The sequence below is a fragment of the Macrotis lagotis genome, chromosome 2, assembly GCF_037893015.1.
Source record: "Macrotis lagotis isolate mMagLag1 chromosome 2, bilby.v1.9.chrom.fasta, whole genome shotgun sequence".
NCBI classification, from domain to species: domain Eukaryota; kingdom Metazoa; phylum Chordata; class Mammalia; order Peramelemorphia; family Peramelidae; genus Macrotis; species Macrotis lagotis.
This window is the reverse complement of record NC_133659.1, coordinates 60,911,159-60,966,995: the sequence shown is the minus strand read 5'-3', so window position 1 is coordinate 60,966,995 and position 55,837 is coordinate 60,911,159. Positions and strand designations below refer to the sequence as shown.

The following is a 55,837-nucleotide window of genomic DNA, read 5'->3' as shown; positions in this document are numbered from 1 at the left end:
TTACATGTATTATCCCCCAGTAGAATATAAAATCTAAAACAATACCTTTCACAGAGTGGGGCCCTTAATATTTCTTTAATTTAATTAAAAATGAAAGGTATTTTCTCAGGGAAACATTGGGGGATAACCTTGATAAGGTTATTGATAAATATTGACATGGAATTATCAAACCTATTCTTGATATTTTACTAATATTAAGAATTATTAATTTATTAATATAAGAATTATGGATTCTATATTCTCAATGCTAGAAGAAGGAAAGGGAAGAAGATATCTAATAAATTAAATGATTCCAAAGTAATATGAGTAGAATACCCATCACCCCTGACATGGCAAATGCAATTTTTTGATTGCTGAATGAGCTGAATCAATAGGACCCTAGTGGTCAAGTTCCAAATTCAACTTGAAAATATTCTGATAGGAAAGAAATCATTCTCCATGAAGGATTGAGGCCTAGGAGAGAGCAGAGGAACAGAGGCCCCAATCTAGAGTGAATTAGAATGGGTCAGATTCAGGCAACTTAAGTGAAAGATGAGGTTAAAACATCAGTTAGTCAAAGATTAGGTAATTTCTTTAAACAAATTCCTTGTCTATTTTTCCTGAATTTGTATATTCTTGTATATAAATTCTAGGAAAATGAGAGACATTATCACATAGTAGAAGGAACCTGAATCTGACTTCAGATTTTATATCAGACACTCAAAAGCTATAGGACCTTGAATAAATCACTTAACTTCTCTGGGCCTCAGTTTTTTCATCGTAAAATGGAGTAAGAAAGGTATTGGATACAAAGATTACTAAGGTCCCATGAAGCTCTAAATCTTTGATTCTGTGCTCTTATCAGAAACACTCTGTTAGTGGCTAGGTGGTGAAGTGGATAGAGCACCAGTCCTGGAGTCAGGAGTATTTGAGTTCAAATCCGGCCTCAGACACTTAATAATCAACACTGGAGTAGAGTGCTAGCCTCCTTTAATAGGAGAATAGGAAAAACAGGTTCTTATGTCTTAACTCAGATACTTCATTGATCTTACTCCTTGCTGACTCTCCTCAGCATTTAACTTAACAGCACATTTTGTTCTTGAGCATGATGACTTCTCAAATGAAGGGACAAAAACTGAGGCTACTGCCTGAGAAAACAATTTTTGGTTAGACTTAAGATCTTGTCTGAACTCTTTTTTATTTTAAGGTTTTTTTTTTTTTGTAAGGCAAACGGGGTTAAATGGCTTTCCCAAGGCCACACAGCTAGGTAATTATTAAGTGTCTGAGACCGGATTTGAACCCAGGTACTCCTGACTCCAGGGCCGGTGCTTTATCCACTACGCCACCTAGCCACCCCTTGTCTGAACTCTTGAGTAAAAGGACTCACAATTTGTGAACCATCAAGCTAAGATCATAATAGCTTCTGAGTAAACTTCTAGGACTTTATTCATGATCCAAATAATCCCTATTCAAGTTCCAATCAAACACAAGTCTTCCCAGATCACTAGAGCTCAACCCTAGGCTATTCATGCACATGACTTGTTTGACCATTCTCCAGGCAATGAACATCTACTTCATTTACAACTCTGCTACTTCAAAGATTGCTACTGTAAATATTTTGGCATATATGAACCTTTCTTTTTATCACTGGCTTTCTTAGAATAAAAGGCTAGCAGTAAAAACTCAGGTTCAAAGGGCATAATAGACAACTGACATTTACCAGGCAATCTGATTAATGTATGAATGCTTAATAATAATGATTAGCTTTGTTTAATTTTATTGGAATAAAATGAGATCTTCATAGATCATTTAACATTTAATGAAAGGAGACTTACTTGACCATAGCATCAGAAAGAATCTCCAACTAAGATATAGTTAATTGAGTGTTAATTGAGTTAAGCCAAGGTCCCTTAATAATCTGCTTGTCCCTACAAGTCCCTTGACTAGTCTACTGGTCAAGCATCAGAATAGGCCTAGAGTTCTTCCTGGCTCTTTGTACTTTTGCCATCAGCAAATGATGTCAGTAAACCTGAACCTTCAGTTCCTTGATCCAAACAAATCTCAAAGATGGCTTCAGTATCTTTTAAAAAAAAGCTAACCTAACTCATAGAAAGTGGGGGCTAAAATATTGTTCTCTTCACACCCTCTCAGAAAACCATCCCTTATAACAAAGTAAAAGGAAGAAAAAAATAGTTCAACAAAATTAACAAACACATCAACCAAGTCCCTCATAATATGTAACATTCTATATTCAGTCCCTTGTCCTGCAGAGAGAAAAGGTTTTGAGTAATGTTTTGAGAGAGAGAAATGTGAAACTCAAAACCTTACTCTTCTTTGGGATCAATCTTGACTTTATAATTTCATCATATCAGTTTTGTTTATTTTACTGTTATCATTTTTTTCCATTAACACCATTATAATCATCATGAATATTGTTTTCCTAGTTCTTCCAACTTCATTTTGCAATGGTTCCTATAAGTCTCTCCATGTTTCTCTATCCATTCTATTCATCTTTTCTTATAATAGTGATATTATTGGACTTTGATGATCTTAACTTGTTTGGTCATTTATTTTGTTTCCAGGTCTTTAATATTATAAAGGGGACTGTTGTAAAACTTGGGCTAAGTGAAATTAGCTTACACTAGATACCTATCTAATTGAATAGTAGAGGCAGAATTTACACTCAGGACTTCCTTGCTCCAAGTCCAACTCTCTCTTTTCACAATGCCTAGTAAGACTACAGCATCAGATAATAGAAAGTACAAGTTAGCCTCTAGGGACTAACAGGGAATTACTTCCCCTGATTGACTTTTAAAGATCAGGTCCATCATGCAGTTTCTCCATCATTGTTCCCTCTGCTTACTTTTGACTAATCCTTTCAAAAAAGAGGACAATGAGGACTGAGTTCTTTTCAACACCCATAACAAAGGAATATGGGTGCAAGTACATCATGGATGCATTCTAAAAAGTGGCACACAAATTAAATTCTGATAAATGGAATTACTTAAAATGTATTACAGGAATGTGCTATCATTACCCAGGAAATCTCCTAGATTTCATGATCTCCAGAAACTCATCATTCTAAAAGGTGAATTCAACTCTATAACTCATACTTCTACAGGTCATATTTGCAGCCTGGCTAGAGGTTCCCATGCCCACACTCCCCACTCCCACATATAAAGCTTCTTTATATATGTTGACATCCCTCGTTGGATTTTTGAGCTCTTTGAGGACAGGATCTGTCATATCTTTCTTTGTATCACATAACATAACACAGTGACTGGAACATAGTTGGCACTTGATTGACTTTTGACTATGAATTTGCTATTCAAAGATATTCTAGTATAAATCCTTTTATAAAACAGAAAAAAATTCATACTTTTCAAAAAGCAGAATGTATCTGCGCCAATCTGGAGATTCATCTATAAAGTTGCTTAAAATCGGGTATAATCAGTGTGTTATTAGAAAGTAAAGATGAGTATCTAAGCGCAAGAGTCTAAGCAGTGAGTTATCCCTTACTCAAATTCTTTTTAAACCAAGAGAAAATAAAAATTCTAGCATAAATAAACTATCCAAGAGGAAAACCTGTAGGAATTAGCCTCACTCAATGAGCCTATATTCCAAGTAATTATTTTCAAAATCCACCTTCCTGGAGAAATGGCAGGGGCATATTCCCCTTCTAATTAGGTAGAAAGACCTAATTGGTATCTTTTAATTCCTAAGAATTGGATAAGAGTTTGTACCACTTCACACCTATCAGATTGATTAATGTGACAGAGAAGTAAAATGATAAATGATGGAAAACATGTGGAAAAATTGGGACACTAATGCATTGTTGGTAGAGTTGTGAACTGATGCAACCATTCTGGAGAGTATTTTGGAACTATCCCAAAGGACAATAAAACAATGTCTACCCTTTGATTTGGCAATATCACTATTAATTCTATATTCCAAAAAAGGACAATGGACACACATGTACAAAAATATCCATAGAAGCTCTTTTTATGGTGACAAAGAATTGGAAATTGAGGGATGCCCATCATTTGGGGAATAACTGAACAAATTGTAGTATATGAATTTAATGAAATACTATTGTACTATAAGAAATAATGAGCAGGGGCGGCTAGGTGGTGCAGTGCATAGAGCATTGGCCCTGGAGTCAGGAGTCCCTGAGTTCAAATCTGGCCTAAGACACTTAATAATTACCTAGCTGTGTGGCCTTGGGCAAGCCACTTAACCCCATTTGTCTTACAAAAACCTAAAAAAATAAATAAAATAATGAGCAGATGGATTTCAGAAAAAGCTGGAAAGCCATATATGAACTGATGCTGAGTGAAGTAAACAGAACCAGAAGAACATCTTACACAGTAACAAGAAGATTGTGCAATGGTCAACTATAATAGACTTAACTCTTCTCAGTGATACAGTGATCAAAGACAATTTCCAAAAGAGCCATGAAGAATGCCATCCAACTATCCACATCTAGAGAAGGAACAATGGAGTTTGAAAACCTATCAAAGTTTACTATTTTCAATTTTTAAATCTTATATATTAAGTTTTTTCTCCTGCTAATGTTTTTCTCCTTTTTGATTTGCTTTTTCTTTCACATGATTAATATGGATATGTGTTTATACACACACACACATACACACACATACACGTATAGCCTATATTAGATTTCTTTCTGTCAGGGTGAGGGGAGGTAAGAGAAGGAGAGAGAGACATGTGAAACTCAAAACCTTACAAAAATGATTGCTGAAAACTATCTTCATATGTAGTTGGAAAATAAATAAAAAATATTACTGATGAAAAATTCCAGTCACATCCAGAGAAAGAACTATGGAATCTCAATGCAGACAAAAGCATACTATTTTCACTTTTTTGCTTTTTTTCTTTGTGGGTTTTTCCTTTTACAACATGACCAAAGTGGTACTATGTTTAATATGTATAGTCTACATCTGGCTGCTTACCATCTTAGAGAAGGGAGGGAGAGAGAAAAATTTGGAACTCAAAATCTTATAAAAAAAATGAATGTTGAAAACTATGTTTCCATGTAATTGGAAAAATAAAATTCTATTTAAATAAAAAAAAAATTGGAACAGAGATTTGGCCAGGAATTAGAATGTCTCCTAAACAGAGTTGAAAGTAATCTTTAAAACTGAAGGTTTGTAGTAACCCTATTAAGCAAATATATTGGCAACAATTTCCCAATAGCATGTGCTCACATCATATTTCTGTGTCACCTTTTGGTAATTCTCACAAAAGCCTTTTCATTACTATTGTTATGATGATCTATGAGCAGTGATCTTTGATGTTATTGTTGTAATTGTTTTGGGGTGCCACCAACCATGTCCCTATAAGATAAATATCTTAACTGATCATTTGTGTATCATGGCTGATCTACCTACCGACCTTTTCCCTATCTCTGTCCCTCTTCTCAGGTCTTCCTATTCCCTGAGACACAACAATATTGAAATTAAGTCAATTTTAACTCTGCAGTGACCTCTAATCATTCATTCAGTATTGAGTTTATTGTCATCTTATTTTAAGAAGTTGCCTCAGTCACTTCAATCTTCAGCAACCACCACTCTCATCAGTCAGCAGCTTTCAATATCAAGGCAACACCCTCCCTCCGTAAAAGATTATGATTCTCTAAAGATTCAGATGATGATTAGCATTTTTAGCAATGAAGTATCCTTATTAAAATATGTGCTTTTTAAAAGACACAATACTATTATTGCACACTTAATAAACACAACTCTCATATGCCCTGGGAAATCAAACAATTCATGGGATTCACTTTATTGTGATGATCTGGAACTGAATCTGCAGTATCTTCAAGGTATGACTGTAATTATTCCTTGCTAAATAGGTTCCAAGTTCAGTTGCTATTGTCCTGCAACAGAATATGAGTTGACAACCTACCAAAACTTCAGCTCCATTCATCCCACTCCTAATTACAATTCTGTTTTTAGTAATTCCTAATGAAGAGTGGTCCACTGGTGCTACAGCCTTTCAGGGCTGTATTTCATTAATGTCATTTTGGAAGATGAATGTGAACGTCCTTGGCTCTCTGCTACCATAACTTGATCTACACTCTGCCATCATCATTCAACATGTTCTCCCTAGGAGGTCACATTTTGGTACTTATAACAATATTTCAAACTTTTTCATTATTATTGATATGGTATGTATGGCCAATGATCTTTGATGTTACAAATGCAATATTGATGTCTGAAGAGCTGACGTTGTGGGTTATCCAAAGGCCCATAGAGTGATAAAGGGTGCAAGTGATGTGGCAGCAACTTATTATCAAAAGAGTTGTACAGAAGGGAGAAGTGGGGTGAAGGATCAAAGATATGTGTAGGGGATGAGATAGGAGGGAGAGTGATGCAAAGTGAAAGTGGTAACTGAGATATCCTCTAGAAGGCCAGTGAAAAATATGCAAATGGTCAGATAAGGTAGGTATGTCCACATGGATTGTTTAAATGTATAGAAATGGGGGCAGCTAGGTGGGGAAGTGGATAGAGCACCAACCCTGGAGTCAGGAGTACCTGAGTTCAAATCCAGCCTCAGCCACTTAATAATTAGCTGTGTGGCCTTGGGCAAGTCACTTAACCCCATTGCCTTGCAAAAAAAAAACTAAAAAAAAAAATAAATGTATAGAAATGGTTCATGTGGTTAATCTAGAAAGTACCCAGTCATTAAATATCTGAGGAAGGATTCAAACTCAAATCTTCCTGACTTTATTCACCTACAACTCTCTCTTTAACCTGCCACTTAACTTTTCAAATTTCCATGATAAATGGCCATGGTCCAAAAATCCATCACCTGGTGATCAATCATCTGCTGTGGAGCCTCCTCAAACTTGCCATTTGTGGTCCTTAGATGGAAGCTATGGGAGGTCCTCTTATGCTTGGCACAAGTCAGTAGTAACCCTCTCAACTTGCTAGAACTCGCCAGAAAGTATGCTGTGTTATCATGGTTCTAGTGACTTTGGACAAGTCCTAATGTCTCAGCCTGTTTCATCTATAAAATAAAGATGATAATAATAGCACCTACTTCATAGCATTATTGTGAGGATCAAATGAGATAAAATTCATAAGGTACTTTGTAAACATTAAAGTGTTATATAAAGTTTAGCTATTGACATCATTATTATTATTATAGTACCACCATCAACATTGATAAAGGGATCACCCATAATGATGAAATTAAAGAAACTTTGAAGTATTATGGAGATACGATGAGTAACAGAAATATAATGAATAACAGAAAAATAACTGGAAGTCACCTTTATATTTGGAATGATTTGGAAGAGACTGTCCTATTGACATTAGATTGTCTTCCATCAACTCAAAGAAACACCATTGCCATGATGGACAAGAGATATGAAGAAGAAACAGAAATTGGGGAGAAGGGGATTGATATGGAATAATGAAAAAATTTAAAAATATCTAGACATTGGCTACAATGATGTAAAAATTTATCTATGACTTTGAAAATAAGATTGTCATATGAGGATTGGAAGAAGTCATAACATTAGGAAGAAACTAGTTGTCATATATATGTATATATATATATATGCTTATATGTATAAATGTGCCATATATTGTAAAGTTGATTAAAAAAACATAATTTTTTAAAGTTAAAAAATGGTCTCCCTGACATCTGATAGTCGTGTTTTGTCCTCTGACACACAGTGACCTATGCCTCAGAATTAAAGGGCAGAAATTGAAATAGGTTCATCTCCCTGAGCAGAGCTTGCATCAGCAGGAGGTTTCAACACAAACCTGCTGTGCCCAACCAGTCCTTGCAGTTCCAGGAAACCAGATACCTTTCTCCACCATCCCTAAACACCCCACCAGGTAATCAACCTGAGCCCAAGGACTTGCTCATAATCAGACTGAACAAAAAAACAGCTGCTCCCACCCTCTTTCTTTTAATCACCAACACGCCGCCCAGGGAGATTATTGGATTTGGGGTGATTTAGGGGAGATTAATCTTTCATTACTGTCAGAGGTCAGTTCCATCCTAATGTCATAAAAACCTTTAATACAGCACTCCCCCGTGTGCGTCTCCCATTTGTGACAGACTAGATTTTATGAAACCAGTGGGCTATGCACTGGAGCATTTCTGGTAACCAAATTTCTGGAACCCATGAGATAAGAAACTGTATTCTGCATGCTAATTCAGTACAACAACTACAGTAGCAACAACAAGAAGAACTAGTATGTACACAGTACCTTTTGGGTTGCAAAGGACTTTCCCAGATCTCTTATTTACTCCTTCCAACAGCACTGAGAGATTAGAGCTACTATTATCTTTATTTTACATTTGTAGAAAATAAGGTAGAGGTTATGTGACTTATCTGGACGCACACAACTAGTTAAGTGTTTGACATCAAATTTGACCTAAGGTTTACCTGACTCCAAAAACTGAATAACGCAGTGGATAGAGTTCCAGATCTAGAGTCAAGAAAACTCATCTTCCTGAATTCAAATCTAACCTTAGACACATACTACTTGTGTGACTTTAGGCAAAGTCATTTAGCTCTCTTTGCTTTAGTTTCCTCATCTGTAAGATGAGCTGGAAGGAAATGACAAACCACTCCGATACCTTTACCAAGAATCAGAAATAACTGAAAAGCAATTGAACAATAACAACAAAAACTTCGTGGTTCTTGGTCCAATGTTCTAGCACCATGATACCTAGTTCCATCATCAAATTTATTTTAAGCCTCTTTTTCTAACGTATTCATGTTTTAGGCATCTACAGCCAAATTCCCAAAGTCAGAAGTCCTTTACATTGTAGTTGCCATTTTGTGTGGCTGTAATTTCATCTTAAAACTCCTTCAAAGTTCAGAAAGTATCTCTAGTTCCACTGTTTTTTGATTTGGTGAAGAAACCTGCATTACCCCATCAATATGTCAGCATTCTCCAAATATCCCCGTCAGTCAACAATTAAGAGTTCACTATGTAGCAGGACTGTACTAGGCACTGGAAATCCAAAGCAAGGCAAAAAACATGGCACCTGCCTTCACATTGTAATGAGTGAGATAATATGCAAAACAGTACATACAAAATATAGATAGTATAAATGCAAAGTAATCTGAAAGGACATTTATCAATGAGAGAGGTGAAGGGACACAAGGAAAGACCTCCTGCAGAATGGGGTTTTGAACTTAGTCTGGATGGAAGTCAGGAAAACGAGGAGGAGGAGGTAAGGAAAAAGGGCATTCCAGTCATGAGAGATAGCTAGGAAATGAACTGAGCAGTAACTAGGAACACTATGTATAAGAAACAGCAGGGCCAGTGTTGCTGGATCTAAGTGCTTGGAGAAGATTTATAAAGGTAGGAAATGAAGGTAAGGGTCAAGTCACGAAGTTTTAAAAGTCAAGCAGATTTAATATTTGATTCTAGAGGTAAGATGAGGTAGTGAATGGAGGACCAGATCTGGAGTAAAGAAAATCTGAGTTCAAATTTACCAGCTATATGTGCCTGGGCAAGTCATTTAACTCTCTTTGCTTTACTTTCTTCATATGTAAAATGATTTGGAGAAGGAAATGATGCATCAGTCCAGTATCTTTGCCAAGAAATGGCTGAAAAATGACAAAACAACGAAACAATTTATTGAATGGGGAAGAGGAGAATGGCATGGTCAGATATGAGTTTTAGAAAAATGACTAGCAATTGGGTGGAAGGAGAAGTTAGAATGAAGAGAGAGTTGAGTTAGGGAGGTCAACCAACAAGTTATTTCAATAATCTAGGCATGAGAACCTGAACCAGAGGGGCAGCTATGTGAACGGAGAGAAAGAGACATTAAGTAGAGATGCTGTGAATGTTTAAGAAGTTAAGGTTTAGGAGCAGCTAGGTGGCGCAGTGGATAGAGCACCGGCCCTGGAATCAGGAGTATCTGAGTTCAAATCCAGCCTTAGACGCTTAGTAATTACCTAGCTGTGTGACCTTGGGCAAGCCACTTAAAGCCACTGCCTTGCAAAAATCCTAAAAGTAAATAAAAGTTAAAACAAAAAACAATGCAACCTTTCTTTAAAAAAAAGTTAAGGTTTAGCAAAAGATTGGATATAAGGAATGAGTTGAAGTGAAGAGTACAGAATGACACCAAGATTAAACCTTCATAACTAGGAGACTGGGTAATGCCTCAACAAAAAAAGGGAAGTTCAGAAGAGCAAATGACTTTAGAAAGAAGATGATGAATTCTTTTGGGGACAATATGAATTTGAGATGTCTACAAGACTTTCAATTCTGGATATCCAAGAGACTGTTGGTGATGCAAGACTGGGGATTAAGAGAGAGTTTAGGGCTGGATAAATAGATCTGAAATTCTCTAGCATAGAGATAATAATTGTCTTCATGGTAGCTGAAGAATAGAAGGATATGAGTTCTAGAATTTCAGTATCATATAGATGGGAAGAATGAGAGGAGATGTAAGTATGCAGACTATTGGAGGATGAGTCCAAGTGGAATAAGAGAGGCTCGTCTTATAAAAGCAGGTAATATAGGACTTAGAGACTATTGGGGTCCTTATCCCCATGTCACTGATGATTTGGGTCCCCAAACTTTGGTTTGTTACATCTCCCTCCCCCTCAGAATTCTAGGTGGTGCCCCTCAAGGTTTAGAATATCTTTATTTTTTTATTATAAAATAGTATTTTATTTTCCTCCAATTACCTGTTAAAATAATTTTTAACATTTTTAAAAAGTTTTGAGTTCCAAATTCTATCCCTCCCTCTCTATGCTCTCCCTCCCAGAGATGGTAAGCAATCTGATATGGGTTACACAAGTACAATCATATAAAATATTTCCATATTAGTCATTTTGTACAAGACATGAGAAGGAAAGAAGGAAGAAGGGAGGGAGGAAGGAAGGGAGGGAGGGAGGAAGGAAGGGAGGGAGGGAGGGAGGGAGGGAGGGAGGAAGGAAGGAAGGAAGGAAGGAAGGAAGGAAGGAAGGGAGGGAGGGAGGGAGGGAGGGAGGGAGGAAGGGAGGGAGGGAGGGAGGAAGGGAGGGAGGGAGGGAGGAAGGAAGGAAAGGAGGGAGGAGGGAAAGAAGGAAAGAAAGAATCATGAGTCTTTGGGAATTGTCTTAGATCATTGTAGTGTTGAAATAGTGAAGTCTTTCACAGTTCTTCATTGCACAATTTTGCTGTTACTGTGTACAATGTTCTCCTTACTCCTCTCATTTCGCTTTGCATCAGTTCATGTAAATCTTTCCAGGTTTCCTGCTTGCTGTTTCTTATAAAACAATAATATTCCATCACAATCATATATTAGGAGATCTTTCCAATAGTATCAGCTTGAGCCTGCATTCAAGTATGCTGTCCTTAACATCAATCATATTATAGTTAATATCTGCTCTATGTCATTGATTGAATCCAATACCAATTAGCAACAATTAGCTTTTACAAAAAGGTATTTAGTGAAGAGATACATAAGGAACAGAATTATACACATATCCCCCGGCACAGTGGGCACACTCTCTCGTATACCTTCATAGTCCCTGGGAGAATGGGCTCAAACTTTAAGCAGTTGCTACGAAGCATTTTCTTCAGCCGATTCATTTTTCAAATGCAACATAACTTAGAAAGCAGTATCTCAGCTTCAGGGTTCAATGAATACCTTAATTGGATCTTACTCATTGCTTTTTTCCCCTAAATGTGTGCACTTTAATTTGAACTGGTTAAAGTCAGTGTGTAGGTAAAGCTCTTCCCCCTCCCCGAGGTACTGGCACCAATCTCAAACTTTCAGGGAGACTGCAAAGTCTTCAATCATATCTATGTTAAGGACAGGGAAGGGGGCCATCCATTAAGAGTGACAATTTTAAAAACTGTAACAAGTATTAAGGCAGAAGATGCAAAGTTTTCTTTAAAGGATTACATTAATTATCATTTTAATTAATTGAAAAGCAATACTAAATTCACAATGGGTCTTAACATCCCTAACTTCCCCACCCCCTCCCTTTCTCCTATTCGTTGCTCTTCACTGGACTCAGTTCCCAGAAAACTCTACTTTGGACTCCCTTTTCTGTATCTCTGATGGCTTTTATAACCTTTTAAAATTTACAAGGCTATAGCTTTCTCCAACAGTCCTCTTAAGAACAGAAGCTAGAGTCCTGGCCCCTGCCCTTCCCACAGCAATTCATCTTCCTCACTGAACAGATTGAGGAAGGAAAGGGTCATCATCAAGTTGTCCCCATAAAAATGTTACTATGCATTCTAAGTGCTGGTTCCCCAGTCAATCAAAAAGCATTTCCTCTTTGCCACAGAATAAGCAAGAAGCTATCACAGAAGACCTTTCCATGAGGGCAGTTATATAAGGTAGGGCACACTGAATATATTCATAAGGACTGGGCTCTTAACGGCCCCTTTACCAAAGTCTCAAGGTAGCTGAACTGTGTCAGTATAGCCCTGAATTGGGGGAAGCCTAGTTGTGATATGGCCCTAACCTCATTGATCATTTGGGAAGCCTATGGAAGGGAAGAGGGAGGAGGTCGTTTGTTCAACTTCCCAAGCAGAATCTGGCCAAGTTGTGCCTAGGAAATTAAAGGTGATTTGTGCCACAGTCAGGAAGCTGTTCAAAAGGTAATAAATAAAAATTAATTATTTCTGATTTAAATCAAAGTTTTCAATATAACTTAATTATACTTCCTGGATGAGTATAAATTTATATCATAACTTCTCAATATATTAGCACCTGGATGAGTGTTATGAGCTATTATTATTTCCTCATTCCTGTTATTATTTCTTCATTTTATTCATGTGCAATTTAAGGTTTTCTTGATCAAGATACTGAAGTGGTTTGCCATCTTCTTCTTCATTTGACATATGAGGAAACTGAGGCTAACAAGGTTAAGGGACTTATTCAGGGTCACACAGCTAGTGAGTGCCTGAGGTTGGATTTGAACTCAGGAAGATGAGTCTTTCTGATTCTAGGTCCAGCATTCTATCCACTGGAAATGCCACTTAGCTACTTGGATCATACTTTACTATTTATATATTATAGTTGTATTTTTGGATTTGTGTGAGATACAGCAAGAAGTCAGAGATCTAGGTGCAGATAGGCAGTGCAGTGAATAGAGCACTGGACCTGGAGTCAGGAGTACCTGAGTTCAAATCCAGCCTCAGACACTTAATAATTACCTAACTGTGTGGCCTTGGGCAAGCCACTTAACCAAGCCATTTGCCTTGCAAAAACCTAAAAATAAATAAAAAAAAAATTGGAGATCCCGTAATAAAGGAAGTAGAGTTTGTATAATATGACTAGAAAGATGTTAGGGCCTATTGTGAAGGGCTTCAAATACCAAAGGAAATATTTGATATTTGATCTTAAAAATAATAGTAAGATGTTAGTTTATTGAGTAAGGAGACATGACAGGTTGTGCTTGAGGAAAATCACATAGACTGAAATGTTGAGAGACTTAAGATATGGAGATTAAACAGAAGATCACTGCAATAATCTGAGCCAGGAGTGACAAGGACCTGAGCAAAGATGATGCCTGTGATAGTGGAAAGAAGGGAACGGATGCCAAAGATGAGCAGGAGATCGAAACAACAAACTCTACCCCTAGTGGACTCATAGAGTGAGAGGGAGGAGCAGAGGATGACACCGAGCTTGTCAGACTGGGTGACCAAGTATGGCAGTGCTTTTGGCAGGCAGAAGAAACCAGGGAAGTTTGGAAGAAAGGTGGATTGGGGGAAAGACATAATGAGCAGCGATGGAAAGGCAGATGGAAATTCTTTCTATTCTTCTTATCATGTGGGACTCCCTCTGATCCATCTTAAATGAAAAGTTCCAACTCACCCTCCAAGAGATGCCAGCTGCCTCAACCAAAATGACATCTGGGAAAGACCTTAACTTAAAAAAAAGCAAGGTCTCCCAATTGCATCCAGAGCCATCTCTAGTCATCTGGAGGAGAAAGTGAGGCTGGCACGGCCCTCCCTCGCTTAAATCCAATTCACTTGCAAGTCATGCATCACCTCCCTGATGTCAAAGTCCTCTTCAAGAAGGACAAACAACAGCCCCAGCCCCAAGAGGATCAGGGAAACAGAAGGGGAGAATTTCCAATAATTTTCAAGCAGTTGACATAATGGGAGCTCAGTCCAGGGTGACCCCTACTGACCTGAGGGACAGATGCACAAAGCAGAAGGGAGATTGGGGGTCTTCACAGTAAGCAAGAAGGGACAAAGAGGAGGTGAGTTTGGCTATGAAGGGTGAAGGAAACCTATCATCCCCCCTCTGAAGGGAGATCACATATCCCTTAGGATCATGATTCTCACTTTGGAGAACACTGTCCTTAGATGACTTTATCCATATTTATCCATATTCAATTCTCCATTCAACAAATGTTTACTGAGTACAGGAAAAACAGTAAGATTAGTTACTGCTGGAAAGTGAAACAAATGTCACCATTTCCAGGTGTGGCCCTTTCCAGTCTTGCTCCACTGATGATCTACATGGCAACCAAAGCATTGGCAAGGAGCTAAAAAGAAATCTCTCTACCCCTGCTCCTTTGCAGTTTTGCTCAGTAGAATCCCCAGGATCTGTTTTGAAGGGATGCCAAACCCTGGATTGAAATGAGAAAATTTGAATTTTGTCAGTCATAAAACAACCAGTGTGAATAGTAGCTAGTCTGTTCACTTGCTCATTTTCCTCATCTATAATATGGGAGTGGAACTGGTTAGATTCCCCACTGCGATAAATTGTTCAAACAAAATAATATACATTATATGTGTCTTATACAGTCTGCAAACCATAAGGCACCAGATGAATGCCCAATAGTACAATATCCTTACTCAAGGTTATAGGGTGACTTCAGGAAATAGTTAAAAGAGGCTCAGAGGTTCCTTAACTAATTTTTAGCTGGAGGTTCAAACACATCTTAGAAGCAAGTTCAGGTTATATTTTTCTAACCTTAAACTTAATCATTTGTACCTTTGTACCTTTGCTGAGATTCACACTTTGCTGAGATTTACTTGCAGTTTGTTTCCATCAACTCAGCAAATGACTACCCAAAAGAGCTTAGCATCACCTATGAACTTGAAAACTTCCTTGTGGCACCCCTTTGAAAAGAGAATAGAGACAGTGGATAGAGTGTTGGTCTTAAGAAGCAGGAATACCTGGGTCCTCTTTTCTTTAAGATTTCTTTGTCTTCTCCATCATGCCCCAGAAGATTCATTATTGGGAAAATCTCATCATCATGCAAGACCCCATAAGCCTTGGTATTCCGCCTTATCACTGCCCTCTGCCCTTTTGATTGGAGCATGGGGCCATGAACCCCAAAGACCCATTTAAGGAGAGAGAGCTCCAATCAGACATTGCCTCATTTCTCAACTGAATGTAATATTCTGCCTCTTCCCTGACTTCTCCATCATGTTTATTATTAGGAAAACTCTCTTTATTCTCTACCTTAGTCTATCAACATTTCCTAAGGCAATAAATAACTGTATGATGCTGAGAATAACAAAACCCTTCAGGGGCAGCAGTCTAGAGTCAAATGATATTTTCAATTTGGGATATGCTGAGCTTGAGTGAAATAGGCATCTAGGTGAAGATGTCTAGTATTAGACAAGACTAGAGATCCAGCTTGAAGAGTTAGTTTGGGGTTGATAATTCATATTCCTGTGATGTATAGAATTACAAATGTCAAGAAATTATAATCTGATAAAAATTCTGTAATTTTTAATGCTGTTAAGTCTGGGAATTTTGTTAAGGATGTGAAAGGATCTTTGCTCATGAAATGTAAATTGACTCCTATTGTTTTAAGCTTAATGTAAATTGTTTAATGTAAAATTTGTATCCTGTCTCATTTTCAACCCCTAGCCTTCAACCCTCTACCTAGTTTCAGTTACGTAATGGGGTCAGGGATTTCCCCTTTTGCCCTTGGTGCCAAGATAAGGGGCAAGGCTATAAAACTTGAACTGGACCTCGGCTTGGGGCCAGTCCTCTCTGGCCCAGTCAGCTCTCTCTGACTGTCTTTATCTCTACCTCTCTTTATCTCCCTCTGTCTCAGTCTCTATCTACCAAGCAACCACACCTAGCCTTTTGTTTTTCACCCTTTCTTAAAGTGCTTGTTGACCTTTTGGGAGGAAAAGTTTTTTTTAACCTGTTCTCTTTGCTATATTTCATAATGAAATCCTGAGCAGTTTTAAATTCCCTCTGAATTCACTCATCTTTCAGTGACCCTCATTTCTTGGTTTTCCCAAATTTCTAACCTTAACTGGTGACCTCAGAATTCCTGGCAGCAACACCTGGAGCCTTTTTGTGAATATGAGCATAGAGTATACCATATAGTAGGCACTTAATTGGGGGGGCAGTTGGGTGTTCATTCACTAAGGGACTTATTTTTTAACATTCCCAGTTCTGGATGTGAAGGTCTCATATTTTTTAAATGATATTTTATTTTTTTATTTGTTTTTTCAACTATATGCAATGGTAGTTTTCAACAATCTTTTTTTTTGCAAGGTTTTGAATCTCACATATTTCTCCCTTCCTCCCTCTTCCCCTTAATAGAAAGAAACCCAATATAGGCTCTACATGTATAACCATGCTAAACATAGATCCATATTAATCATGTTGTAAAAGAAGAAAAAACATTAGAGAGGAAAAAACATAATACATAAAACAACTTTTACAAATTGAAGATAGTAAGCTTTGGTCTGCATTTAAACTCCATAGTTCTTTCTGTGGACATAGATGGTTTTTTCCCATCACAAGTCTTTTAGAATTGTCTTTGATTATTGAACTACTGAAATGAACAAGTCCATCATGGCTGATCATCATCCCATGTTGCTGTCAGAGTATTCAATGTTCTTCTGTTTCTGCTCACTTTACTCGTATCAGTTCATGCAAGTCAGTCTGGTTCTTTTTTTTTTTTTTTGGCAAGGCAATGGGGTTAAGTGACTTGCCCAAGGCCACACAGCTAGGTAATTATTAAGTGTCTGAGGCCAGATTTGAACTCAGGTACTCCTGACTCCAGGGTCGGTACTCTATGCACTGTGCCACCTTGCTGCCCCTAGGGCCTGGTTCTTCAGAGGAGTTGTGAAATCTGATGTACGTTCATCTTTCTTTTCTCATTTTCCTCTCCCTTCACTCTTAGAGATTAACAAGAATGGCCCTAGGAAATACATTTGGAAGAGAGAAGAAAAGAACCAAAGGAACCATGATGATTTGGGCATGTGAGTAGGGTAGAAAGAAACTATTTAATATTAAGACCATTAGAACCTAGAACTCAGAACTTTTTTTAATATCAGTTGGCTAAAATAATAAGAATCTAAGGATCTTCTCCAGATTGGCAAAGTAAAGAAGATGAAACATAGTCAACAACTCAATTCAGTAAGCACTTATTAAATACCTACTGTTTGCAGAACAGTGAGTTAGTGACTGGGAGAAATAGGAAGTTTAGATCAGCCCTCAGTCTAAGTTTCTTATTCTTACTTAGTTTTGTAATAGGGAAGGTAACAAATAGGCATTGCTGAGTCTCCAATGCATTTTTAATGATCACTTACTTCTCCCTCCCTCCCAAAACTTATGTCCACACTAAAAAAAACAACCCATCACCTGCTGCTCATGGATGGAACAAGGTAAAGGACTATTGCATTCCTTCGGTTCTCAGTTGATCATTCCTGTGAAGCCATCCCAGATCCAAGCTAGCCTATCTCTGAAGACAAATTCAGTTTTGATTAGATCCATCAAGCAGTTAGGGCAGCTACAACTTAGGCCAGTGATCACTAGGTCATTGTATATGGATCTAATGACAATTTTTTAAATTGAATTTTATATTCAGTTCTGCATTCTTGGTCTCCCCCCCAACCCAAGCCACATCCATTGAGAAAGCAAGAAAAACAAAATCCATTATGAAAATACATAGTCAAGCAAAATAAATCCCAGTATTGGAATGCCATTCATTCTCTGTCCAAAAAAAAAAATTCAGTGGGTTGATTGTTTAATATGTGATGCTCTGCTATTAGTCATCTGAGTAGTACTTTAAAGTATACAGTTGGACAGTCAAGCTAAAGGAAGGGGATTAAATGGAATTCTCCCCATGGGGGCAGCTAGGTGGCACAGTGGATAGAGCGCTGACCCTGTTGTCAGGAGGACCAGAGTTCAATCCATCATCAGAGACTTAATAATTACCTAGCTGTGTGACCTTGGGCAAGCCACTTTAACCCCATTGCCTTGCAAAAAGCTAAAAATAAATTGAATTCCCCCACTGGACAAAATAAGCGTTACAAACACCTTAGCTGCAGAGTATATGAAATGACTGTGGAGTGTATGCATAGATAGATAGATAGATAGATAGATAGATAGATAGATAGATAGATAGATAGATAGATAGATATAGATATATATACGCACACACAATGTAGAATATATATATATATATATGTATGTATGTATTTGATATATAACAAACCCAGTTAATTGACTTTTCATTCATTCATTCATCTACTCAAAGGCCAGCTATTCAAGGAGCTCACACATATTCTGGGGGGGGAAGACACAAATTGGAACCTAGTTTAGGTAAAATAGCAAATGTATAGAAGAGATTAATATAAGGGGGGGGGGAAGCTGATACAATACAGTGGCACCAGCTTGTGTTGGGCCATGAATGCTTGAATTTGACTTAATGATCTATAGGAGGACCCTAAAGATGTCTTCATAAAGGAGTGATGAGACTAGACTGGGCTTCCTACTAACCTTTGTTCAAAAAGAGGACATTCTCTATTTGAAGAAAACCTGATTTATGAGATTCCAGCTAAGCACTCTGTAAACCTTTAAGTGTTCTAGAAATGTGAATTATTATTGTTCTTTCAAAAAATATAAAGTAAGGGGATTAATTTGATTTCACAAAGGAATTCCACACAATTCTATAATTGAGTGAATTTCACTCATTTTTTAGCAAGTGCCTATTGAGGAAAGGCACTGAGTTAGGTTATCCAGAAAATGTCCTAAAATAGAATGCTCCACCCCTAGGTAATCTGAAATGACACAATTAGCAAAGTTACAAATATTGTATTTTTCTATAACTTTTTAGAATAACTTTTAAGGCCAAGTATACACCTAGATTAACAAGATGGGTAGATAAGCTATCAAAGAATCAATGAAAAGACCTCAGAAGGCAACCAATCCAATCTATTTTGCAGGTGAGAAAACTGAGATCCAGAGGTTCTGAGACTTGCTCCAAGTCACAAGGGTTGGTAAGCATGTGAAGTGGTATTTGAACCCAGATCTTCTTAACTTCAGTCCGTGTTATTAAAAGTCAGTCTATTCAATATTCATAATATCATTTTAGAATAATACAATTCCAAGATTTGCAAAAGAAGAAATAAAACACGAGACAACACCAGATTGTATTTAGAATATAATGCTAATCTTTATTGGAAAACAAACAAAAAGTTGAAATGTACACATATCTTGAGAGAGATCAGCTCAGTGATGCCAAAAGGTTTTTTGCAGATAAGTCAGAAAAGAGAAGCAATACTTGTTTTCCAAACAGGTAGGATAAGCAGTCCACAAAAAATATATATTTTTTTGGTTATAAAAAGTTCCATTGAGCAAAGAGCAGCATAAAACCTTCCACATAATTAGAAAAGTTCATTTTTAAAAACAAATTGTTTACAAAGTCAATCACATTCTGAGACAGTGTCCTAAAGGCAGGTACATTCCTTCGTTTCTTGTCAGCCCCCTCTTCTCTATGACTGCCATGTGCACCATAACTTCACCATCACAAGTCACTAGGACCAGAATTTATTTGCCAATAGGCAGTGAAAAAGCAGGCAGGGCTATGCGTCTATTTTTGGCTCAAGGTTACTGAGCAAACACAGTGCTCAAGAAAGACAACAGAAAATATTAAGAGATGGCACTCATAAAAGCAGAAAAGCCACAACGTCCAGAGCAAACTATCAGTTTTAAGAAGCTAGGCAGATACAAGGTCTGTTTGTAAAAGTGTCTGAATATACAAAATATATAATAGATCAACTTCTACTTTGCCAGAAGTTAGTAAACATTAGGCTCACCTTGGGTTTCATATATAACTTGTATAGAAACTAAAGTGTACACCTCAACATCTTATTAATTGAATTCCCATGACTTGTTTTTTTGTTTTTTTAAATAAAAATTCATTTGTAAATTTAATTTGTAAAAAACTCTCCTCTTCCTCTTTAAAATCAATTGGTTTCTAATCTAACTTGTTTCCAGAAACCACAAGGTTTTAAGGCTCTAATATTCTTAAGGAATCACCTCCCAACAACTTTTTAGTTTTAAATTAGGGAGATTTTCCAGCCCCTTTGACTATTTTTTCAACACAATGATCATCAATGATTTTAATCCAAAGAAAGGATATTTTTGCCCGTGCCCCTGAAATGCATGACGCATAAGATTTTTCAGAACAGTTGATTTCAGTTTTTTTAAAAAGTGTTTTTAAGACGAGTCATTCCCCAACTGAAAAATGCTCAAGGGATATGCAAAGGCAATTTACAGATGAAGAAATTAAAGTGATCCATAGTCATATAAAAATTGCTCTAAATCACTACTTATTAGAGAAATGCAAATTAAAGCATCTCTGAGGTACCACCTCATACCTCTCAGACTGGCCAATATGACCAGAAAGGATAATGATCATTGTTGGAAGGGATGTGGAAAATCTGGGATACTAATACATTGTTGGCGGAGCTGTTGAACTCATCCAACCTTTCTGGAGAGCAATTTGGAATTATGCCCAAAGGTCAACAAAAATGTGCATACCCACTACTGGGTCTATACCCTGATGAGATTATGAAAAAAGGGTAAAAATATCACTTTTACAAAAATATTCTTAGTAGCCTTGTTTGTGGTAGCAAATAATTTTTCAATAAAAAAATCTTATTATGTAATTTTGCTCTTATACTTTCTGTTTCTTCCTTAAGGATATGATTTTTCTCTCTCATCACATTCAACTTAAATCAATACATACCATGGAAACAATGTAAAGACTAACAAACTGCCTTCTGTGGGGGTGGGGGGAGGGGAGCAAGATTAGGAAGAAAATTATAAAAATTCAAAATAAATAAAATCTTTCTTAGAAAGTGTTTTTAAATGAGGTCTTGCAAAAGGATTATCAGCTGTAAGATCATCTGTCCTGGTTTTCAGACACATGCGCATACTGACATATAACCATTTGGTGGAAGCTATCTATACATGAAGTCATCTAGATAGAACTAAATTTCTTATAAGAAATTGGTCTGGGAGGATTAGGGGGAGGGGATGGGGGGGGGGGATGTTGGTGGAGGAAGGAAAGATAAAGGAGCAAGGACATGTGATTTCATCACTATAGGGAACTTCCAATGTGAACATTTCTTCCATCAAAGCAAACCTGTTTCTTCTCCAAATTTAAAATCTGTTTCCTGGAGCATTGAGAAAGATTCAGTGATTTTTGTCCACGATTGTCCTAGGTGTGGGAGCTAAGAGTCCAAGACCAGCTCTGTATCCACTATGTATCACCATAGCTCTCAGCATCACAAATGTATCTCTCTCAGAACAAATACATAGGTCTGGAATTAGCAATTTTCATTTTATTCAACTACAAACTACTCTCTCAAGACCTTGATATTTCCTTGAAACAGAGCTTAAAAAGACCCCAGGGTTCACCTATTTCAACCTTCTACCCTCCCCATATAAATATTCCTTCAGTTTTTAAATGCTCCCAGTGATAGGGAGCTCAACATTTCTTGGGGATCTATTGTATTTTTGGACAGCAATGGCAGTAAATGAAAAATTGTAATAAACCAGAAAGAAATTATGAGGCTATCATACACTTTCAATTCTGTATTTTTTTCCCACCCTAAATTTATTCATGAACAGGTTCTTAAGTTCCATCATATTCACCATTTCTCTTTAATTACTTAGAAATTTTTTTTTAGGTTTTTTGTAAGGCAAATTGGGTTAAGTGGCTTGCCCAAGGCCACACAGCTAGGTAATTATTAAGTGTCTGAGATTGGATTTGAACCCAGGTACTCCTGACTCCAAGGCTGGTGCTTTATCCACTTCTCCACCTAGCTGCCCCCAATTCCTTAGAAATTAAAAAAAAAAATTTCCAAAGATTTTGCAATGTTTGAAACCCTTGTAATCCACTAGAAGGTGCAAAGAATAAGCCTGCATTAAACTTTATTTGGACTTTTAAATAATTGCTAATTTTTAAAAAGCTGTGAGAAAACTACTGCATGTTTTTTAAAATGTGCATAAACCTTTAACTGTAAAACTAAGTACTGAAACTAGTCTGTCAAACTGTGTGAAAAAAACTATGGTTTTTTTTTTCAATATAGGAAATGGAATTTAGAAAAAAAAATTGTATACAACCTAAGGAACACCATTCAAAGCTGACCCATGATAACATAAGATAACTGAGACCTGGTGCGCAATCATTTATAAAATGTCCTATTTCATAGCTGGAGGGTTGTTAGTGTTCATCATTTATACTGTCAAGACATTATTTAAGTAAGAAGATGTTTCCTTTGATTCACTTTAACTAACATTAATTTTGTATCTATCCTATACAAGGGATGATTCAAAGATGAAAGAACAGTTTCTGCCATCAAGGAGCTTGTTGAGCATTGGAAAAGAATCCCAAGGGTATATGGGGACTATAACAATCAGAGAAATAAAATTTAAAAAGTGTAAACTTTGATGATGGCAAAGAAAAGTCTAAGAGATTAGGTTTTCCAGGTAAATTTGAGAAGGGAAAGAACAAATTCAGCTGTGGGAGAGGGAATGAACTTGAGAACGTTTCTGAAAGGAAATATAATCCAGGCCAGTACAATGAGAGATGACCTTTGCAAAAAGCAGAGGGGGAGACAGAGATATAAAGAATAGTACCCTCACTTATGGGCAAGAAGACCTGGGTTCAAGCCCTGCTTCCAATCTCTTCAGGTCTCAGTTTTCTCATTTGAAAATAAGGAGATTGAACTTAATGACCTCCAGGATCCCTTTCAGTTTTTTAATCAATGATCCTATGTCAAGTATAGAATCAGACTGAAGGCCAGGTTGCTTGGAACTGATTAAACAAGGAGGGGAATAAGGTAAAATAAGGCTGGAAATGTAGGTTGAAGTCATACTGGTATGATCCTCCCAGACTAAGAAGTCTGCATTTTATTAGTAGCCCTGATGCCTTGTAGGAAGGTGGCTTCTATTTTTTAATTCACAGTGATACCTGGCTAACAGCTACAAGGGTCAGAAGAACTGGTTTTTCTTGAAGTATGTATGGTCTACTCTCAGTGACCTCATTGCTTAGCACAGTGTCTGCTATATATTTATTTATTGTGGATAAGACAGTGATTTGGATGATCCAAAATGTGTGTGTAAGATATATATTATTACATGACTCTTTGCAACAGCAGATTCCCTTTCCTAAATCTCTTTGAGCCGAGGTAAACAGTCAAATGAGTTTGTTCATTCATGAACACACACCAACTGATAACAGAAGGGAAGTAGCTCCCTGACATGTTGGGTAGCAAGATGGTGCTGTAGTAATTAAAAATCTGCTGTAAATAATCTGTAAAGTTCAGTCTCTATATGGATAATTAGCATGTGGCTCATCATAGTTCAAACCAAAGACCTACACAAGTCCTAACTAAGTCTGCTGCAGCCAGAGGCAAGGCAATGTTGCTCCCCACACCATTCCATAGTGGTCGGGGAATGGGGGGTAAAGGGAAATTCCCACAGTGATTCTGTATTGGCAGGTCCAAGGTCAAGGATGCTTTACAAAGGCCACCATTGGGTCAAGGAGAGCAGCAATAAATAGGTACTAGAGAACCCAACCTAAGTTTTTCCTATAATAGACAATTTTCAAGTGCTGTACATGGGTTCAGAAAAAAAAAATCAGCATCACAAGTACAGGATGAGATAAGATAAGGCTAGATGGCAGTTCACAAGAGAAAGGATCTAGGAGTTTTTTGAAGTATAAATTCCAAGCTCGAAATGTCACTGTAGAAGCTTAAAGTCAGTAAGATTAGCCTGCTTTCACAGAAGTCATTTCCACAGCAAGGAAGGTGATAACTTTGCCTTTTTTTTTGCCTTGATCAGATTACATCTGGGGTACTGTGTTCCATTCTGGATGTGACATTTTTGTATGACTATTCTCAACCGGTCCAGAGATGAGCTTCACCAATGGTGAAGGAACAAAAATCAGTCTCTATGAGGACTGATTAGAAATGTGAGGAATGTTTAGCCTTGAAAAGAAAATGCTTTTTCTGTTGGCAAAGGGTAGAAGGGGTGAGAAGCACAAATCCAGTCTTCAAATATCTGAACAGCTATCATGGGAAAGAGTAATTAGAATTGTTTTTTAATTTTCTCCAAACCAGCTCAAAAATAAGAAATTTTAATATATACAGTTGTTCTGAAGTAGTGAGATTCTCTATTCATTACTTGAAGTAAGAAATACAACCTCCTAACCAATTAGAGCTATCCAAAAGTAGAATAAGCTGCCTTATTTTAGTTCCCCCAAACTAAGAGTCTTCAAATGGAACAGCCGTCTGTTAGATATGTTGCAGAAGATTTTCCCGTTGCACTGTGTGTTGGATGAAATTGTTTCTGAGGTACCTTGCAGCTCTGAGATTCTGTATTCCGAGGAAGGATGAAAACTGGAAATCACAGACTGGGCCTGAGGGTTAAAAAAAAAATTATATATATATAAAAATCTAGAGTCTTAAGTGGATTATGTATTAAAACAATAGCTACCCCACACAAACCAGTCCACCCTCCATTTAGTGGCTAGGAAGAAAAAGAATGAATCAAGTCCACCTACCTTATTACACTGATTCTACTGGCTACTCTCCCCATGGGGTTAGAGACAGTCATGGAAAAAAATAAATAAGATGGTGGGATCTCTAGGGGCATAGATAAGATCTAAAAGGGAAGAAGCTCCAAGATACATGATGGTTCAAATATTTAAGTCCAATAGCAAATTCTGCAAGTGACCAGGAGAACAACATTCAAAGTCTACAGGAAAGAAATGAAAAGGAATTTTAGATATCAACTAATCTAACCTGTCATTTTACAGAGAAGAAAACTGAGACTCAGAGAGGCTACATGACTTGCCCTAGATCAAACAGCCAGCGTGTCTGAGACAAGATTCTAAACCAAGCCATCCTAATTCCAAGTCCTAAAGTTTCTCTATTACATTATATTCCTTCAAGTACAGTGTTACCTTCCTGCTGCCTGACAAATGAAAACAAAAGAACAGGTGGTAAGATCCAAAAGGTAGCAAAGCAAAGGTCCACTCTTCATAAAGAAAATGTCCTTTTTTTTTTGCAGCAGAGTCAACTCTATTGAGTTTTTACTAAATTCTCAGGGGACATGGCAGTGGGATTTCTATAAACAAAACATGTGACCTTTTTTTCTTAAATCCTTTGGTGACTTTAAATCCAAATGAACCACTTGGGAATTTTAATCTCTTCTAATCACCTAAACATCAACAAGCATATGGGACCATAAGATTAGAGCTGAAAGAGACTAGTTAAGACAACTATTTAACAACCTCCTCATTTTACAGATGGGGAAACTGAGAGCCAAGGAAGGTCAAGTGACAGTCCAGGGTTACATAGTTAATAAAACAGCAGAACTGGGCTTTGAAGCTAGGTTTTCTGGCTTTAAATTCCATTCTCTTTCCATTTGTACCACAGTGCCTCTGTAGATTATTAGAAAGGTAAGTCCAACAACCCTCATCTTATGGATGAATGATCTGAGACCCAGAAAGATTGAAATATCTTATACTCAAAGTCCCATCAGTTCTAACCCCAGTCCCTAGGAACCCAGATTTAGTCTTCTTCCCACTTTTTTGACCCTAAACAAGGGAATGATGAGAAAAGTCCAAGCAGGGCTCTGGTGCAGTTTGAACATATCCCATAGCCCAGAGTCAACTTTAAGCAACACTTCTGAATGCAGAGAGTGAGCGACAAGAAGTGAGCCATGAATAAGAGACACCAAGAGATCCATGCATGCATCACAGCCACGAAACCCCCTATTAGGCTGTGACTCTGAACTGTTGGCTCTGACCATCCTGGCCCCTAGTCCATATATAATGCCTGCCCCATCCCCACCCTTTCTCATCTCTAGTTTTTTCCAGCAAAAAAAAAGTCAGAGAGCTAACTATTTAAAGATCATTTGATAGAAGTTCTCACATCCTGCTAGGAGAATAGCAGACATAAAAAGTATTTCTTACATTTGCTCTTCCTTGGTTCCTCTTCTAGGGAAGAAAAGAAAACAATTCTACTTCAGAAGACTTTGGAAATGGACCAAATGATCATATTGGGCAGGGAGTAACCAGAGAGGGATTTCTATCAGCCCGGCAGGTTAGCATCTTGCTATAACTTAGAAAGTATCCAGGAAAGATGAGAGATTAAATGATCTTCCCGGGGTCAGAGACAGGCTCAAAAATCCAAGGCTTCATTGACAGTTCTTGATCCACTAAACCAAAGTCCCAATCATGAATAATGGATGGGGGAGGGGGGACAGAAAGAAATAATGGTAGAACATAATAAAGCTGCCTGCTCCGGTCCATGAAGAAAATTGGTAATTTCTTCTTTTTCTTCCATATAGAGCTGGGGCAGATTATATAGGAAACACAAGGGTAAAGGGAAAGAGGAGAAGGGGAGATACTATGTCAGGTACTGGAAAGAATGTTCTAGACATATTTAGAATGGTAAAAGAACACAGAGCTGGGCAGAGGATGCTAACAAAGAGCTGGGTGGGTAGTCAATAAATAGAAGTTTGTTTCCCACTTCATTCATCTGCCTTACTTCAGTACCAGCTCTGCACATTCCTGCGGAATGGCCTTCTCGGCAGGCCCATGCTATATTCTAAGCATGGTCACACTCTCCCCTATCCAGAGGGGTTGGGCTCTGCTCAGTGACCTAAATCTGGGCAAGTCCTAAGTCCCACTGCTGGAGAAGAAAGGCAACCCTTCAGGGATGAAGATCCTTGTCACCCTTTAGTTGAGCTTGGTTTGCTTTTTTTTTTTTAAATCAAACTTCGATGCAGTGAAATTTCAAAATAGAGAGATGGAGGAAAGGTCAGGGGAAGAAGAAAGTAGAGAAGGAAGAGAAAGAGAGGAGGCAAGGGAAAGAAAGACAGAAGAGGAGAGAGAAAGGAATCCAGGCTCACAAAAACTGACACAAAGCAATGGACATTTTGGTTTGAAAACATATCATTGCTTACAAAAACAACCAGCAATATTTTAAATGCAAGCAACACTCTGCTGCAAGCCAAAAAAAAGGCACAAGTCTGGTAGACAGAATTAGGAAAATATATACAAAACCATGTCAGAAATTGGTCTTTTGTACTTGCCAAAATGTTTCAAAAGGGCCTTTTTGCCTATTAGGCCAGACACGCATTAAAACATTTCTTCACAGCATCCCTACAAAGCAAGCACAAATGGAAATATAAATTTATCAGCACAGAAATGAATCTTCAATTTCCCATACCAAGTAGAGCCCCTCTGTTACGCTTCCAGATATGTAAAAATAAGTGTTAAAAAGTACAAACTGAGGGAAACCAAGAGCATGGATAAATTGTGACTTGTACTTTAAAGAGCAAAGTACAAACCCTGCTACAAGCCCTAAGGAAAAAGAATCTTCAGGGACTTTCTTCACCCCATGCTCCTGAGAGAGACTTCTCAGGGGACGGACAACAGGTGCCTCTTCAGATTCATCTTGGTCATTAGCTCAGTCTTTTCTCGAGACACTAAACACAGCTTCACACTTCACACAGAGATCATAATCCCTCTACCTAGTGCAACACAAAGACTCCTAATTCCCTGTTCTCCTTCCTTCTATATGGCCCCAGCCCTCACTTTTATTAAAAATGCTGGTAGCAGGAGAAGAGATGAGGGGTGACATTTGTGGTTGAATAGGCTTTAGATGCAATAGCATATGGGCTTGCAGACAGAAGGGGGCTCAGAGTTTATTTAGTCCAACCTTTTCATCTGAAGGCCCTCCATGAATGTAGGCTAGAACAAGTGGTATAGCGGGTCACAGATATTATGAATTTAGAGAATTATTTTTATTTTTAAATCTTCCAGCCCCATTCCCACCATTGGTAATTATATTTCATCTAGAATAGACACATTGGGAGACGGGTAGAGTATTAATATAGCCAACCCTTGAATAGCAAATCAGTAAATTCAAATTCCCAGAGATCTATGCAAAGATAAAGAATTTGGCCAAGTTAATTACCATCATATTGGAAATATGGGCCTGGTGAGCATCTGTTTATTTTTGAATAAAAAATTGATCTCTTGTATTAAATTATTTTCCCTTTTATGTAATTTAATTTTCCTTTTATATAATTTCCTCACCAGTTTTAACTTAGCCACCCTCAACAGGGAAAGAGGGGTGGCTATCCTGTGTTAAAGACTATCATTGTTGCCATCATTATTGGAGCTTTATTTCACACTAAAGATCCCATGTAGAACCACTCAGTCCTCTTAATGTTTATAACATGGACCTTGTTCATTCTGCAGCTGGCAATTAATAGAGTCTAAAAGCAGAGGTTTTAGGGATCGGGTATCACATAAATCAACTTCCAGCAAAAATCTTCTTCCAACATATGCAGACTCTCTCATTTTATTACCATATCTAGGAACAGAACTTATTTGGACAACAGTAATTTTGGAAAAGGTTTGGTGATTATGGATTTAAGTTTTTTTTAAAAAAAAAAGAAAGAAAACAAAGATCATAGGTGCCAAAACTTGCCTGTTTATTTTGTTTGAGCTATAGAAAGTTGGGAAAAAAAACTTTATAGAGCTGGAAGACAACTGAGGTCTACAGAAGTAAAATAATTGACCCAAGATCACAGAACCCAGCCCTAATCTAGTGCTGCTTCCTATTAAAAGAAATTTTAAGAAATGGCTTTCCATTATTAGTACAATGAAGAAAGGAGAAAAAAAAAAACTTCTGAAATTCTTCCAACAAATCTAGAATAATACTAAAGGCTCTGCTTTAAGAATATTTACTCAAGTATGGTATTTTTAGAGGAATATGAGGTGTTACTATTAAATGCATTGATAACAAAATGTACTGAACACCTTGCTTACCTTGCAAATGGTATGTAGGAAAGACTGTACCTAGAAAGAAAGAAAATACTCAAATCAAAACAAAAGTAGTGATCTCTCCACTGAGAGTACTGATGTGCCCACAATCCGTTACATCATTGCCCTTGTGCCCACAGGTACATACACAATTGAAAATCATTGGGTAGAGTGAGGAGACTCCTCTGCAAGCACAGAAGAGACCAAACCCTAGGACATTAACCTTGTTGGCAATGTATTCTATATAAATGAACTAAACTATAATTGATGAAAAATTTCAGGTAATTAAAAGGAACATAAGACTCAAATATTCCACGTTTTAAACTCTTCCCTACTTCATTCATATGCGAATTTATTATGTCCTTTTATATAGATTCAATTTTATTTTGTATGATTATTTTTTTTTTAGGTTTTTGCAGGGCAAATGGGGTTAAGTGACTTGCCCAAGGCCACACAGCTAGGGAATTATCAAGTGTCTGAGACCGGATTTGAACCCAGGTACTACTGACTCCAGGGCCGGTGCTTTATCCACTGTGCCACCTAGCCGCCCCCATTTTGTTTGATTATTGATGCTGTTCACATCTGAGTTTTCTAAACAACCTGTGAATTTGACTTCTTCCATTTCTTGTTTCTGAATAGAGACATACACATTCTCATTCTCTGTTTCTTCAAATGCATGTCTGATACATAGGCATGTATATATTATATAATATGTGTAATGTATATATAAATGTATATGATGTGAATACTATAGATCCATAAGTGCACACACAGGCAAGCACACATTTATATTATATTTGTATCTTTGAATGTGTATGACATATGTTGTGTATGTGATAGATGCACTGTACTTGGTGCAAGCATGTATGTCTGTGAGGGGGTGTGCGTGTGTGTGTGTGTGTGTGTATATATATATATATATATATATATATATTTATATCTCACAACTATATGATCCATGCATCATATATATGAGTGTGATGTCTAACATAAATGTAATGCATATATTTGTGTTCATGCATACATATCACCTCTATATTATACATACATCATATATATATATATGTATCACACATATGAAGAGAGAGAGAATGAAAATGTGCTTGTGCATTCATGATTAAGAAAATGGAAGGGGCCGAAGGCATATAGGTTGTTTAGAAGTCTCCAGATATGATGAGCGTCAGTAATCAAAAAATAAAATTAGTTTTATACAAATGGACAAAATACAGTTTGGTCTCAACATGGGAATCATTTAAGAATCTATAGCCTATATACTGAAGTTGATTAAGAACAGTTTTGCTTTTTATGCAATTTCCTGACTTTTCTAAGTTGCCAACGTATTAACTTAGCCATCGCTGACTCTAGATCAAAAATGATCAATATTGCCATCATTGATTAGGTCTATTTCAATCTAATGGTCTTCTGCAGAACCACCTAGTCTGACCACTGATGGCGAGAATGATGGCCAAAATAATGTCAAATTAGGAAAAAAAGGTAAAGATTGAATGGAATGTGAACATTCACAAACCAACCCATGTAAATAAGAACGTACTTTGAAAATAGGCAAAAACTTTTAAAAAGTGAATGTAAAGACAAATATTAGCATCGTTTTTTGAGAAGATTGTTATTAAAAAAAAAAAAAGACAACACAATGAGGAAACCAAAACAGCCTGGAAATGAGCAGATCAATATTCAATCTTATTACTAAGCAGAGAAACACTGATTTAGAATGCAAGTTCATCTGCAAAACAATGCAGAAGAACAATGAGAGAATATTACAGGCCATATACTTTCTCACAAAATAGCAAAAAGCCACAGAAGGATTAAGAGCTGTCCAAAAGTGAAGGGCTGTGTCAGAAATTAGATTTTTTTTAGAAAATCTACAATACCAAATGAAAGTGAAAAAAGATAAGATACCCCTGCTGTACCCAATCAGTCTGACACAAGGAAGCCAGATCTTATTTACCATACCCCACACTCTCTTCAAGTATCTTCTTAATCCTCCTACTGGATAGGTATTGACTTTTATCTCCTTAAGATACATTAACCCAGAAATGCCAAAGCTTGGGTGGAGATAAAGCAAGTATTGTTTTAAAATTATTATCTTCATCTCTCCCCTAACACCTACACCCTAGGACTTTGCACAGAGTAGGCACCTGATTCATGGTTATTATTTGAAATAATGAAAAATGTTACTTACCACGTCAAGGCCAAAGACTGCAAAATGCAAAAAATGAGAGCAAGTCCCTTGTTGTGCCACTGAAAGAGAAAAAAGTAATTATGTTGTGGGGTTTTTTTTAATAAAATAGTTTTTAATAAACTATAATTAGTATAAACCAGAGAGACTGGAAGGAAAGAAAACTATACTCACCCAGAAAGCTGAACACAGAGTGAGGACAAGACACAACTGTGGGAGGGAAATGGAGATATTCATTAAAATTATTAAGAAACAAAAAAGTAAAATTTTAGTTTTATATAGCAGAGACTTTAGCCAAACAATTACTTCATGTATATAAAAAAAGAGTAGACAGTTAAAAGTTTGTCTTACTCTGAGTAATCTTTTACTCCAACCATAAAGGCTCCCCTCTCCCATTTTAAAACGTTACCTTATCTCTCATTTATGACAAACAGAAGATAATACAATTCAGGTCACCATGCCCCAAAGTATCATTTATTTCAAACCACTGAACACATACATGTGTCAGAAGAATTAATGTCATATTGGCTAGCAAGAAGGCACACTGGTTCTTCCCACTCATCAAAGCCCACCTGTAATCTCCTGCTCTGGCAAAGGGCTAAGAAACATTGTTCCACAAACAAATATAATCTTCCTCCCCAAAAAACCTTTGCATGTAATGTCTTTCTAGCTTAAAAAAAAAAGTCTCCAAAGTAATCAAGTCTTGAGGGAATACATGTTGACATTAAAAAAAGGTAGAGGGATCTCAGCTTGCCACCAAGTGGTTTTCACAGGCCTCTGAAAGCCACCTTCGATGGTCTGGGTCAGACAAGAATGACCAGGAAGGCCTTATACTTATGAATTCAGACCCCCATGTCACCTCCCTCTGTGAATCCTAAGCAAAAGACAGATGTCTTATTCCACAGTATATGTTTTTTAGTATGCAAATATAGAAGCAGTAAATTGATGGAGTCATGTACTTCATCATAGACAACAAGAAAATATACAACAAAACCTAAGCACGTAATATCACAGATTTAAATCTGAGGACTTCAGAGGTCTACTAGCCCAACCTCTTTATTTTCCAGATGGGGAAACTGAGTTTAAAAGGAGGGAATGATATAAAGCGATTGGTTAGATGATCTAAGGTCCCTTCCCTATATAATTCCTTTGGCTCTATATAAGTTAGTCAGGGGAGGCTTCAGAGTAGACGTGGTACTTGCATTGAGCCTGGAATGAAGGACTACCCAGAGAGATGAGAAGCCACCAAAAGTAGAGGAGACAGCATCTGCAAAGGTGCAGAGAGGATGGAATGAACATGGGGGTTGGGGAGAGAAAGTGGGAAGATGAAAAGAAGGATAAAGGATACATTTCAATCAAGAAAGAAGAAAAGGAATTCTAATTTTGAGAAACTACATCTCACCAATAGAATAAATTTGGTTATTTCTGAAATATACTACACAGCATCTGGATTGCATCTATTCCCTTCTTCACCAGAAGGTTGACTGCACTTTTAATTAACCTGGCAGGAAAGAAACTACAATCTTGATAGGCATTGCCCTCTGGAGGAGCTCAACAGAAATGGCATTTCTAGACCACCAATAAACTACTTCCTAAAGTAGTTCTTTTTTTTTTCTTCAACTACATTAAAAGATATTATGGTCCTTTAACACTAATTCTAAGATAGAAGATAGTTAAAAAAGAAAGAAGTACACAAATTACCATTTAAAAAAAAGTCAGACTTTGCAACAGAATTAAAAACCTCCATTTGGAATATTGCAATCCTTACCAACATCACAATGGTTGCAATCAGTCGAGTAGGCTCAAACATGCGCTTCAATTGCTTCATTGGTCCCATGAGAAAGATAGTACTGAAATAAGTAAAATATATCCCATCTGAGACCAATATAGCTAAATAAAGTCAACAAATATTCAATCCTTTTCCCCCAACTTCTAGTGACAGACAGCTTTCAGGGACATCTAATAATGATATCCCCTCCACAATCACAAGCCAATGTGCCCATTAAACTCTCTAGCCTCAAAAAGATTCATATTTTAATAAGCTTGATTATAGTTTTAAGAAGAAATCCTACCCCCCTTTATTTTTTCCCAATACGTGTTTGTATGAAGATGGAGTAATTGGCAACTAAGACTAAAATAAGAAGTAAATCAAAATCCAGAAGATTCTGTAACTTAAATGATTGCTCTCTGAAGCCTGGTGAAAACAGCAAATTCAACAATTTGACTACTACGATTGTTAGAAGTGGATAATGTCCAACATCAGCCAACAATATGGCACTCAACACTAGTCTCACCCACTCTTTTAAGTAGACTGGCCAACTTCATGACTTCCTTTGTTGACTTGATAAACTAAATTTATAATTTTTCCTCAAGAGTGCACTTTATTAGGGGTGGCTAGGATAATGGATAGAGCACTGGCCTGGAGGACCTGAGTTCAAATCCAGCCTCAGACACTTAATAATTACCTAGCTGTGTGGCCTTGGGCAAGCCACTTAACCCCATTGCCTTGCAAAAAAAAAAAAACCCTAAAAATAATAATGATAATAAAAAGAGCACACTTAATTTATGCCTAATACTAAGCATTGGACAGTACATTAACTTATCATTAAAAATAGAACTTCACATGTATGTGTAGATGTGCACATATACATACACACAGATACATATATGAATATATATAACACAAAAATTTAAAGTTGGAGGTTGTCTAGTCCAAACATCTCATTTTGTATATAAGAGAAGCCCAGAGAATTTAAGTGGCCCAGAATCACACAGATAGTGACTAGCACAGCCATATTACAAACATTAGCTTTGTCACCCTGGGCTTAACTCTGTTTGCCTCAGTTGCCTCATGTGCAAAATGACTTGGAAAAGGAAATAGCAAATCACTCCATTATCTTCGCCAAGAAAATCCTAAGTGGGGTCATAAAGAGTCAGGCATGACTGAAAAGAATCAACAGCAACAATACAAACATTACAGATGATGATTTTATTTTTCCCCTTGGTAACAATGAGAGAACAGTCACCTTGGGATTTGACCAGGTCCTCCAGAATTTGGCTCAAACTCATACACATTTATGTATGATCTACACTACAACTGCAATAAGAAAGGCAAGAAACTCAAAAATAAAGCTGTGTCCTTTTTCTGGAACCTTGCAATTGCAATAATTTAAAAAATAAACCAGGATAATGCAACAATCGAGGGCTAAATAATGATGACAGAAGGTCTTGACAATGTCAGAGGCATTTAGTGACCAGTGCAACATTTTAAGACTTTCCAACTCAAACCCTGCCTGGATGATGGTGACATTTACAGCTAAAATGATAATAAGAATAGGAATACAGTTATCATACCATATCACAGGGGTTATGGGTGTAATACCCCTACAGTACAAAACATTCTTATAAAATTTTCTGGCTCTCCTTTCATGGTAGAATTATTATGGTATTAAAAGATAAAATATATAGCTATTATACAACATTATACGCATATTTTATGTATTTCTGAGTTTCTAAATTTTTTCTGTGCCATCTGCTAGCCTTTGCAAATCATGTGAAGTTTCTGCAAAACTCCCAAAGATTTTTCATTTAATTTCTTATGACTCAAAATATACCGAAATGGAGATGGGGAAAGTCACTACCTGGATGGGATAATGGTAATATAAGCTTATTACATACATATTTATATTATGCATGTATACATACATACATGTACATTATAGACATAGTTTCTCCTTATATAAATAACTATTGTTTCTTCTAGAATTATTGATCATCTTCATCTTAGGTGACTAATAGCACAATGGAAAGTTTCACAGAAAGAATGCTATAGTTGTTTTGTTCTTAGCTAAGTTGAAGTATATGCCATACATGCATTTGTGAGTGTGTGCTTGAGTGTGTGTGCTGTGTGTGTGACCAATACAGCAGAGTGACAGAAAATAAGAAAGTGACTTTTTTTTGTATTATGTAGGGGAAAAAATAAACTAAACCAACATCTGTAAAGAACTACAAATTTTAGGATAACAGCAGTGATGATGATGATGATGATGATGATAAGAGTTTCCTATATGCCAGAATGAAGAACTTTATAATTATGTGCTAAGTTTGATCTCATTTGCTCCTCATAACACAACCCTGGAAGACAGGAGATAGGCTATTCTCATTTCACAGATGAGAAAACTGAGACAAACAGAATTTAAGTGACTTGCCTAAGACCACATATAAGTGTCTAGGGTTGCATTTGAACTCAGATCTTCTGGAATCCAAACCTAGCCCACGGTACCACCTAGTTGCCCATATTTATATGCCTATATAAAGCTGCTGGATGTGCCTATAATTTGGATGACAAGCATTTCTATATGTGATGCTCTTGTACTATTACTGACAACTTTTATTTGTACAATCTTTTAAGGCTTGTAATTATCTCAATTTGCTCTTCATAACAATCTTGTGCAGAATCTCATGCACAAGTTTTTTTTTTTATTTACTTAAATATATCCTTTCAAGAAATGAAGATCTACCTTTTCTCCTTCCTACCTCCTCCTCCCACCATTGAAAAAGAAAAAAGCAAAATCCTTATAATAAATGTGTGGTCATACAAAACAAATTCTCACATTGACCATAAATGTACAAAGATATATTTACATTTGTAAATATGTATATATTTGGATTTGTAAATATGGGCCCCTTTCCCTTTCTTTGATCATGGGAAGCACAATTTAGTAACTTTGAGAGAACAATTCCTAATAGCTTTCCAGAATAGATGGAAACTCATAGCCCCATCAAGGATTAAAGTACCTGTTTTGTCACAGTGCTCCTCAAGCCCTAATATTTGCCATTATGTTTTTGTCAAGCAATCTAAAAGGTATGAAGCTGAAATTCAAAGATGCCTTAATCTGAATTTCCCTGATTATTAGTGATTCGGACCATTTTCCAGGATGGTTGTTGCCTAGCTTGGTTTCTCTCATGCACTATTATTCTCATTTTTATAAAGGAGGAAACTGAGGTTCAAAAAAGTTAAATGACTTGTCCATGGTCATACAAATACTAAATTTAGAATCAGACAAGATAGGAAGGTACTTCCAGAACAAATAAAGCATTTTAAAATAATCCACTCATTTATAGGTGTGGAAGAAAAAGCAATGCTATGAATCTTCCTGTGTAATAACTACAATAATGCAGTTCAACACAACTCAAATGTTTTTTAAGTAACTAATGAGTAAGACACTGTGCTCTATATCACAGAATCAAGGGGGGGGCCGTAAATAATCTTTGTACTCAAGAATCAAGATTCAATGTCTTCACAGAAAAGAAAATAGAAGTACTTTGGGGAGATAGAAAACACTACTAATAACAATAATTCACATTCATATAGCATTTGGGGGTTCCTCAGAAAATTCACTAAGATAATACAATGCTATTCCCATTTAACAAATAGGGAAATTGGCAGAGTGATGTTAAATTACCAAGGACAAATCATTTACCTTCATGATAAATTTATTTTTTTTCATTCTCCAGAGTTCTATATAGAAGTGTATATAGACATACATATGTAATATATAATATAAACACACACAGACATAGATGTAGATGTAAATATAAAGACAGATTACAAAGATATAGATACGATGGAAGATAACAGAGCCTGAATACAAATGAGAGGAAAATAGTCCTTTAAGAAAACTTTCAGAAGTGACAGAATGGGGGCGGCTAGGTGGCACAGTGGATAGAGCACTGGCCTTGGAGTCAGGAGTACCTGAGTTCAAGTACAGCCTCAAGTACAGTTCAAGTACAGTACTTAATAATTACCTAGCTGTGTGCCCTTGGGCAAGCCACTTAACCCCACTGCCTTGCAAAAAAAAAAAAAACTAAACTAAAAAACAAAACAAAAAAAAGAAGTGCTAGAATGAGTAAGACTTGTTATAATTTCTAAGTATAATGAAAAAGGACTTTGTTATTTTTTAAATTAAGCTTTGGGCTAAAAGGCAAATACAGAAGGGAATGGACTACATGCTTGCATGAATGAAATGAACAGAAGATGCCAGAGAAGATAAGAGGGTTTTTTTCTATTTATTTTCAAGTTGAAAATGCTGGTGTTTGGACTGGAAAAGCAAGCACCAAAATGGCCAACAGAGCACTTAACCCCAGAGAAGTGAAAAGATTAGAGCAGCTAATAACCTTCACTGAACTGTATACTAGAATGTTGAAAAGAACTGAAAGAGGGGATCATTGAACTATTGTCATTACTGGATAATAATGGAGAAAAAAAAAATCTGAAGGACTGGAATCAGGTAAATATTATCCCTATTTTCTAAAAGGACAGAAAATAGCATCAATAAATGACAGATGAACTACACTGAATTTCACTTCAATTTATGGCAAAATTTTTAAATGTATTATTAAATGGTTTGTGAGTATTTAGAAAGGAAAACAGTAGTGATTACTAAGAAGAAACATAGCTTCATTAAGACCAGACTAATCTCATCTCCTTTAATGACAGGGTGAATATCATCTGGGAAAATTCCAAAAAATATAATATAGTCAGATTACTACAAAGTATTTGAAACTATCTTATGCTATCATCATGGTAAAATGAAGGGGGTCTGGCCTAGATAAAAGCATAATTAAATGGACTCAAAACTAATTGAATGATTAGACATAGATGTAGATCCAAATTAATAGATGGAAAGTACAAATTATATCTCAATGTCAGTGTGGAAAGTCTCAATAGAATGCCCCAATAATATAATAGGTCCACAGATTTAGAGTTAGAAGCGGGGAGCACCGGCCCTGGAGTCAGGAGGACCTGAGTTCAAATGTGGCCTCAGACACTTATTAACTACCTAGCTGTGTGGCCTTGGGTAAGCCATTTAACCCCATTGCCTGGCAAAAACAAAAAACAAACAAAAAAAAGAAACCTAGAGTGATCTTATCTTATAAGGCTATCAAGATCACCCCCAAAATCTCATTTTGCACAAAAAGAAATTAGGCCAAAGAATGATTAGGCGACTTACACAGAGTCACACAGAAAGCATCTGATCCAGGATTTGAACTCAGGTCTTCCTCATGCCTAACTTAGGACCCTATTCACTATAACATGCTATCTTGGTCTCTTGATTTTTTTTAATACTTTCTAAATGACAGGATAAAAGTGTAAAAAGTATTCTTATCTAATAAGCAGATGATAGAAGCCTGAAATAAGTAAGATTAATATATGGTAGATGACAGAGTCAGAATGCAAAAATGTCTCGATAGACAAAAATATTAGGCTGAATCTTTGAAATAAAATTGAATACGGGCGGCTAGGTGGCGCAGTGGATAAAGCACCGGCCCTGGAGTCAGGAGTACCTGGGTTCAAATCCCGTCTCAGACACTTAATAATTACCTAGCCGTGTGGCCTTGGGCAAGCCACTTGACCCCATTTGCCTTGCAAAAAAAAAACAAACCCTAAAATAAATAAATTTTTAAAAAAAGAAATAAAATTGAATAGAGAGAAATGTAACATCTATACATGGGTAGAAGGATTCATATGTATTAGTACAGGATAGAAAAGAAAACAATGTAAAATAAATCTGGTATTTTGATGAGCTTCAAGCTCAGTGTGAAACAGAATGATTTGACACCAAAACAAAAGAAGGAAAGGCAATTGTCCAGAACAAGGATGAAGGGTTCCATTGTACTGTATCAGATCATATCCAGAACACTGTGTTCCATTCTAGGCTTTACATTTTAAGAACAACAAGGGCCTCCTGGCACATGTCCAAAGAGCAGTGACCAGAATGGTAAGGAGGAAAGGCATTTATCATGAAAGAATAGCTGAAGGAATTGGAGATAATTAGCCTGGAGAAGAAAAGTCTTTGATGAAAACAATTGTCTTCAAGTATCTAAAGAACTGTCCCATAGAAGAGAAAGAATAGACTTGTATTTCTTGGTTTCAGGGGCAGAATTAGAATTGATGAAATTAAATCTTAACAAGAGAAGTAACTGAAACTCCTAAGAATGACTAAAACTTTGTGGGATGAAACCCATAACCGGAATATGACTCAGGAAGGTTTTATCTTTTTCAAAAGACACAAGATAAGTAAAAAGTGGATGGGGGTAGGGTATCCTCAAACTTATAAGGGTACATTCATGAAAGAGAATACATGAATCAAAAAGGAAAAGCCATAAGGAGAAACAAAATAATTTTGCTACTCAAAAATACTAGAAACAACCTGGACAGAAGGAAGAAATAGATGAATTCAGGAAACATTTCATAAGTCTAATATGGTAAGTGATGGGGAATTTCAATTATGCAGCCATTCTTTTGTCTTAATGAGCATTTCATCTTTCAAACTGTGGTGAGATCAGACAAAGATAATGATTTACTGTACTTGAATCTCACCAACAGGGAAGAGCTGGTGCTGGGGTAGAATTGATGACAGCCTTTAGGGAAGTAACTATTTTTTCCAAGAGTTGCGATAGAGAAGATGAGAGCAAAGCAAAGTCTGACTTGCATCCTGGATTCAAAGCAGATTTCAAAGGGCTCAGAAGGATTAAAAGGATCCTGTGGTTGCAGTGGATTCCATTTCTTCAGTGAAGTTAGCACAGGAAGGGTGGTAGACTGAGGAATGAAAGCCTAAAGACATTGAGAAATAATTCTGGCAAGGAAGAAAAAAGGGAATCTGTAGTAGGGAGAGATCAACGTAGATACATGGGCAACTCATCGACCTACTTTAATTTTTTAAAAAGGTATTAAAAGAAGACAGAAGCAAATCGAAATAATAGATAATGAATACAAAGATGTGGCACAATCCAGTAAAAATAGTGTCTTAAATACTAAAGCTCAGGATGAGCTGAGTTGGTGACCAATCTAAGGAACACATGAACACAAATACACACACACACACACACACAAACACATTTTTAAATTATGTTATGGGAAAAAAGAGAATCAAAAAAATATATAATACTGCTAAGGATGGATAGGATAATAACAGCAAAAGAAAGAAGGCACAGGTGCTCAATTATCAGAATGTTTTTGAGACAGAACAAAAATGACTAAAAGGAAGTTGACAGCCAAGATAAGTTAAAAAAAAAAATAGTGAGAGCATTCACAGCTCTTAATGAGTTTAAGTCACCTGGTCCAAATGCACCACCAAGCATGGGTACAGAAATGGGACTACTGAGTCTGTGGACATAATGAATGAAATTTCATGGAAGTGAAGAGATATTAGAAGACATGCCAATCCCACCTCTTCAAGGAGGTAGAAAGGTTCAAGGATATTATATGTGTCACATGTTTTCAGACCTTTTCAATCTATTGATCAATTGTGCTGGTTTTCTTCCCTTTTTCTTTTTCTTTAAAAAAAAATACTATTTTTTATATGGGATGGCACTGGGAAGGAAAGAAAAATGATACCAGGAGAAAATTATTATGATGTAAAAAACCAAATGAAAGCAATAAATTTAAAATATTTTTAATTTTAAAAATATATTTTAAAGATCTGGAAAACAGAAAAGGTACTGCAGGGCTGGAGAAGAGCAAATATTGTCTTGATTTTCAATACAGGTCAGTGACCTTGACTTTAATTCTTGGGCAAATTTTAGAATAGATCAGTCACAGTAAACACTAAGAAAAGGAAATAGTGATTAGAAAGAGTTAGCATGATTTCATCAATAATGGATCACGTCACACTAACATTGCTTTCTCTTTTGACAACTTTGGGGGGAGCTGAGGGCACCATAACTGGAGTCAAGAAGACCTAATTCAAATTCAGTCTCAGACACTTGATAGTAGTTGTATGACTTTGGACAAGTTACTTAACCCCACTGCCTCACAACAACAAAGACAAATTTTTCAGTGTTTTAAATCAAGGGAATGTTACATAGTTCACCTAGATTTCTGCTGAGCTTTGGCATTTGAAATGGTGTAGTTGATCATTAATGACTTGAGGTCAATTTAACAGGTTTCCTATGGAATGTCCCAGATATCTGTAATTACCCCCACATAGTGTTATCTAAATTTAGCACTGACTTTGATAAAAGTAATGTGGCAGACTTATCAAGTTGTCAGATGAAATAATGAGAAGAAACAATTGTATTGCATGGTAGAAAAAGAACTGGCTCCGTTTGTGGTGGCAAAGAATCGGAAATTGAGTGAATGTCTATCAATTGGGGAATGGCTTAATAAACTGTGGTATATGTATGTGATGGGACACTATTGTTCAATTAGAAACCAGGAGAGATGGGAATTTAGGGAAGCCTGGAAGGATTTGCATGAACTGATGCTGAGTGAGATGAGCAGAACCAGAAAAACACTGTACACCTTAACAGCAACATGGGGGCGATGATCAATCTTGATAGACTTGCTCACTCCATCAGTGCAACAATCAGGGACAATTTTGGGGTATCTGCGATGGAGAATACCATCTGTATCCAGAGAAAGAATTGTGGAGTTTAAACGAAGACTAAAGACTATTACCTTTAATTTAAAAAAAAAATTCTTATTATATAATTTTGCTATCTTATAATTATTTTCCCCTTAAGGATATGATTTCTCTCTTATCACATTCAACTTAAATCAATATACACCATGGAAACAATGTAAAGACTAACAGACTGCCTTCTATGGGGGGATGTGGGGGGAGGAAGCAAGATTGGGGGAAAATTGCAAAATTCAAAATAAATAATTTTTTTTAAAAATGCAGAAAAAGGGGCGGCTAGGTGGCGCAGTGGATAAAGCACCAGCCCTGGAGTCAAGAGTGCCTGGGTTCAAATCCAGTCTCAGACATTTAATAATTACCTAGCTGTGTAGCCTTGGGCAAGCCACTTAACCCCATTTGCCTTTCAAAAAAACCTAAAAAGAAAATGCAGGAAAAAAAAAAAGAATTGGCCTCCAAGTCAAGAAAATCTATTTTCGTGTCCAGCCTATGGACTAACTGTGAGACCCTCATTTAACCTCTCAATTCTCTAGGCAACTGATAAAACTATTGCACAGCAAACAAAGTCATGACCTATACTGGTAGAAAGCACTTCCTCAGCAAGGAGTTTCCTATAGGTCTAGATCCCCATTCCTACAAAGATAGAAGAGACCTTTAAACAGTGAATGTATTTCATGATAAGAGTCAAATTCCAACAAGACCTTGGCTAAAAAGATGCAGAGTTAAATTTAGAAATGATATGAAAAGAAACTTCCTAACAACTGGAGCTAGCCCTAAGCAGCATGGGCTGCTCCAAGAGGAGCAGAGACTAGATGACTAAGCATGTATTTGGGAGGTAGATATAGGCTGGTCTGGGTAGGCCATGAGGCCCCTTTCCTCTTCAAATTCTGTGAAGCCACCCTCAGATCTACAATCATTATAAGGACAATTAAACAATCAGAACTTCCCTAAAATCAGAACAGGTTTCCTGGAGAGCAGGTGGGTTTCCTGTTACTGAAGGTAGACCAACTGAAGGTTGAATGGCCACTTGGGGGATGTTACTATGAAGATTCATGTTCTTCTACAAGTTAATCTAAATGACTATGAATCTCTAAGTTTACCTCTTGATACCTCAGTTTCCTCATCTGCAAACAGACTTGAAGGAAAGAACAAAAAGAGCACCAGACTAGCAATCAGAAAACCAGGGTTCTTAGTCCTTGCTCTACTACAATTTGCCACAAGACCTTTGGATTCTCTGAGTCTGCTTCCTCCGGAAGCAAGAGTTCCAAAATACCTTCAGGCTCTTTTTTGAAAATCTACAATTCTTTCCTTCTCAAAGGAACTGGAGTTCTGTACAACAGGATAATCTGTCTGCAAATCCTTTAGAAGTTGTTGGGTAGTAGAATGGATAGAACAATGGACCTGTAGTCAAGGAAACCTAAGTTTGAAACATCCCTCAAACACAGCTGTAGGACCCAGCAAATCACTTGACCTTTCTCAGTCTGTTTCCTCACCTGTCAAAGCAGTCACTGGACAGGGTTGCTGCAAAGATCCAATGAGATGGTCTATGTAAAGCACTTAGCAAACCTAAAAACATTCTATCAAAGTAGGGGAAGGGGACATGCACTTTCTAATCACCAGTTACCATGTGTGAGGCTCTGGCTGAGCCCTTTACAAATATCAGCATGGCTATTATTACTCTGAGGCATTAAAGGGACTATATACAAACAAAGGTTCGCTCTGATGCCTTGGACCTGCTGGGTGGGACCATAGTGCCAGGTCTGGAGGCAGGAAGACCCAAGTTCAAATCCATCCTCAGATGCTTCCTACCTAGCATGCCTTAAACCATGCCCTAAAGACAATTTCTTCATTCCTATGACCAAAGACATATGAAACTTGATAGTTTGCTGTGTGATCATAGTTGGAGAGGTCGCTGTCTATAGCAGTAAAGGCACACCCATACCAATGAAATCATGACTCCTTAAAGTATTATTTTTATATTGCCAGATTCTTAAAATTTAAAAAAAAAATGTACTTTTCCCCCCCACCTCTAGTACAACCTTGTCCCAGTTTCTCATTCAGGGACTAGCCAGGTTGGATAAAGAAGTCTATTACCTCCCAAGTGATGCAATGTTCCCCAAAGTATAAAATGCTGCAAAAAGGACAAGTCCTTTCCGAGGCACCCACAGCAGAAAAGTACCCTAGAAAAAGAACAGAAAAGGCAAGTGATGAGCATTGTTTTAAATGGGGCTTATTAAAGGACAAAGCAATGATGAGCATTCTTACGGGGCAAAGTAACCAAGAACTTCCATGAAGGAAAATATTTTGCATATATTTCAATTAACAATTCAGAACTATTAAATCACCTCCATCCAAGGCAACCGCTAATCAATTTTTCCTCTCTCTTTTTTTTTAGTCTGTGTTAACAGAATTTGAATAAGTTTGTAGCCCACAGTGGGACAATCTTACCATCAGTGAGAAGATAATCCCTATGGCAAAACAAGCAGCAAAGCCTTTGATTCTTGTGCCCCAGCTTAATGATGGTGTTTCAATGACCTGAAATTTAAAAAATACGTCATTTGTACAAAGGATACAGGAATCAAGTTCTCAAGTAATGGGGTGGGAGCAAAAAAGAAATAGTGTGAGATGAGACAATATTGAGCAAAACATTTCCTAATCATTTATGTCCAAGGGACCTTAGGAGGCTCAGGAAATACCAAGAATTTAACAAGATTTCTACCCTAAAAGTAGAATAGAAGAGATTCAACATAGACACAAATAAGTATATTTCAAAATGAGATGTGACAGGAGAGATCTAGACAAAAAAGACTCCAGAAAAATTTGAGGAGGAAATAGGAGAAATCAGGGATGACTTCTTAGAGAAGGGGGAGGGGGAGAGTTGAAATAGACTTTAGGAAGAAAAGGCTTTTGATTTCCTGTGTAAGAAATACCTTCACTGACCCTGGAATATGGAGGATCTGAGTTCAAATCCAGCTTCAGAACTTGATACATGCTGTGCGACTTTGGGCAAGTCACTTAATCCCACTGCCTCACAAAAACCAAAAGAAAGTACCCTCCACTCCTTCCAACTCTAAGTAGGAAATGGGTGAAAAAGGGAAAGAGACTAAGGAAGTGAAGAACAAAGTCTTTTTACTAATAGTAAACTCTCTCCCCCCCCCCCACCACTACCACCACCCCCCAGTCCCTAGGCAGGGGACATGATGAGAAAAGAGGAAAACAAAATAAACAGATAGTCTAGTGGCCAAATCTTTGCATTACAGAGTAAAAATTGCTTGAAAGATGGTTAAAGATGTGCTCCTTGAGGAAGTTGCTGAGGTATTAAAAAAAAAAAATAAGGGGGGGGGATTCTAATTTTTAAAAAAGCAACACTGTTAAACTGACTCACTCTAGCTAGCCTGAGGTGTTCAGTAAAGAGTCACCAAAGAGATGACTTCAGTAATCAAGTGTGGGCCTGAAGCTTCAAGCCTGCAAAATCAACCATAATGTAGAACCCATTCTCTTTAGAGGCAGTTAACAGAGCCTTGAAAGTAGCAGAGATAGCCAAGACTACAGGAGATCCTGGTTAATTAATTACCATTCTTGTTCCTCTTGGGTCTTTACCAATTTTTCTATTCCCTATGGTAAAAACAGTCAAAGGGAAAGGCATGGGGCAAAAGAGAACAACTCAAGAGTGGTACCCCACAAGAAGTTAGCAGCATCACCTTCTTAGCTATAGTCTCAGGAGAAATTTCAGGCAAAGGGTTATCAAATCAGGTCTTGATCTCCCAAGCCTGGTGCCTAAATAGAAGCTGGTCATCACCATTCTGAGCTAGATAATGGGAAATTGAAGCCGCTGTCACCTAGCAATCTCATGGGTGCACGTTCCCATTGCTTAGCATAGTTCCTGGCACATAATGGGTGCTTAATAAATATTTATTCATTGATTACTCAAGGAGGCAAGAGTCCCTACTTATAGCTGGGACCTGCCCTTTCCTCCAGTCTTCTGGCTGTATGAGAATTTAGAAGGAGGAATGCCCGGGCACCTACAGATGTAGAAAACAATTTCTTAGGGCTTAATCTTCAATGGAAGGTAGCTGTCTGAATCAAGAGTTCTTTAACACTCTTCTCTGCATACCATCTCACCACCACGCTCACACATACCTCAGAAGAGGGCTCACTACCCAGCAACATAACACACCCTGAAACTTCATGCAGAGATATCCAATGTCAGAAAAGGACACAGCATTAAGACATTCATGGATAGCAACAGCGGTGGGGCAGGAGGTTATTTAGAGATGAGTTTGCCCTTACAAGGTGATACAAACCATCTCTACATTTAGGAGTTTACCGGGCAAAGTTGAGTCAGACTTGAGCAGCCTTTTAAACCTGAACAGGCTTAACTGATCATTAACATAATTTAATATTGGCTTTAGACAATCGGGTTAGGCTACTTCTGACTAACCCTCCTCCTCCCCACCCTATCCAGAAGAATGTACATGAGAAGCTAATCATCATCCTACACAAGAACTACAGAGCTGAACTTACCTTATCCAGAGGGAAAGAAACACTGGACTGCATGTTGGAATAAAATGAGAGAGCATTTATTTGTTTTGGAATCTATGGGGTTGGATTCAAATTCTGTTGTCATTTATTAACTAAGGGGCCTAAGCAATGACACCCTCCCCCAACCACCCACTTCAGAGCTGCCTCATCTGTAAATTGGGAGAATTGGGCTAAATGATCTTTAAGGATATAATCTTGGCTAAATCACTTAATCCCACTGCCTTGCTTTCAACTCAAGATTCCTATGAATACTTGTCTATTAGTGGGTCAACTTTGCAAGACAAATCATTACATTATGACTGAAAATAATTTAAGGAGGTCCTGGTCTAAGACTATAAAACAAACAAAACCCAGAAGTCATTGTTCATTATCCCAAGTACTTTGTTACTGAAAGAGTAACTTGTCAGGATTTGCCACCTACAAAAATGAAAGTGGCACTTTGGGTTCTTTTAAGAGTCTCATTTTTTAATGACCATTATTACCTTTCACACTCCTAGCTAGCTCCCTCAAAAAAAAAAAAAACAAAAAAAAAAACCCCGGGGAGCTGTACTCAACCCCTGTGTTTTACACACAAGTCTAAGTGGCATGCAAGCACAAATTGCCGTTTCTATATAATCTCAGGGAAACTAAAGGGCATTTGGGGGGCGACACTGGGTCTTCCCATCTCACCCAGTCTGATTTCACTTCTCTTGGCCAGGGAAGCTTTCAACTGCTCCTTTGCCGACCTGGGCCCTGTTTGATCTGCATTAGGAGGCTTAGTATCACCGCCGCCCCTTCTTCCCAGGCTCCCAGCATCAGTGCTGTGATCATTCCTGAAGTTTTAGACAGTTCCCAGATCAGTTGTCCAGCAACCTCAGCCACCAGAGCCGGGTAGTAGAGATTAGCGCCTGAAACCCCCACTCAGGTCCACTGAGGGTATCGAGGTGGTAAAGTGCTTGGAATGTTGAATCTGGAGACAGAAAGACTCCCCTTCCTGAATTCAAATCTGGCCTCAGTCTTCCTAGCTGTGTGACCCTGGGCAAATCATTTACTCCTCTTTGCCTCACTTTCCTCATCTGTAAAATGAGCTGGCAAAGGAAGTGGTAAACCACTCTAGCATCTTTGGCAAGAAAAGCCCAAATGGGGCCACAAAGACTTGGACCTGACTGAACAATAACAACCAATTCCTCTCAAGTCTACCAATATCTTTTCTTACAAAATTTCAAAAACTTGCTGGAAACTGAAACTATGTCAAATGGCTGGTCTCCCTGCTAAGGCCAGCTAGAGCACATTTGCTAGTACAAATACAATCCAGTTTTCTTGAAAACTGGAACTGCTGAAACTCCTTTGAGCATTTTTTTTATGTGCAATCTGATCACAGTTCAGCAGACTGGTATTTGTATACAAAGGATTCCTTTAGACTTTGAATTAGAGGAAGGAGAATGATAAGTTTCTGCTCAAAGGAAAGCTAAGAATTGTTGAGGCAAAAAAAAAAATGCTCTAAACTAGGAAGCAAGGGAGGAATACTGAACTCTTTCTTTGTTTTTTATCAGATACTTTCCTAGCTTCCAGGACCTTTTGCAGGAAATGAAAGATATTTTTTTAAAGAATCCTTGGAACCAAAAGTCTGACATTTATTTGTAAAACTCAAAGTCTATATTTTGGACTATATTTAATGAATTTTTTAAAACTTTCATTGCTAGGGGCAGCTAGGTGGCACAGTGGATAGAGCACTGGCCCTAGAATCAGGAGGACCTGATTCTGGTCTTAGACACTTGATGCTTAATAACTGTGTGACCCAGACTGCCCTCACACATACACAAAATTTAATTGCTAATTCACAAGTGCTTGTGACCCAAAGGGCAATGAAAAGCATTGGTGGATATAAATAGGCTGTGGCATTCTGGTCATGAGGGCGTTTTAAAGAACATGTACAAATGAAAAAGGAAGTAAGAGCTGGTCCATTATGGATAATAGATAGCAAAACATGAACATTCCCTAGTACTGCACAGTTCTCCACCGATTATTAAAAGAACAAAAGTACCTTTAGAAGTGGGAAGATGGATGGCCCAGTGACTAGAATACCAGGCCTGGAGTCTGGAGGACTTATCTTCCCAAACTCAAATCTCACTTCAGACACTTAGTAGCTGTGTGACCCTTAGTGACTCCGATGCCTCAGTTTCTTCATATGTAAAATGAACAGGATAAGGAAATGGCAAACCACTCCAACATCTTTGCCAAACAAACCTCAAATGTAGTCAAGCCTGAAATGACTGAATAACCAAAACCTTTAGAACACTGGGTGAGTGCTAGGATAAGTGGTCTGGAACTTCCTAGTCTCAGGAAAACTTTACACTCTAAAAATTTATAGTGTTACCAAAGGGCTTTTGTTTATATGGGCAATGTAATATCTATCAATATTTACAAAAATGATAAAATGTTCAATACAGCTGGATTCTCTTATCTCCTGCATTCAATCTATGGTAATATAAAGAAAATTTACACATTATTTCATAGTGAATAGAATGATGAAGTTGAAATTAGGAAGACCCTGGTTGAACTTTATGAAGAAAATCCAGTCTCAGACATGTAGTAAGAAAAAGAAAGAGTATTTAAATAGGCCAATAAGATCTTTGCATTATTATAAAATTAGTTTTGACCTTCTGGACTCCAGGAAAGGTTCTCAGGAACACACACACACACACACACACCCTACCAGGTGTCTTTCAACCACACTTTGAGAACCATTGACATAAAAATAACAATAATAATAAAAAAAAATGTATATAGCACGTTCAGGTTTTCTTGGGAACTTTACACATTATCTCATAATGGCTAGAGCAAGGAATTTGAAATTAGGAAGACCTTAGTTCAAATCTCACCTCAAACCCTTCCTATAAAGATGACTTTTGGCAAGTCAGCTCATCTGGAAAATGTGAAGTCCATAGTATTTATCTCCTAGAATTGTGATGAGGATCAGATAAAATAATGTCCATAAAGTACTCTGCAAACCTGAAAGTAAGTACCACCAGGTCAGTTATTCTCCTTACCTTCTATAGTTGATTTTTGTAAGGACAAATAGAAGAATCATCCAAGATGAGTGGCACCTATAATATACTTGGTGGCATAAGACCAGAGTATTGAATTCATCTGCAACCATTTATTTCATTGAGAGGTCCCCTTCTCTTTCTTAAGGATTTATAAGAGTCTGTTTTTCCTGCTCAGCTGGGTGATATGGTAGATACTGTGTTAAGAGTCAGGAAAACTTGAATTTGAATCCTGTTTTAGGCACTTACTAGCTCTGTGACCTTGGACAAGTGACTTAACTTCTCATTGCCTCATTTGCTTCATCTGTAAAACGGGTATAATAATAGGGTTGTCATAACATATGAAAGCACTTTGTAAACTTAAAGCACTTTATTTATAAAATGCTAAAATTATTAAAAATATTTCAAAGACAACTTTTAAAAGAAATTTAAACCCATATTCATTAGGATGAAAAAAAATTGAACTAATCATTATAAGGTTACCTGGAATTTTTCATTTTCATGTAATTTTTGCAACTATCTAATATTTAATTTAGAAAAAACTTAAACTAGAAAGTTATGTTTTTTACCATTTAAAAAATCAGAGCAGGAAACAAAGAAGGGGGTGTGGTGAAAATAACAATTTCCTGTGATTCTGCTTGCAAAGTGGAAAAAATATGCAATGACATTTTATACAATCAGAATTTAGACCCGCAAGAGATATTTTTCAAGGTGAAAGCCGAGAGGAATTTCAAAAAACATTTCTTTCAACTACCCATTACACAGATGAAGAAAGCTAAAACCTAGAGATGTCAACTTTTTCAACCAAAATTCACATAAGCAGATTATTAGCATTTGTAGTTCCAAAACTCAGAATTCCAGGCACTTTCTCACTATGACATGAGCTCATCTGGTTCAACCTCCTATCAGAGCCAGGCTCCCTTCCTTTTGTCATTTGTAGTATCTGAATTTTTTTAAAAATGTGATAAAACCATGAAAAGTGGGACTAACATTTTTGAAAGTCATGATCTAACAAACCCCAAAACAAAAACAAAACCCTACCTAAAATGAAACTCGTCAATTGTGAAATAATTTCCACAGATTCATTAAGGTCAGTATTAATACTAGGGAGTGGTAAAGGTTTGTAAAAATTATTAAATTTTTAAAAAGACAGGTTCATTCAAATTTTAGGGGGGAAAGGAAAAAAAGGAGAGTCCTATTAAAAATAATTTTTAAAAAATTTTAAATAACTGATACTTGTATCACATTTTACAAATATTTTATCTCATTTCAGATTAATAATAATAATCCTAAGATCAATTGCTACTAATATTATTATCCCTATTTTACAGATGAGGAACCTAAGGCTAAAGACAAATGCTTGGCCATGGTCACAAAACTAATAAAGGTCAGAATTAGAATTCAAACCCAGAGATTTTCTACTACTACAGGTGGCTGCAATATACAGTGGAACCTGTCAGACTTTTTTGGAGGGCAGGGGAGGAAGGAGTGGTCAGAGTTCCCCTTTGTTAGACGAGAAGAAAAAAGTTCTATTACTTTCACCTGGACTATTTTCCTGGGTCACCATAGTCAATATTCAAAGCAGAAAGTGTCTTGAGAGTCTATGACAGGACACCACTGTGAATGGTCAAAGTAAAGCTACAAGTCTGGCAACCAAAGACGCAGCTCTAAGGAAGCATCCTGATAGGAAGAGAAGCTATGACAAAGATTGCAAGATGACTAGAAATATTTGAAGGGCAATCATAAGCAGGAGAGAATGGCTGTGTTCACATTACTCTAAAAATATATCTAATGGATGTTAGCTACAAAGAGGCAAATTTTAGCTCAACATCAAAACCTGTGAAACAGTAAAAGGGGCGGCTAGGTGGCGCAGTGGATAGAGCACCGGCCCCGGAGTCAGGAACACCTGAGTTCAAATCCAGCCTCAGACACTTAATAATTACCTGGCTGTGGGGCCTTGGGCAAGCCACTTAACCCCATTTGCCATGCAAAAACCTAAAAAAAAAAAAACCCCAAAACAGTAAAAAAAAGATAATAAGCTCTTGTTAAATGGAGTTGTTCAAGCAAAATAAGGATGAATTTTTGTTAGGATTAATATAAGACAGCAGAGGCATCATAACACAGAGGACTGAAAGACCTCAGAGCCACAACTTTCTGGCTTCTGCCTCTGATTTGATGCTGGACAAGTCATTTGATAGACCAGCTGTTGATCTTTGGGGTAGATAGATCTTGGCTGGAGATCCTCAAAGATGAAAGATAAGTAGGGAGGATGAATTCCATAGAAGAAATTCCAGAAATGGGTGGAAAGTCACACTTAGTGACCTCCAAAGTTCCTTCCAAGTTTGAATCTGTATTTTGGTTTTTTTTTAGTTTTTGCTAGGCAATGGGGTTAAGTGGCTTGCCCAAGGCCCCACAGCCAGGTAATTATTAAGTGTCTGAGGCTGGATTTGAACTCAGGTGTTCCTGACTCCGGGGCCGGTGCTCTATCCACTGTGCCACCTAGCCACCCCTGAATCTGTAATTCTAAATGCAAAATATTTTAAATAATAGGAGGAATAATCCTATAGGTTCCTTCTACCTCTAAGATCCCCACCCCCTACTTTCTAAGCCTCTGTTCTGTAAAACTGGAAACATCAACTGTCATTAAGGTTAAGAATGAGACACACAGAACAGGCTGGGCATTCAAATGTGATTAGATCAGAGTGACGCGGATCAGAGAACTAAATTGACCGGGGTTTTGGACCCAGTACCGAATAATACGGATTCACCAGGGAGACAGCTATGGCAACGTCATTACTCTGGGTGCAAACAGCCAAACTGGGGAAGTTTGTGGGGGTGGGGCCCCTCGGGATCAGACTCTTCTCCAGGACACCCCTGACCCAGGCTTCTGCTGCCCGACTGGCAGAGTTGGCTCCAGACTGTCACAGCCAAGGGAGGATGGAGACGGCCACGAGCTTGGATTCAGGGATTATTCCACCACCCCCCCGCCCCCCCCCCCCACACACACATACACAAAGCACCTTTGTTTTTAAAAGGTTTCTCTCTCCTTTGCCTTTTCTGGGTGTGTTTTTTGGTATTTTTTCCCGGTGATTCCCAAGTTGCTGTGTGGATTTTTTTTCCCCTGAAGATCCCCAAGTATTTTCTGTGTATTTTGTTCCTGATGATCCCCAAGTAGTGTGTGTGTGTGTGTGTGTGTGTGTGTGTGTTTTCCTGGTGGTTCCCAAGGAGAGAAAGAGAGACTGTGTGTGTGCGCGCGTTTTCCTGGTGATCCCAAGTATTTCAGCTTATTATGAAAAGTGTCTCGGAGCCTTTCAGGGGCCTTGGAAAGCGGGAGGAGTCAAGGTCCCCCCCACCCCCTTTTGTCTTTCTGTCCGTCTCTCCCCCTCACTTGCCACCAACAAGTCGCTCTCACCCCCGGCGAGAAACCCGAGCCGACCGCGGCTCCTCAATGGGGCACAGGAGAAGGGGGGGAGGATGGCAAAGCGGGTGGAGAGCAGGGGCAGGCAGACCCGGGAGCGTGCGTGTCTCGGCGGAACCCGCCGCCCTCCCGGCCCGGCCCGGCCCCGCGCTCCTCACCTCGGCCAGTCCGCCCCGACCCTCCGCGTCCTGGCCGCCCTCCCGGCCCGGCCCGGCCCGGCCCCGCGCTCCTCACCTCGGCCAGTCCGCCCCGACCCTCCGCGTCCTGGCCGCCCTCCCGGCCCGGCCCGGCCCCGCGCTCCTCACCTCGGCCAGTCCGCCCCGATCCTCCGCGTCCTGGCCGCCCTCCCAGACCGGCCCGGCCCCGCGCTCCTCACCTCGGCCAGTCCGCCCCGACCCTCCGCGTCCTGGCCGCCCTCCCAGCCCGGCCCGGCCCGGCTCCGCGCTCCTCACCTCGGCCAGTCCGCCCCGACCCTCCGCGTCCTGGCCGCCCTCCCGGCCCGGCCCGGCCCGGCCCCGCGCTCCGCGTCCTGGCCGCCCTCCCAGCCCGGCCCGTCCGGCCCCGAGCTCCTCACCTCGGCCAGTCCGCCCCGATCCTCCGCGTCCTGGCCGCTCAGCACCTTCTTCAGCTTGTCCATGCCGCTCGGCCCGGCCCGCTCCGGCCGCCCCGGCTCCCGGTGACCAGTGCAACAATGTATCTCTCCGAGGCGCGGGGCTCGGCTCTAGAGCCCGGTCCACCCAGCCTTGGCGCCGGCCCCGCCCTCCCACGCACTTTCACACCCACCTGTGGCGTGACTCCCGGGAACTACAGGGCCCGGCATGCACCGCGCCGACCCCCACGGGGGACCGCCTGGTGGATCCGCTTTGAAACTCCCCGAGCGGCTCAAAGAAATTATGATGATGTCTTGCACATTTTACAGAAAATAGACTTAAGGGGGGCGGCTAGGCGGCGCAGGAGGACCTGAAGTCAAATCCGACCTCAGACACTTAATAATCACCCTTGGGGAAGTCACTTAAATTGCTTTGCCAAAAAAAAAAACCACCTAAAAAACCAGAAAATAGGCGTAAAAGCCCCAGCCCTTCCCCACCCCCCAAGCTTTGAACTCATCTATCTGGACATAATGACCGCCTCCGGATGCTTGAGAGTGTGGACCCTACCCCCTATCTACCTATACCCCCTATCTGTGAGTCAGGGCAAGCTGCCTCTTTGGGCCTCAGTCTCTTCAATGCGTAAAAACAGGGTTGGATAGAATCACCTCCAAGGATCCTTCCTTCACTAAATGCCTGGATTCCGGTCCTGGTTCTTCCAACAATTAATTATGTAATAGGGAGGAATCATTTAATCCTCCCTGAATCACAATCTCTACTCACGGAGCGAATTTGTTGAGAGGAAAACACTATGAAAAATGTGAGTTATTTTATGAGGATGATAATGTAAAGATAACTATAACTCAAATCATACATTTAAATTCATGATTTTTATTCAGCCCACTGATCTTTCTAAACTACTTACGAGATAATGTAAAGAATGACTTTGGGGGCAAATGGGTGGTGCAGTGGATAGAGTACCAGTCCTGGAGTCAGGAGGACCTGAGTTCAAAATGTGACCTGACCCCCCCCCCAGCTGGGTGACCTTGGGCAAGTCACTTAACCCCATTACCTTACCAAAAAAATTTTGTTTTAAATGACTGTGGTCTGATTTCTGGTAATAAACTTAAATGAAAGAATTAAAAGTAATTTTAAGCATTTACTATGTATCAGATATCGACATTCTGTTAGCTGCCCTCCCAATGTTATTTTGTTTGTATAATGATATATTGCCAATTTTTCCTTCATCTAAAGCATTGGTATAAATGTCAAATAGAACAGTCCTATAAGCATGAATATCAGTGGGCAATAGAGAGAACAGTGATCCAGACTTGGAGGAAGTCATATTAGCCTCAGATATAAACAACATGTGAAACAGGAAGGAAGGAGGAAGCCAAGGAAACAATTCAGGCTTTACTGGGGAAGGTCACTTCATAAATGCTTTAATTTTCACTCCCAAAGCTCTCTTCCTTAAAAGCTCAAATGGTCTTGGAAAAACAGTGACAACCACTTACTGATCTTTGTTGCCACAATGATATATTTAGAATCCTAATGCTGGGAACTGATCAATCATTAGAGTCACTATCACAGCCAGTTTTGGTCAGTTCCAAAGTATTGTTCCAAGTCTACATAGAACCCTTTGGATTTCTTCTTCTTCTTCCTGTTTTTGCAAGGCAGTTGTGTAAAGTGATTTGCCCAAGGTCACACAAAAAAGTAAATATTCAGTGTCTGAGGTCACATTTGAACTCAGGTCCTCTATGACTGCAGGGAGGGCCAGTGCTCTATCTACTGTGCCACCTAGCTGCGCCTACATAGAACTGTTTTAAGGAAAGTGAAGGATAAAAGAAGTTTATGTCTGAAAACACTACATCTTAGAAAATATATACACATTAAGTGATTAGACAAAAATGTAAGGCAATCAATATTTCAGTAGGTATATGGAAATCCAGAGGGGACAAAGGGGAGAAGGTGATGTTGGAGGTTTCCTAATGGTGATGTTAATTGGTAGGGTTCTGAATGAATTAATATAGGTAGGATCTGGATTGGAAGAAAAAAAGAAAGACATTTAAAGCCAGAGAAGAAGAATTTTGTTCTGATTTTTTTAAAAGGTGATAAAACTAAAATTTATTCTGTTGAGTAAGACTCTTTGTGACACTATATGGAGTTTTCTAGGCAAAGATACTAGAAGGGTTTGCCATGTCCTTCTCCAGCTCATTTTACGGATGAGAAAACTGAAGTAAAAACAGGTAAGTGATTTTCCAAGTGTGGGGTTGGATTTGAACTCAGGTCTGGTTCTCTTTCCATTGTGTCAACTAGCAGCTAAGAGAAAAGGTAATATACTGGGGAATAATTGGTTATAATGTTGAATAGGATTCCAGGATATCTGGAATATTTCATGCTTTTCCTAAGGGTTCAGAGAAGACTTAGCAAGTTGGGAAGCAAACTCCCAAATTCTAGGTACTCGAGTATGCATTGACAGAAAACCTTAAAGAAGCAGCAGTAATACTCTCCTGAAAAGTTGATACTTAAAACATGATGCAATTTGAGACTTGTGAATAAGCATTTTACATTTCACTTCCATGTCTTCTGGCAA

At 38.1% G+C, this 55,837-nt stretch overlaps 1 protein-coding gene and 1 long non-coding RNA gene across 3 annotated transcripts; one reads left to right on the top strand and one right to left on the bottom strand.

The window, feature by feature from the left end:
• Positions 1-10,414: 10,414 nt before the first annotated feature.
• On the top strand, positions 10,415-19,502 carry LOC141512753 (uncharacterized). Its single transcript, XR_012475594.1, has 3 exons — positions 10,415-10,492; positions 17,093-17,171; positions 19,140-19,502. It is a non-coding gene; the product is annotated as an uncharacterized LOC141512753 (long non-coding RNA).
• On the bottom strand, positions 19,345-53,408 carry SFT2D2 (SFT2 domain containing 2). Of its 2 annotated transcripts, none has more exons than XM_074221945.1 (9): positions 53,232-53,408; positions 44,120-44,206; positions 43,766-43,851; positions 33,019-33,100; positions 31,425-31,460; positions 31,254-31,312; positions 29,060-29,089; positions 27,313-27,382; positions 19,345-24,628 (listed from the first exon to the last, which is right to left on the bottom strand). In XM_074221945.1, the coding sequence occupies exons 1-8, from the start codon at positions 53,292-53,294 to the stop codon at positions 27,343-27,345; spliced, it is 483 nt and encodes a 160-aa protein (XP_074078046.1). In that variant the 5' UTR covers positions 53,295-53,408; the 3' UTR covers positions 19,345-24,628; positions 27,313-27,342. The 2 variants fall into 2 exon arrangements, with proteins under 2 accessions (XP_074078046.1, XP_074078047.1); XM_074221946.1 differs by lacking the exon at positions 53,232-53,408 and adding an exon at positions 46,196-51,100.
• Positions 53,409-55,837: the final 2,429 nt, after the last annotated feature.

Coding starts and splice junctions, on each gene's coding strand:
- SFT2D2 (XM_074221945.1), bottom strand. CDS start 53,294: ATGGACAAGCTGAAGAAGGTGCTGAGCGGCCAGGACGCGGAGGATCGG. Junction 33,101..43,765: donor AACATTGCATCACTTGGGAG/GTAATAGACTTC, acceptor TACTTATTTCAG/TACTATCTTTCTCATGGGAC. Junction 29,090..31,253: donor CAGTCTTTGGCCTTGACGTG/GTAAGTAACATT, acceptor CTTTCTTTCTAG/GTACAGTCTTTCCTACATAC.